Source organism: Bos indicus x Bos taurus, chromosome 14 (assembly GCF_003369695.1).
Source record: "Bos indicus x Bos taurus breed Angus x Brahman F1 hybrid chromosome 14, Bos_hybrid_MaternalHap_v2.0, whole genome shotgun sequence".
Taxonomy (NCBI): Eukaryota; Metazoa; Chordata; class Mammalia; order Artiodactyla; family Bovidae; genus Bos; species Bos indicus x Bos taurus.
The window spans coordinates 1,329,319-1,399,270 of record NC_040089.1 but is presented as its reverse complement, the minus strand read 5'-3'; the positions used below and the strand labels follow the sequence as shown (position 1 = coordinate 1,399,270).

The 69,952-nt window shown below is 50.7% G+C and overlaps 2 protein-coding genes and 1 long non-coding RNA gene across 6 annotated transcripts; all 3 read left to right on the top strand.

The window, feature by feature from the left end:
- Positions 1-24,769: 24,769 nt before the first annotated feature.
- On the top strand, positions 24,770-28,509 carry LY6E (lymphocyte antigen 6 family member E). 2 transcript variants are annotated; one of them, XM_027560683.1, is made up of 4 exons: positions 24,770-24,874; positions 27,027-27,195; positions 27,471-27,590; positions 27,675-28,508. In XM_027560683.1, the coding sequence occupies exons 2-4, from the start codon at positions 27,144-27,146 to the stop codon at positions 27,893-27,895; spliced, it is 393 nt and encodes a 130-aa protein (XP_027416484.1). In that variant the 5' UTR covers positions 24,770-24,874; positions 27,027-27,143; the 3' UTR covers positions 27,896-28,508. The 2 variants fall into 2 exon arrangements, with proteins under 2 accessions (XP_027416484.1, XP_027416486.1); XM_027560685.1 differs by lacking the exon at positions 24,770-24,874 and adding an exon at positions 26,331-26,424 and having other exon boundaries at positions 27,675-28,509.
- Positions 28,510-35,687: 7,178 nt separating this feature from the next.
- On the top strand, positions 35,688-40,973 carry LOC113904040. The gene is made up of 3 exons (XR_003514376.1): positions 35,688-35,907; positions 36,185-36,722; positions 39,546-40,973. It is a non-coding gene; the product is annotated as an uncharacterized LOC113904040 (long non-coding RNA).
- A 10,326-nt stretch (positions 40,974-51,299) lies between these two features.
- Positions 51,300-59,555, top strand: LY6L (lymphocyte antigen 6 family member L). Of its 3 annotated transcripts, none has more exons than XR_003514375.1 (5): positions 51,300-54,116; positions 56,020-56,992; positions 57,547-57,636; positions 57,723-57,873; positions 58,911-59,555. XR_003514375.1 is itself a non-coding variant. In XM_027560681.1 (5 exons), the coding sequence occupies exons 3-5, from the start codon at positions 57,564-57,566 to the stop codon at positions 59,135-59,137; spliced, it is 417 nt and encodes a 138-aa protein (XP_027416482.1). In that variant the 5' UTR covers positions 51,300-54,116; positions 56,020-56,992; positions 57,547-57,563; the 3' UTR covers positions 59,138-59,555. The 3 variants fall into 3 exon arrangements, 2 of the variants coding, with proteins under 2 accessions (XP_027416482.1, XP_027416483.1); XM_027560681.1 differs by having other exon boundaries at positions 57,757-57,873; XM_027560682.1 differs by lacking the exons at positions 51,300-54,116; positions 56,020-56,992 and adding an exon at positions 56,999-57,192 and having other exon boundaries at positions 57,757-57,873.
- The last annotated feature ends 10,397 nt before the right edge of the window (positions 59,556-69,952 follow it).

The window sequence follows — 69,952 nt, the reverse complement described above, 5'->3', positions numbered from 1 at the left end:
GGCCTCAGCCTGGCTCCAGGCTGGCCTTGGTCATGGCTTCAACCTCGACTGTTACTTGTTGGTGCTGGCCTTCATTTGTGGCAGAGCCATGAATGTACTTGTCTTTGGGTTTCACTTGTTGCTACTGTTAAGTTGCTTAGTTGTGCCTGACACTTTTGTGACCCCACAGACTGGAGCCCGCCAGGCTCCTCTGTCCATGGGATTTCCGAGGCAAGAGTGATGAAGTGGGTTGTCATTTCCTTCTCCAGGGAATTTTCCCAACCCAGTAATCAAGCCCAAGTCTCCTGCATTGGCAGGCAGGTTCTTTACCACCAAGCTACCAGGGAAGTTGAGTTTCACTTGACTCTCCATCTTCTTCTTGGCACTCAGACTACTTTTTACCCCAGTATAGGTTGCTGGTGGCCTTGGACTCTATCCTTCCCCTGGCCTTAGAGAGGAGGGAGATTGAGAGAGAGAAAGAGGGAATATGGGAAAGACGAAAGGAAGGAAGAAGAGACAGAGTCAGAGATAGAGAAGGAGCAGTGTGTTAAAAAAAAAATCCTCTATTTTGCTAAAGAAATCAATTCAAGAAGAAGATAACACAATTGTAAGTACGTATGCACCCAATATAGAAGCACCTAAATATATAAAGCAGACATTAACATACATAAAAGGAGAAACTGCCATTAACACAATAACAGTAGGGGACTCTAACACCCACTTACATCAATGAACTGATGATCCAGACAGAAAATCAATAAGGAAACATTAGCCGTAAATGGTACGTTGGATCAGAAGTATTTAATACATATATAGAGACCATTGCATCCAAAAGCAGTAGAATATATATTCTAATCAAGCACACAGGGGGCATCCTCCGGGGTAGATCACAGGCTAAACCACAACACAAGCGTTGCTAAACTTAAGAAGACTGAAGTCATAGCAAGCATCATTTCCAATCATAATGCTACGAGACTAAAAACCAACTACCAAAAAAAAAAAAAAAAAAAGAACATACACACAAAAATAAAAACATGTAAATGCTAAGCAATATACTATAAAAACAACCAATGGGTCGCTGAAGAAATCAAAAGGAAATCAAAAACACCTGGAGATGAAAGAAAACAAAACCACAATAATCCAAAATCTGTGGGATGCAGCAAAAGCAGCTATAAAAGGGACATTTATACCATACAAACCTACCTTAGAAAATAAGAAAAATCTAATATAAACAACCTAAAAAAAGAGAAAAAGAAAAAACAAAACCAGACTTAGTAGAAATTAAGAAATCCTAAAGGTCAGAGCAGAAATAAATGAAACAGAGACTAAAACAATAGAAAAGATCAGTGAAACTAAGAGCTAGTCCTTTGAAAGTTAAAAAAAAAGAGAGATAAATCTTTAAATAAACTCACTAAGAAAAAAAAGAGAGAGGGCCCAAAACAATACAATCAGAAGTGAAAAGGAACTTACAACTGACACCAGAGAAATACAAAGGATCACAAGAGGTTACTATGAACAAGTATAAGTCAATAAAATGGATAATCTAGAAGAAATGGACACATTGCTAGAGTGTACAATTCCCTAAGACTCAGTCAGAAAGAAATAGAAAACATAAACAGACCAATCACCAGTAATGAAATTGAATCAGTAATTTGAAAATTCCCAGCAAAAAAGCCCCAAGACCAGGTGGCTTCACATGTGACTTCTACCAAACATTTAAGGAAGAGGTGACATCTATCCTTCTCAAACTATTCCCAAACATTGCAGAGGAAAGAACATTTCTGAACTCATTCCCCAAGGTTAGCATGACCCTTATACCAAACCAGACGAAGATATCACACAAAAAAAGAAAATTATAGGTTAATATCACTGATGAACATAGGTGCAAAAATCCTCAAGAAAATATTAGCAAACTGAATACAACAATACATTAAAGGATCATAAACCACGATCAAGGGGGATTTTTCCCAGGGATTCAAGGACGGTTCAATATCCACAAATCAATCAATGCAGTATACCACATTAGCGACCTGAAGAATAAAAAACATATAATCTCTCAATAGATGCAGAAATAATGCTGACGAAGTCAACATATTTTAAGATAAAAATAAACTCTCAACAATGTGGGTATACCTCAGCATGATAAAAGTCATGTGTGACAAGCTCAGCTGGCTTCCCAGATGGCTCAGTGGTAAAGAATTTGCTTGCCAGTGCAGGAGACATGGATTCGATTCCTGGATCAGGAAGATCCCTTAGAGGAGGAAATGGAAACCCACTCCAGTATGCTAGCCTGGGAAATTCCATAGGTAGAGGAGCCTGGTGGGCTACAGTCCATGGGTTGCATAGAGTCAGACACAACTGACTGACTGAGCATGCACCCATGACAAGCGCACAGTTCACATCAGACTCAACAGTGAAAAGCTGAAAGCATTTCCTCTAAGATCAGGAATAAGACAAGGACGCCCACATTCAACACTTTTATTCAACATAGCATTGGAAGTCCTAGCCACAACAAGTAGACAAGAAAAAAATTTTTAAAGACTCCAAGCTGGAAAGGAAGAAGCAAAACTGTCACTATTTGCAGATGGCATGATACTACATACAGCAATTCCCAAGTTCAGTTCAGTTCAGTTGCTCAGTCGTGTCCGAGTCTTTGCGACCCCATGAATCGCAGCACACCAGGCCTCCCTGTCCATCACCAACTCCCGGAGTTCACTCAGACTCACGTCCATCGAGTCAGTGATGCCATCCAGCCATCTCCTCTGTCGTCCCCTTCTCCTCCTGCCCCCAATCCTTCCCAGCATCAGAGTCTTTTCCAATGAGTCAACTCTTCACAAGAGGTGGCCAAATTACTAAAGCTCATAAATGAATTTCATAAAGTTGCAGGATATAAAAATAGTATACATAAATCTTTTATATTTCTATGCATTAAAAATAAACTATCCAGAGATAAATTAAGAATACATTTACACTCACATCAAAAAGAATAAAATACCTGGGAATAAATCTAACAGGAGGGAAAAGACCTATACTTGGAAAACTAGAAGATATTGATGAAAGAAACTGAAGAAGACACAAACAGATGGAAAGATACTGTACTCATGGATTGAAGAATTAATATCGCTAAAATGATCATACTCCCCAAGGCTATCTACTGATTCAGTGCAATCCCTATCAAAACACCAATGGCATTTTCACAGAATTAGAATAAATAATTATAAAATCATTATGAAAACACAGAAGACCTTGGATAGTCAAAACAATCTTGAGAGAGAGAAAAAAAATAGCATTTCCTGATTTCATCCTATACTACAAAGCTGCAGCAATCAAAACAGTATAGTACTGTCACAAAAATAGACGAATAGATCAACGTAGCAGAATAGAAAGCATAGAAATGAATCCACACTTCTATGGGTCAAAATCTACAATAAAGAAGGCAAAAATATTCATGGAGGAAAAGACAGTCTCTTCTATAAATGGTGTTGGAAAAACTGCACAGCTACAGAGAATTATTTGTAGTAATATCAACTTTCTCAATATCATTTATCAAAATAATCAAGATGGACTATTTCTCAAAGACTATTTCTCAATGGACTATTTCAAACGAAGACTCTTGAGACTCCCTTGGACTGCAAGGAGATCCAACCGGTTAATCCTCAAGGAAATCAGTCCTGAATATTCATTGGAAGGACTGAGGCTGAAGCTGAAACTCCAAAACTTTGGCCACCTGATGCAGAGAACTGACTCACTGGAAAACATCCTGATGCTGGGAAAGATTGAAGGCGGGAGGAGAAGGGGACGACAGTGGATGAGATGGTTGGATGGCATCACCGACTCAATGGACATGAGTCTGAGTAAGCTTCAGGAGCTGGTAATGGACAGGAAGCCTGGCGTGCTGCAGTCCGTGGGGTCACAAAGAGTCGGACAGGACTGAGCGACTGAACTAACTAATACAAAAATTAGCTCAAAATGGATTAAATACTTAGATATAAGACTTGGAACCATAAAACTCCTAGAAGAAAACATAGATTACTCTTTGATCTTGGTCTTAACAATATTAATTTGGATCTGTCTCCTCAAACAAGGGAAACAGAAGCAAAAATAAAGGAGAACAAATCAAACTTAAAGGCTTTCACATGGCAGAGGAAACCATCAACAAAATGAAAAGGGCACTTACTGAATAATAGCGGATATTTGTAAAGATATATCTAACAAGGGGTTAATATCCAAAATATGCAAAGAACTCATACAAATAAACATCAAAAAATAAACAACAAGATTAAAAATGGACATAGGGCCTTAATATACATTTTTTCAAAGGATACATACAGATGGCCAACAGTCACATGAAAAGATGCTTATCACCATTCATCAGGGAAATGCAAATCAAAACCACAGTGAGATAACACCTCACACCTGTCACAAAGGCTATCCTCGAAAAGACAACAAATAACAAGTGTTGGTGAGGGTGTGGAGAAAGGGGAATCCTCATGCACTATTCATGAGAATGTTAATTGGTGTAACCAGTATGGAAAACAGCATGAAGATTCATCAAAATACTAAAAATAGGACTGCCATATGATCCAGGAATTACACTCCGGGATATCTACCCAAAGAAAAGGAAAACACTGATTAGATGTTCGTTGCAGCATTAATCACAATAAGCAAGTTATAGAAGCAACCTTAATCATTCATCAATATATGAGTGGAGAAGGAAGATGTTAGTCATAAAAAAGAATGCAATCTTGCCATTTGTAGCAATATGAATGGACCTAGAGGGTATTCTGCTAAGTGAAATGTCACTCAAAGACAAATAGTGTATGATTCACTTGTATGTGGAATCTGAAAAACAAAACAAACGAACAAGCATGCACAGGTGACTGTCAGGGAGTAGGAGGAAAGAAATAGATGAGGGAGATTAAGATGGGCAAACTGCCAGTCATACAATGAATAAGTCACGTGCATGGAATGTACACCGTGGAGAATGGAGTCAGTAACTATGCAGCTTCTCTGTGTGGTGACAGATGGTGACTGGAGGTGCTATGCCGATCATTTTGAAACGTACGGCGATATCAAATCACCGTGTCATACAATGGGGACTGACATAGTACTGTACGTAAATTACACTTCACAAACAAATAAACTCATGGAAAAAGAGAACAGGTTTGTGGCTACTAGAGACATGTGGGGAGGGGAGATTGGATGAAGGTTATCAAATGGTACAAACTTCCAGTTGAAAGATAAAGAAGTACTAGGAGTGTAATGTATGACACAATTAACATAATTACCACCATCTCATGTTATCTATGAAAGTTAAGAAAGCAAAGTCGTTCATCACAAGAAAAAAAATTTCTCTCTCTTAATTTGTTACCTGTGTGACTGAATGTCACTAAATGTCTTGTGCATCATTGCATGATGCACGTAAGTTAAATCATACTGCACACCGCAAACTTATCCAGTGTATCCAGTATTGTCATAACAGAGCTGAAAGGGAAGGCATCTTCCATTTTGAGTTCTTGCTCCAGCACTCAACTAGCATCTTCCTGTCCTAATCTGAACTCACACTCAAAACCAGCTGAAACTGGATGACCAGGTCAGCCCCTGGGCTTGGAACAAAGTAACCCCTGAGCCCTGGAAAGACTCTGCTCTCAGGTCCTGTCTCTCTCTACCTGTATCATGGGGGACCTTTCTGGCTGTGCTCCTCTGTGGTCCACACGCACACCATAACCCCCTCTCTGAGACCGCAGTATGAAACACTTCTTCCTCCCAAGTCTTTCTTCGCCCAGCCAACATCTCTCTTAGACAGCACCAGGATGGACAGGCAGGCTCGGCCCCACAGAGATCTCTGGAAGTGGAGCCTGAGAGGGCACAGCTAACTCAGGAGATGGGTGGACACACACTGCCTCCCACGTGTGCCTGAAGGGCAGGATCCTCCTGGTCCATGTCCCTCATCAGGTGAGCACAACAGTGGGCTTTCTGATGGCAGAGCTGCCACGAAGGGGCTCACTGGGAAGACAGCGAGTGCTCAGGGAACTTGAGGACAAGGGTACCCAGGGGGGCTCCCCGCAGCCATGTGGGGAATGCACAGAGGACAGCGGGCAGCCTGGGGACTGGGGGCTTGGGCCCCAGAGGAGGAAGGGGCCGGGAGATGGACAGTCCTGAGAGGTCTCAGTTTTGCAGTTCTGAGGACTGGGGAGCTGCCCAGGTTCCCTCCTCCTAGGATCTCCCCAAACGAGGGCTGGTAAGGTAGCGAGAGGCTGGACGTCTGCCCACAGGACACCCCTCCTGCTGGTCTGGGCCTAGGTGTGGTCTGACAGGTGGATGAGGGCAGAGACAGGGGAGCCCCACCCCGCATTCCTATGGGTGGGGCTCACGGGTTCTGGGGGTTATATCAGTGGGCCACCAGGGAAGGGGCACCAGATGCTGGCTCGCCAGAAGGAGTCTGAAGCCACTGGTGAGTAGACGTGGGAGGGAGGTGGGCTGGGGGCCAGCCAGGGAGGGCTAGTCTTGGGGAGGGGAGGCAAGAGCCTGAAACAGAGGCGCCCCGATGGGCCCATGGGCCTGTGTCATCTCTACGAATCATGAAAGGCCCCGTTTTTGTCCTTCTGATCCTCGTGCTGTGCGCAGAGCTCAGTGAGTGCCAGGGCAGCTGAAAGACCTGGCCCACACAGCATGGGTGGCAATGCCCTGCAAGAGGCTGTGGTGGTGAGCATGGGACGGGTCTGCCCTTTGGGAGCCAAGAGGGTGGGAAGGGGCCCCAGTTCCTACGGAGGGCGTGGAGGCAGTCACCCAGAGGGACGCTCCCACACAGCTCTGTCCTGCTATGTGGGAGTCTGCAGCTGGCTTTGGGCCTGTGTCCCTGCCTGACCCCAGCTCAGAGCCTGTGTTGCTACTCCTGTGGCAACCTCGGCAAATTTAGCAATCTCAACCATTGCCCAACAAGCAAATGCAGCTCAAATTCCACTGTCTGCTACACGGGCAACCTGACCAAGACCATAGAAAACGGTGAGTCCCTGGCATCCGGAGTGGGAGGATTGACGGAGGGGGTTTCTCAGAGAAGCAAGGGGCCAATGGCAGTGTCCCCTGGGCCAGAGCCCTGCCCTGCACCAGCCTTCCTCCACGTCCCTATCAGTACAGAGACGGGCTAGCTCCAGCAGCCACCTGTGTCGGGGGGAGGTGGTGCTTGGGATGGGAATTTCAGCAGGGAAACAGGGGGCCCAGCGCATCAGGGGAGAGAGAGAGGACGGTCAACCCCAGGAGGGTCAGAGGGGACGCCACCGCAGACGCCTCATTTTATGCCCACAGACACGATTGAATTGGATATCAGGGGCTGTGTCTCTTCCTGCCAGACACCTACAGAGTTCATTAAGAGATTGATAGCCACATCTAAACCTCAATCTGAAGAGTGAAAAGTGACCTGCTGTGAAAAGGACCTGTGTAACGGGTGGTCCGAGTGAAGTCCAGCCCCTGTGCCTTGACCAGAGGGCCCCTTCCCAGTCTGGGCCCCACCCTCCTCTGGCCCTGTGAGGAGCCCCGGGGCTCAGACTCAGAAGGGAAGGGGCGTCATTCACCAGCACGGCGCCAACCCAGCATGCCCTCACGCACCCACACACACACACGCACTCAAAGGCTGTCCTGGGATGTGTGCCCACCACAGGGCCCAGTCCTGGGACCATCCGCTGCCCACTCCACTGGCCAGCACAGCCCCAGGCGGCCTGTGGTCCACCTCAGCAAAAATAAACACCTTCCACATCATCCTGTCGTCTGCATCTATGCCTGTGGCCCTAGGAGCTCAACTTGCCCAGGATTGAAACAGATCCTCCCTTCAAGCAGGCGACAGGGACCCCCACCACTTCTGACTGGACTGAACAGATACAAACGACATTCAGTCCAGCAGGGGTCAGCTCTCACAGCAGTCAGGGGTACCCACTCCTCCGCCTGAAGCATTTCCTCTTCCGCAGCAGAGTGGGAGCGGACCAAACTTCTCTGCCTTCTTCACCCCCTCAGCTGAGAAGAAGGGAGACTCAACCACAACCTGTGAACACAAGCGGCCCTCGCAGACCTGTGGGGCAGAGGAGGGAGCCTTCCCACACTGGGAGGGGCCGGGAGCAGGGAAGAGCAGGGTCTCGGAGGCCTGGAAGTCCAGAAGTGTCTCCCTCAGCACCTGGCCTTCCAGCGTCTCCCCAGCCCCAACTGGACCCCAAGCTTGAGGGGCCGGGACACCACACAGGGCAGCAGGATGGGGGGGGGGGGATGTCCAGGGGTGGGATGGTGGAGTAGGAGCTGCTTCTCTCAATGTGGGGTCCCCATACGTGCTGGCCTCCGCAAGCCTGCCCCAGCGCCCAGCCTGGTGGGCCAGTCTCCCTCCCCTGACCTCACCCTGCTGTCCCCTGTGGCCTCCCCGGACACCCCAGTGCTGGGGTTCCCAGGGCCCTCCAGTGTAAGGGTGTTGGAAGAGGGGCTTCAGAGAGCGGTGTGATAATGTGGACAGTCCCACCTGTGGAGGAAGTGCCTGGGCTGTGGAGATCTTGCTGGGCTCCTGCGAGCCCTGAGCAGAGGCAGCTGAGTCTGGAGGACATCCCAAGCAGGAAACGCCTTCTCCACAGGGAGCTTCCGGTCAGCCCCTGACACTTTTAAGAAAGATGTTTCCAAAAATCTCCCACGGGCCAAGTAGTGGGTCCCCAGAACCCCAGCAGCAGCCCTTGCTGAGAGACACACCTGTGAGACAGCTGGGCCTCAGAGGACCTCGCCCCATCCCCTCCAGAGCTGCACCTCATGAGAACACGGGGCCGCTGAGAGCACCAGCCCCCGAGTCAGTCACACCTAAGGCACCAGAGACTTCTGCAGGCCTCAGGGTGAGGCCCAGGGTCCTTCCGGTCACAGGCACCCTGTTGACAGGGCACTTTGCTTTATGGGAACACTGCTGCTGCTGCTGCTAAGTCGCTTCAGTCGCGTCCGACTCTGTGCGACCCCATAGACGGCAGCCCACCAGGCTCCCCCGTCCCTGGGATTCTCCAGGCAAGAACACTGGAGTGGGTTGCCATTTCCTTCTCCAATGCATGAAAGTGAGAAGTGAAAGTGAAGTCGCACAGTTGTGTCCGACTCTTAGCGACCCCATGGACTGCAGCCCACCAGGCTCCTCCATCCATGGCATTCTCCAGGCAAGAGTACTGGAGTGGGATGCCATTGCCTTCTCCGTATGGGAATACAGTGCCCCATATTTGTGACTCTTCGAAAATTGATGCTGCAGGGGAAATCTTGGTCAGCATTTTTGCCATACGTAATGAAAACATTGGTAAACAGCTTTGATACCATTTGTGGGAATTAAAACCTGAATGGCCATTTGCCCTCGATTTAGGACAGAAAGCAGACTGACACATGCTTCCAAACCCAAAGGTGACTTCTTAAAACAGTTTTCAAAAGGGGAGAGCAGTTTTTTCAAATTATCAAGAGATTTTTTTCAGTGATTCAAAAGAGTGTAGTGATAGGTAAAGTCAGATAATCAAATCGTTAGCTCGGAAATCCCACCAGGGGATCATAAATAGAGAAGGAAACTTAGGGGCTTTGAGACACAACAATAAGTTAATGATCACTCGAGACAGAAGTGGGAGGGACTTCCCTGGTGGTCCACTGGCTGCGACTCCGTGTTCCCAATGCAGGGGGTCTGGGTGTGATCCTTGTTCAGGGAACTCGATCCCACATGCTGCAATCTTGAGTTCACAAAGTGCACCTAAAGACCCCATGTGCTGCAATGAAGATTAAAGATCCCGTGTGCTGTACTAAGACCTGATGCAGCCAGATATACGAGTGATTTAAAAAAAGAAAAAAGCAATGGGGAAATCCTGGAATAATGCGGGCCTGCTTGGCTCATAAAGCAGAGCAAGGCCCTTACCATCAAATCAAAGAGGCTTGCCGACAACAAATCCACCTGCTTGCTCAGCAACGGAAGCCTGCAATGGAGGCACAAGCCACGCCTCAAGGACATTCACAGCAGTGGGAAAGTAAGGCCTGCATCCTGCCCAGTGATGGCAACGGGCTAATGGCCCCTAGCACCCGATTTCTGTGCCCACGAAAACAGTAGTTTAGGGAAAGGTGGCAGTTCAAAATGAAAGACCCTCATTGTACTGAGACCGGAAATAATTTTTCCATAGTGACTCAACAGTTCCAGGTGCACAATTTGAGTCAAAAACTCCCCTGCCTGACATGTGGGAGGAGTGGATGATGGAAGACTTGAGGAAGTAGGAAGAGGTGGTCTTCCCCCCTCCCCTCTTTCCTTCAGTTCAGTTCAGTTCAGTCGCTCAGTCATGTCTGACTCTTTGCAACCCCATGAATCGCAGCACGCCAGGCCTCCCTGTCCATCACCAACTCCCGGAGTTCACTCAGACTCACGTCCATTGAGTCAGTGATGCCATCCAGCCATCTCATCCTCTGTCGTCCCCTTCTCCTCCTGCCCCCAATCCCTCCCAGCATCAGAGTCTTTTCCAGTGAGTCAACTCTTTGCATGAGGTGGCCAAAGTACTGGAGTTTCAGCTTTAGCATCATTCCTTCCAAAGAAATCCCAGGGCTGATCTCCTTCAGAATGGACTGGTTGGATCTCCTTGCAGTCCAAGGGACTCTCAAGAGTCTTCTCCAACACCACAGTTCAAAGGCATCAATTCTTCGGCGCTCAGCTTTCTTCACAGTCCAACTCTCACATCCATACATGACCACTGGAAAAACCATAGCCTTACACAACCCATAAATGTTCAGGGCAGTGCAATGCTCGCTGCCTGCTTGAAAGTGTGACAAGCATCCTATTCTGATAGCTCACTTCTAGGTCACTTTGCCTCTCGCTGAATTCTTTGTGCACTGAGACTTAAAGAACTGGAGCTCTCAGAGCCTCCTGAGACACTGTCTAGCAGTTTCTGTAGGTCTGTAATTTCAAGACTAAGAATGTCCATCATAGACCCTGTACCACAGTGAGTGGTTTTCTCTGTTATATTTCTGTGTTGTCAGTTATCTTTCTTAGAGGACCTGGGTTCTGTCTGATCAACCGCCAGATACAAAATTGTTCTTCTACACGGAATGAGACACACCAGTAGAAACCAGCCGTGTGCTTCCCAGGTCAGAGCACTACCCCCCATGCATGAAGGTTGGGCAAGTTACATACAGAGATGTCCTTTGTAGATCACCATGACAACAGATGTGGCGTCTAGTTTTTCCAGATTAGGCTCCTATGGTGTGTGTTTCTAGGACCATCAATAGGAGGTAGGCCACTAGTCTGAGAGGTCTCAGGCACACAGAGGACAGGCAGTGATGGGTGCCCCCCAGGACCACCCCCCCAGCATATCTACCTGTTGTTTTTCAGGGTGTGACAAGCTCAGGCACCGAATTTCACCTCCCTGCTCCTGGTGCACCCAGATCTGGTCCGAAGGGGTAGAATTGGGCATGATTGAGTAAATCATAAACAGAAGGAGGTCCTAAGACCCCTCCTCAGGAAGCCTCTGGGAGTCACCTCCTCTCTGGACACTGAATACTTAACAGGAGGGTGGGGGAGTCCAGGCACCAGCTGTTGGCCACCCAGGGAGGTAGAGGCACCTGTCACCTGAGGACCCAGGTCTCCAGTGCCAAGCTCTGCCCACCAGAGCAGGAGGGATTGAGCCTTCCTCTGAGCCCAGCCTTGGAAACGGGCTTTTAAGCACTTCTTCCCCTATACACACACACAGACACACACGCACACACCTGTAAGCAGCTTTTGACAGGAAGGTGTTCTCTGCAGGAAATCCCTTTGGTCTTGTCATTAACCTTAAACCCCCTCTACTCATCTCTGGTATGAGACTATCTTTCAGATTTATTGATCACACAGCACCTTGTCTAACCTACTGATTCTTTCTGTAATCAAAAGTATTGTTGTAGCCACGCGTTCTGGGAAACAAACTCACTCAGAAGGACAATGCAGATAGTGGAGGGCAGTTTATTACACCGGTGGGCCCAAGGCAGAGTCTCCTCTTAGCCAAGGACCCTGACCAGTTTTTCTGAAAACCTTATATACCCTAAGTGTATGTGCCCAAACCCACCTCCCCGAATTTCCTGAAACTAGTCTGAACAAAGGAAAAGAGAGATACAATCAAAGTTAATCTGTGATTCATATGCCTTAAGCCTAGGTAGTTAACAGTGGACAATTATCAATATCCCAATAAGCATAATAGAATTTATGATTCTATTCAGTTACACAGATAATTAGAGTATTCTTTTAGGCAACAGAGAATCTAGGTACGCGCCCTGGGGCTCTTCCATCCAGGGGGCCTGGTTTTCCAGTTGGTATGTTGTTTCCATAGAAACTGGGCATAGGGCTCAAAGTCCACAGTCCAGCCCACGATGGAGTCCTGCTTTCAAGATGGAGCCTGTTCTGTCTGTTTCCTCCTTCAGTATCAGTAAAATGAAGAAAGTAACTGACGACCAGATCTCTTCCCTGGCTTCCCATCAGTAATCTCTGGGACAAACTGAACAAGATGACATCTAAAGAGAGACGACAAGAAGTCGACAGGTCTACAGCAGTGGGGGATAGCCACAACCTGACCCCCATCTCGAGGATTCACTGAGATTACCTCCCTTCTTTGCCGGGAGCCAGCATATTGCATATTGAGTGCATATTGCATATTGCATATTGAGTGCAGCACTTTCCACAGCATCATCTTTCAGGATCTGGAATAGCTCAACTGGAATTCTATCACTGCCGGGAGCCAGCGTGAGGAACTCCGCCCATGACAAAGGTCACGAGGAAGGAGGCTTGGCATACGCAAAGGCGGGATCGAGCTTCAGGAGTCCCCCTGGAAATTCTCGAGCATCTACCCCCAAAACCAGAGTCTGCCTACTTTCTGCTTTGTGCTTTCACCTACACCTCTGACTTTACGGGGGGCTGTCCCCCACTACCTCTCTCTGAAAAAAGAGTTAGCTTACAGCTCCAGTTAATAATTCCTGGGTGTGACAGTGTTTAACCTACAAACTCCTTTGGAAATCCTCTAGCCTGCCTGAATAGGTTTTTCTGGCCACATGTGATTGTTCAGAGCCTCCCAACTGTGAGAGGCAGGAGATGTTCTAAACTGTCTAAACACAGATTCTTTTGAGTAGTTAAAAGATTGATTAGAAATTGTATTGATGAAGGGATTTTCACTTGTTGGGCCAATGTTTGCTGCTAAGTTTCCATATCCCTTACCTGCTGTGTCCCTGGCAGTGTATTGATTAATATAATTGGTGTAAGTAGTAGCTTCAATGTTTGTAACCTGGGACCCTTGAGTTAATTCTTTTTCTTGTTATAGCCCACCACACCTTTGCTCTGTAGGAATGCAACTTTATCTAATGCTTTTGGAGGGTGGCTCCTGACCAATCACCTTTAGAGAAAAATAAGTTTTCTGAAGAAAGGGTCTTAAAATGTTAACAGGCCTCCAGGCCAGAAGATGATGCAAATCACCTAAGCTTTTGCATATGATAAGTTTGCAGGAAGAAAGCCTGGCTTGCTGCATGACTACCCCTTCCCCCATTATCCTCTATGCATAACTTAAGGTATAAAAACTACTTTGGAAAATAAAGTGCGGGCCTTGTTCACCGAAACTTGGTCTCACCATGTCGTTCTTTCTCTTACCTTCTGGCTGAATTATTCAGCCTCTTTTCTCCACTGAATTTCCTCACTGAGCTATCCTCATTCTATTACTCTTCATATCTTTGATAAATATTTAAATAAATAGGTCGCCTATGCCGTCTCTCCTTCGAATACCCTGGATCAGCTGGGGCTGGACCCCAGCACTTCTTCCCTTTAAAAACCTCGTGGTGGAGCAGTATCTTTGGAGGTGGTTTGTGGGGAATGTGGAGTCCACCATCATCCAACTTGCCAGCATTCTGAGCACGAGCAACTTTCCTTTCCATTAACAACTGCTTGTTGGGCATTGATTCTGGAGCAGCAAGCAGCCGGACCTGAGTTTGGTAACACACATGCGCACACACAGCACACACACATCTCTCCAGATGCCCATATACAAACACATGCACACATACACACACTCAGAGATTCACACATTTACCCACACACAGACACACCACACAAGGTGCACCTACGAGCAATCACTGACCCCTGCTGGCATTGGTCTCCTGGGATGTTTATAAGCCTTGCTTTCTGAGTATAGGGCTACCCCTCCCTCCTAGCCACCTCCTGACAGCACACTGCCCGGACAGCAGATGGCAGCTGGGGCTGTTTCAGCTATGTAAAATGTTTTTAACTTTTCATCTTTAAATCAGTTCGTATTGACAACGACATTTCAAAAATAATAGTTTCTAGAATCATTTCCCTCATCTTCCACAAATGTTAACTTCTTCTGTTAACATAACCACAGCACCATGACCAAAACAGGAACTCCACACCGGTGCCAGACCCTCAGGCCCGGCTGGAATCCCCCGCTGTCCCTCAGTCCTTCCCTTGGGTCTTGCACGGCACCCCCATCCTGTCCCCTGGTCTTCTCACCTGAGACACCCTCCCCCTAGCCCACTGCCATCCCAGAGGTTCCCGCTACTCCCAGCCTCCCAATGCCCATAGCTTACACTCCAGAGCTTTCTCTCCACCTTGTGCTGAGACCCTCAGATAATCACAACCTTCCCTGTTTGCCCTCCAGGTACCACCCACACTGAGGTCCCAGGTCCCAACCCTTCACCCCCCACTGGACAGCACACCCTGGGAATATCCAATTCTGCTGGGCCCTGGGACTCAGGCCTGCATGGTGGCCACCTTGGGGCAGCTGGCTGACTCGAGTCTGTCTATCCTGATGGACCCGCTGCCCAGACAGGAACAAGAGCCCACAGCCCTCTGCGCCCATTCTGTCTGGGGCTGACTTCATCACATCTCTCCATGGCCTGGATTCTGGTCACCCATGGAGAGAGCCTCCCAGCATACAGGGCACTACAGGGAGCTGCGTGCATGTGCTGTGTGTGCCTGTGTGTGCTGTGTGTGTCTCTGTGCCTGTGTGTGCTGTGTGCCTGTGCGTGCCTGTGTGTGCTGTGTGCCTGTGTGTGCTGTGTGTGTCTCTGTGCCTATGTGTGCTGTGTGCCTGTGTGTGCCTGTGTGTGCTGTGTGCCTGTGTGTGCTGTGTGTGTGCTGTATGTGCCTGTGTGTGCTGTGTGCCTGTATGTGCCTGTGTGTGCTGTGTGCCTGTGTGTGCCTGTGTGTGCTGTGTGCCTGTGTGTGCTGTGTGCCTGTGTGTGCTGTGTGTGCCTGTGTGTGCTGTGTGCCTGTGTGTGCTGTGTGTGCCTGTGTGCCTGTGTGTGCTGCGTGCCTGTGTGTGCTGTGTGTGCCTGTGTGCCTGTGTGTGCTGCGTGCCTGTGTGTGCTGTGTGTGCCTGTGTGCCTGTGTGTGCTGTGTGCCTGTGGGTGCTGTGTGTGTCTCTGTGCCTGGGTGTGCTGTGTGCCTGTGTGTGCTGTGTGCCTGTGTGTGCCTGTGTGTGCTGTGTGTGCCTGTGTGTGCTGTGTGTGCTGTGTGCCTATGTGTGCCTGTGTGTGCTGTGTGTGCTGTGTGCCTGTGTGTGCTGTGTGCCTGTGTGTGCCTGTGTGTGCCTGTGTGTGCTGTGTGCCTGTGTGTGCTGTGTGTGCCTGTGTGTGCCTGTGTGTGCTGTGTGCCTGTGTGTGCTGTGTGTGCCTGTGTGTGCTGTGTGTGCTGTGTGCCTGTGTGTGCCTGTGTGTGCTGTGTGTGCTGTGTGCCTGTGTGTGCTGTGTGCCTGTGTGTGCTGTGTGTGCTGTGTGCCTGTGTGTGCCTGTGTGTGCTGTGTGCCTGTGTGTGCCTGTGTGTGCTGTGTGCCTGTATGTGCCTGTGTGTGCTGTGTGCCTGTGTGCCTGTGTGTGCTGTGTGCCTGTGTGTGCCTGTGTGTGCTGTGTGCCTGTGTGTGCCTGTGTGTGCTGTGTGCCTGTGTGTGCCTGTGTGTGCTGTGTGCCTGTGTGCCTGTGTGTGCTGTGTGCCTGTGTGTGCTGTGTGTGCTGTGTGCCTGTGTGTGCCTGTGTGTGCTGTGTGCCTGTGTGTGCCTGTGTGTGCTGTGTGCCTGTGTGTGCTGTGTGTGCTGTGTGCCTGTGTGCCTTTGTGTGCTGTGTGCCTGTGTGTGCTGTGTGTGCTGTGTGCCTGTGTGTGCTGTGTGTGCCTGTGTCCTGTGTGTGCCTGTGTGCTGTGTGTGCTGTGTGGACACATGTACTCTGTGTGTGGTGTTGGTGTCCTGTGCACAGGGTTGCTGGCCTCATGTGTGCGTGCTGTGTGCTCAGTGGAGCCATAGCACCGGCATGCACGAGGGCATGGCCAGAGCAGCCCTCCAGCTTCCTTTTCCCCCGTATGTTGCCCCACCCTGGGCCTGGCCCAGCCTGGGCAACAGTGGAGAGGGAGGGCCACCAAGACGTGTGGGCGGCTCCTTTGGCCCCAAGGAAGCGAGCTATGGGCTGGGGACCCCGTGGGGGAGGAGCCACCCCTGCCCACCCGAAACAGGAAGATCTGGGCAGATTCCCCACCCACCTTCCTAGCCCCTCCTTCAGGCGGGGGCGGGGGCGTCCTCCGAGGGAGGAGGAGGCAACACCGGTGCTGTGCAGGGAGAGCCAATTCCTAGGGCTGCCCTCAGGGTCACAGGGCCTGGTCTCTGCTGGCCCCTCCACAGCCTGCCCTCCCTTGGAGGGTGGTGGCAGACATGAAAACCCACTGGGAGCCGGCAACACTCAACCCAGGATCCCTCGATCTCTGGTGAAGGGAGGGGAACCAGGGACTCCGCTGTGACTGCAGTGAGGCTGAGCGGCCAGCCTCCCCCAGAAAGGGGCTGCCAAGCTCAGCCAGGACAGGGCTGTAGGGGAGGGAACTGGGCAGTGTAGAGGTGGGACACATTTGAAGGCCGGGACCCCCAGGAACTGAAGTTGGTGCCCTAACCATGCTGGTGATAACAGCTGAGTTGGGAAGTAGAATTAAAAGCACAGTCTCCTGCAAACTCAGAACACCTCTGTGTGTGGATCGTATTGTTGAATCAGCATTCACCAGAGTGCAGTGTACACCACAGGCTGTCTGCTAAGCTGAGAGACAGCAAAACTAGATAGGTCCTCTGCTCACACGGCTTCTTCAGATCCACGGTACCTGGCCTTGCACTTGACCTGAAGCGCTGACACTAGGTGACCCCAAATTCACCTTGTAAAGGATTCAATGCCATCCCAAGTTAGCTCAGTTCTCAAGAGAGAACTCACCATGACCAGTTTTCTAAAGTGATTGTTCCAAGAAATGAGAGACAAGAAAGTTCTTTCCTTTCTTGCTCCAGGAAGAACAGGTTTTTGCCTTGTTTTAATGTGTGCCCCTTACGTGCAGGGAGCAAGGACTCTCTGCCTTCCTCTGTGCTTGCCCTACTGCTCAGGGCCGCTCAAAGAAGGCAGGGTCACTCTCCCATCTAATCAAATCAAGCGCATTTCCACTTGACATGCCATTCCTTTTTGCAACTCAGTGCTTTCATTACCTAAATAACTCTACTTCCTATAGAGTTCTATTAATAATAAACCATCTGAAAAATAAATGCCATGAACTGGGTGAGGCTTTGGCCCTAAAGCGGAAACGGATAGAATCAAAAATATCAAATACCTGCCACACAGCAAGAATTTATATGTGTTGGTCATAATGAAACCAACTGATGTCATTCTGCTGCTGCTGCTGCTGCTGCTGCTGCTAAGTCGCTTCAGTCGTGTCCGACTCTGTGCGACCCCAGAGACTGCAGCCCACGAGGCTCCCCCGTCCCTGGGATTCTCCAGGCAAGAACACAGGAGTGGGTTGCCATTTCCTTCTCCAATGCATGAAAGTGAAAAGTGAAAAGTGAAGGTGAAGTTGCACAGTCGTGTCCGACTCAGGGCTCCAAAGCACTCCAGCACCATAGTCCTTGATGTCTCAGCACAGAAAAGAACTCAGCAAGAGGCCAAGTAATAGATATAAAGTGATTTATTAGAACAGGACACTTGTGAGGTTTATAAGGGGGTGGATGAGAGAAGCAGCACCCTGAGAACTTACTGAGCTACAGTTCTATAATCAAAAGAAAAATATGGATGGGGTGGGGATGGCAGTGGGGGAGGGGAGATGGGAAGACCCCCTTTCTCTTGAGCAGACATGCGTCCATCATCAGCTCCTCCTCCTGGTTAGGCAGGACAGTTTTCTCGTCCCTACATGGTCAAGCTAGGTCCACAAATTAGTTTTTTCTGTGTGCAGAGAGCATGGCCTAGGGGTCATTAATGTGCTGACGTCACAGGGCAGGACGTGAGACTCATGCCACCATTATTTCCTTGTTTGGGGGGCATGTCTTGTGCTTCTTTCTGTTGCATGGTTTTGTCGTTAAGCAAGCCTGCTTTCTTGAGTAATCATTACTTACAGGGGCCTCCTATCGAGAAAATAATCCCCTAGTAGGATTAACTATGTAATCATCTACTTATGGCACCCCACTCCAGTACTCTTGCCTGGAAAATCCCATGGACGGAGGAGCCTGTTAGGCTGCAGTCCATGGGGTTGCTAAGAGTCGGACACGACTGAGCGACTTCACTTTCACTTTTCACTTTCATGCATTGGAGAAGGAAATGGAAACCCACTCCACTGTTCTTGCCTGGAGAATCCCAGGGACGGGGGAGCCTGGTGGGCTGCCGTCTATGGGGTCGCACAGAGTCGGACACGACTGAAGCGACTTAGCATAGCATAGCATCTACTTATCCCTTTACTGTAGCCCTAAGAAACTGCCCCCTGGACTTGAAGTCCTAACATTCCCACCAAATAAAATAACTCTCTACTTTCATGTTGTGACTATTTTTTAGTCAACAGTTTTGGTGACAACAAAGGGACCCAGAGGAGACTCCTCTCCTCCGCCTGAACTCCAAGAGGAGCTGGAGCCTTGGGGTCAGCAGAGGCCCCCTGTACCCATCGGCCTCCTCAAGGTCCAGACAGATGGACAGAGTCTCTCCTGGTTCTCAGACCTCCCGTACTGATTGATGATCCTGAGTTTTGTTTGGTGGGCTACAGCAATTACCTGCCCTGCTCTGTTGAGTTTACCAAGGAATATAAAGGGCTCTGTTGAAAGAAACCGAGTTTGCTCCATTGTAGGAGGCTGAAAAGTCTATGCTGAGTAGTTGGGCCTGATCCGATGCTTTTCCTCAATTCATCTGCCTTAACAGAATTTGTTGGGATAAAAGTAAAGATATTCCATGAGAGCTTTGCTCTGAAGAAAAGGGACAACACTCTTCCCCTGCCGGTTGAGGTTTTCCCAGGTGACTGAGAAATTTATGGGGGTGAAGACTGAGTCCTCAAAACATGCAGTGGTCACACAGGCAAAGCCACTCATTAATTCGCCCTGGGGCTGCAAATAAGAACAGGCCATTCATTCAGCAATTTGAGCAACCATGGTGGTCTTAGACTGCCAGAGATAGACTCTGAGACACGTAAGATGAGCTACAAGGCCTCTGGGGTGACCCCTGGAAGAATCAAGCTCACAAGCAGCACACAGGCCCATAATCTCACAAGTAATTTTATCCCTGACAAATTCAACATGAAATGTGAAACAGAGTCTCTCAAAAACAAAACACGAGGCAGCAGAAAATCAACCTCTGACTAATCAACATCTCAGCCAGAGTAATGTACAATATATATGGAGCTCATACTTGCAAGTACCTAGTTGGTGGTGGTGGTGGTGTTCAGTTGCTAAGTCACATCTGACTCTTTGCAACCCCATGAACTACAGCACGTCAAGCTTCCCTGTCCTTCACTAACTCCCAGACTTTCAAACTCATGTCTATTGAGTCAGTGATACCACCCAACCATCTCATCCTCTGTTGTTCCCTTCTCCTGCCCTCAATCTTTCCCAGCACCAGGGTCTTTTCCAATGAGTCGGCTCTTGGCATAGGTGGCCAAAGTATTGGAGCTTAAGCTTCAGCATCAGACCTTCCAGTGAAATTTCAGGGTTGATTTCCTTTAGGATTGACTGGTTTGATCTCCTTGCAGTCCAAGGGACTCTCAAGAGTCTTCTCCAGTATCAAAGTTCAAAAGCATCAATTCTTCAGCTAAGCCTTCTTTATGGTCCAACTCTCACATCCATAGATGACTACTGGAAAAACTAGCTTGACCGTATGGCCCTTTGTTGGCAAAGTGATGTCTCTGCTTTTTAATACGCTGTCTAGGTATTTAATATGCTGTGCTGTCAAAGCTTTCCTTCCAAGGAGCAAGCATTTTTAAATGTCATGGCGTCACCATCTGCAGTGATTTTGGAGCCCAAGAAAATAAAGTCTGTCATTACTTCTACTTTTTCCATGAAGTGATGGAACTAGATACCAAGATTTCAGTTTTTTAATTTTGAGTTTTAAGCCAGCTTTCTCACTCTCCTCTTTCCCCTTCATCAACAGGCTCTTTAGTTCTTCTTACTTTCTGCCATTAGGTTGATATCATCTGCATATCTGGCTCAGTCTCTTGTGGGGGTCAGTGCTTCATTTCCTGGGTCCTGGTGCACACAAGGTTTTGTTTGTGCCCTCCAAGAGTTTCTGGTGGGCAAAAAAGGTCTTAATGACCCAGATAACCATGATGATGTGGTCACTCGTTAGAGCCAGACATACTGGAGTGGGAAGTCAAGTGGGCCTTAGGAACCATTACTACAAACAAAGCTAGTGGAAGTAATGGAATTCCAACTGAGCTATTTAAAATCCTAAAAGATGATGCTGTGGAAGTGCTGCACTTAATATGCCAGCGAATTTGGAAAACTCAACAGAGGCCACAGGACTGGAAAAGGTCAGTTTTCATTCCAATCCCAAAGAAGGGTAATGCCAAAGAATGTTCAAACTACGAAACAATTGCACTCATTTCACACGCTAGCAAGATAATGCTCAAAATCCTTCAAGCTAGGCTTCAGCAGTACCTGAACTGAGAAATTCCAGATATACAAGCTGGATTTAGAAAAGGCAGAAGAACCAGATATCAAATTGGCAACATCCACTGGATCATAGAAAAAGCAAGAAAATTACAGAAAAATATTTACTTCTGCTTCACTGACTGTGCTAAAGCCTGTGATTGTGTGGATGACAACAAACTGTGGGAAATTCTTCAAGAGATGGGAATACCAGACCACCTTACCTACCTCCTGAGAAACGTGTATGCAGGTCAAGAAGCAACAATCAGAACCAAACATGGAACAATGGACTGGTTCAAAATTGGGAAAAGAGTACATCATGGCACATAAGCAGAGTACATATTGTCACCCTGCTTATTTAATTCCTATGCAGATTATATCATGCAAAATGCTGGGCTGGATGAATCACAAGCTGGAATCAAAACTTCCAGGAGAAATATCAACAACCTTAGATAGGCAGATAACACCACCCAAAGGGTAGAAAGTGAAGAAGAACTAAAGAACCTCTTGAGGAGGGTGAAAAAGGAGAATGAAAAAGCTGGCTTAAAACTGAACATTAGAAAACTAGGATCATGGCATCCAGTCCCATCATTTCATGGTAAACTTTGTTGCTCAGTCACTCAGTCGTGTTTGACTCTTTGCAACCCCATGGACTGCAGCATGTCAGGCTTCATTCACCTTCACCATCTCACAGAACCTGCTCAAACTCATGTCCACTGAGTCTGTGATGCCATCCAACCATCTCATCCTCTGTCATCCGTTTCTCCTCCTGCCTTCAATCTTTCCCAGGATTAGGGTCTTTTCTAATGAGTCGGCTCTTCGAACCAGGTGGCCCAAGTACTGGAGCTTCAGCTTCAGCGTCAGTCCTTCCAATGAAAATTCAGGACTGATTTCTTTTAGAATTGACTAGTTTGATCTCTTTGCAGTCCAAAGGACTCTCAAGAGTCTTCTCCAACACCACAGTTCAAAAGCATCAATTCTTCAGTGCTCAGACTTCTTTATGGTCCAATTCTCACATCCATACATGACTACTAGAAAAACCAGAGCTTTGACTAGACGTACCTTTGTCAGCAAACAATGTCTCTGCTTATTAATACGCTGTCTAGGTTTGTCATAGCTTTTTTTCTAAGGAGCAAGTTCTTTTAATTTCATGGCTGCAGTCACCATCTGGCAAATAGAAGGGGGGGAAAATGGAAAACACTGGCAGATTTTATTTTCTTGGACTCCAAAATCACTGTGGACAGTGACTGCAGCCATGAAATTAAAAGACGCTTGTTCCTTGCAGGGAAAACTATGACAAACAGACACCATATTAAAAAGCAGAGACATCCACTTTGCCGACAAAGGTCTGTATAGTCAAAGCTATGGTTTTCCCAGTAGTCATGCACAGATGTGAGAGCTGGACCATAAAGAAGGCTGAGCACCTAGAACTGATGGTTTCAAGCTGAGACGCTGAAGAAGACTCTTGAGAGTCCCTTGGGCTGAAAGGAGATCAAACCAGTCAATTCTACAGGAAATCAACCCTGAATATTCATTGGAAGGACTGATACTGAAGCTGAAGCTCTAGTACTTTGGCCACCTGATGCGAAGAGCCAACTCATTGGAAAAGACCCTGATGCTGGGAAAGATTGAAGGCAGGAGGAGAAGGGGATGACAAAGGATGAGATGGTTGGATGGCATTACCGACTCAATGGACGTGAGTCTGAGCAAACTCCGGGAGACAGTGAAGGACAGGAAAGTCTGGCATACTGCAGTCCATGGGGTCACAGAGTCAGACACACCTAGCAACTGAACAATAACAACTACATACATAGAAAAGAGCTAAATTCCTTAACTTGGAATATCTGCTTTTCTTTAATTAAAAATAATCTTTTGAAGTTCAGACTACCTGCCCTTTGTTGCAAATTTCTATATAACATGGCACACACCCCTCGCCACCTTGGTGGAGTTCTCTCAGGGTTACTTGAGATGCAGACACCCAGGCTTCCTGCCAAATAAAACAGAATTCTCAACTTTCAGGTTGTGAATATCCTGTAAGTCCACAGGAGGGAGGGGAGAGGGGAAGCAGAGAGAAAGGCGGATGTATTCTCAGAATGTCTAGACGCAGAAGCAGGAAACACACACCCGGCCACTCCAGCAGGTGTCAGGTGGGCAAGCAGCAAGTCCCCAGAGCAAGAGGTTGAAAGAGGGAGCCTGAGTCACCCCCACCCACCCTCCCAGGGGTGGATGAGCCTTTAGGAAAGCCCCCTGGCATAAGTTTGGTTGATGAGCCTGGCTATACCAAGCCTATGGATACCGGGCCTGGATATAGACCCAGAACTGCCATGGGTTCAAGGGCATGGCCTTCTGAGTGCAGCAGGCTAATTAGGCCACCCCACCCCCACCCTATCAGACAAGTCCGACTGGAGTGTAGGCTGAAACCAAGCATCAAGCTCAAGGGAACCAGCTGGCCTCTTGGCCTCAGTTTTCAGGTTATGTTGAGTGTGGCCAGAGCTGGTGCAGTCCCTGCTCCCCAGACCTGAGGCCCAGAAGGAAACTAACCAAGAGCCACGGCCTACAGCATGTCCCTGGGCCCCAGCACTGTGTAGTTCCCAAGGATGGCATCACACCTGAACTGTGACATCTCAGGACACACAGCGCCTCACCTTCAGCGTCTAAGGAAAAAGCCCCAGAAGCCTCTCCAAGTTGATCCGTCCCACTCTCCTGTCACCTGGACATCACAGAAGACCACAGAAGAAGCAGATCCCTGGCAGAACTCTGCACACACAGCCCACTCACCAGACAATCACATACATTCACATCCACGCATAATCACATGGTGCCCAGGGTACCCCGGCCCTGCCCAGAGGACTGGGCCGCTCTTACAGGGTCCCTCTTCCCACCCTGCCCCATCCTGACCACCCTGCCATCCTGCCTCAGCCCCTCCCTCTTGCCATCTCTCTCCGCGGATGTATGGTTAAGAAGACACTTCTCCTGTGCCCTACCCCCACCCCCCAACCCCGTCACCACAAACGTCACCCAGAAAGGGTGCAAGGAAAAAAAAAAAAAAACAAAACAGCTCCAACAGGAAATGTGCTGCGAAAGTAAGAAGTATGACTCCTGGGGAGGCTCCACCTGGCAGCCCCAGTGCAGGCAGGCAGGCGGTTCGGGTCTCCATCCCCACCAGGGACAAGCAGGAGCAGGGCGGGGGCAACGGCAGAAGCTGGCCTGGCTCACAGGCCCGGGAGGCGTCAGGCCAGGCCAGAGCCGCACACCGGGGATGCTCCATGAACGGTTGTTGAAGGAAAGGCAGTTAATGGCACCGGAGACAGAACACCAGAAAGCCAGTGACGCCAAACCCAGGAGAGCCCGCTTCACTAAGGATGGCCGGGGGCCTCTGGGCTCCGCTGGGAGGGTCAGGTTTGGCTGGCTTTGGGACCCAACCCACCCCAGCCGGCTGCAGCGGAGCACCCAGGAGGCTCATGAGTCCTCCCGGGCGGAGGGTTTAGACGCCGGTGCGGCCGGGATCTCCAGCCGGTCCGCACTGTGGTGCACAACCACCGCCCCGAAACCCCCTCCTCCACCCCTGGATCCTCATCCTGTCACCTCCCCCCACCATGGGACGGCTGACGGCCGGCGCGGGGAAGGCCTCCTATCAGCCTCCTGGCCGCCCGCACCCGACTCTGAAAAAGGGGTTCTGGGCACCGCCGCCTCGGCCTCCTTGGCCGCCTCCCCTCCCCCGTGTTCCACCGGAAAAGTGTCGGGCCACCTGTGGGCCTCCCCCACCCCTGCCCGGGCTGCCGGGAGTGCGCGCAACGCCCCCGCCCCCTCCCGGGGGGACCAGACTGAACCGCGGCGGCTGGCGCTGCGCTGGGGAGCGGGGCCGGCGGGCGGGGCCTGGGCCGCAAGCCGCGCCTCTCGCGCTCGAGCGCCGCCTCTCCGGCCGGGACTGAGGGCTGCTGCGGGCTCCCGCTCCTGGGCAGTTTGGGCTGCGCCGCCAGGCCGGGGACCTGCGTCCGCTGGCGGTAAGTTAGGGCCCGGCCGACCCCGGCGGGCGTAGGCGCGGGTATGGGGCCCTCCCCGGCGCGGAGGGGGAGCGGGCGAGTGGGGCGCTGGGCAGGCGGGAGGAACCTGCGGGAGGGAGGCTGGGGGTCGGGGTTGCGAGCAGCCCGGCCCCAGGGCTCGCCTGCCCGCCTGGCCTCCCCGCTCCCCGGCCCTCCCCAATATTTCCGATGGACGAAGGCGGGAGAGCACGGAGACTGCAGCGGGCGCCCTCCGGGGCTGGGTAGTCCAGGGTTGCGCAGGCGCCGGGGGCCCATCGCCCAACTCTAGGTTCCCCCACGACCCCTCACGTGGAAACTGGGGAGAGTCAGCCTTCCAGACTTGAGAGAGCTGGGATCTTGGCGGCTGGCAGGAAGGAGAGAGTTAATAGCCCCGGAGGGTGACCACGGGACGGGAGCCTGCCACTGGAAGAGGTGAAAGCACCTTGCTTGGCATAAATTATGCAAGCACTGGAGATGCCTAGGAGCCCACTCCCTGCGCTGGGCCGCCCTTCCTTCCCTGGGGCCCAGGACCAGCTCCTACCTCTCTTGCCGGCTCAGAGTGCCAGGCTTCGCCAGAGGTCAGCCCGGTCCGTGCGCCTGGCAGAGAAGTGCACAGTCCGCGATTGGCCGAACCCCACCCCCCCCAAACCCACTGGCTCCTCTCAGGGCTCCCTTCCGCTTGACCCCACTAGTGTGGATGCGTTAGTGTCCAATGCCTGGACTCAGCCTGCTTGCGGGGAGGAGGAACCTGGCAGCAGTCAGTGATGATGCTGGCCGTGCCAGCCGGGGCCGGCGGCTGTGGGCACCAGAACTTCCTTCAGGACCGCTCGGAGCTCCTCCGGCGGGATTCTCACTTTATGGAGGAGGAGACCGAGACTCCTTCCTCCCTGAACTGCCTGCATCCGGGCACAGGCCCCAGGGGGGCTTGGCGCTGTTCTTGGACATCTGCGGCTCCTTCTCTGTGCCCCAGGACGTCAGGCCTTGCCCAGAGCTGGGCATGAGAGACCTGAAGCCCATTCTCCGGGTCTTCGCCAGCCCCTCCCAAAATCTGTCTTCTCCTTGGCATTCTCCTTCCTCCCAGTGCCTAGGAACTAGTGCCCTCCCCCACCCACAGCTCTCCCCTGCAGAAAGCACCAGACTGCTCCTCCCACACCATGCCTGAAACAGAAGTCCAGAACCCCAGCTGGTCGCATTCTGAGAGCTTTCTCCACCCCCTGCTAAGGATCTTTGCCCAAAGGAGTGTTCTGGCCAGCCCCCAGGGGCTCACCCCCGTCCGCCTGAGCCTGGGCCTATTCCCACTGGGGTGACTGGTGGCACACTGCTGGGTCCCCCTGAGCCCCCCTCCAGCCACCAAGAGCAGCAGATGCTTCTGGGGTCCTTGTCTTCAGTGCTGCCCCTGGACAAATGGGAGAGCCCTGAACAGGCTCCCCCAGCACAGAACTCGAGAAATTGATAAGAGACCAGACGAAAATTCCAAACAAGCCTTTATAGGTGCTGAAACTGCAGCACAAGGAAGCAAAAGCAAGAAGCAGGTACCCTCACCCACTCCTGGAGAGGAGCTGCTTCCGTCCTGAAATGGAGAGACAACAGGGGCGGGTCTGTGGAGGGAAGCTGGAGGTGTAGTTTAGGTGGTCGGTCCCACTGCTCGGTGGTGCTGTGGGGGGGTCCTGAGCACCGCCCTGCTTGTTCTCCCAGCACCTCAAAAATGTAGTTTGTTTGTGACTTCTTGTATCCTTTTGCCCAAGGTGTGCATAGGCATTGTTATTTTTAGTCACTTACAGTTTCTTTGTATTGTGTTGCTCACTGGGACGTTTGTCCAGGTGCAAGCATTCTGGTAGAGGATCCCAGGTCCTAGCCTGTCTCACCCACGCTGCCAGGTCCACAGGCAGGGCCCACTCCCTTGGCCTGCCTTTCTGGGAGATTCTGAAAACCCTAATGAGTTCCCTTATCTGACCTCTAGCCCTCCTCCCCCAGCAACAAGTGCCACAGACTTGGGGAAGGGTCTCAGCCAGGAGTCTGCGCTGAGTGAGAGGTGGGTTCAGAATGGAGCAGAAAGACCATCTGCACTCTGGCCTTGTTTCTGGCACCTCCCACCCCCCCATCTACAAAGTGGGGTTGCCAACTGTTCCCCCAGGACCAACAGCTCGGACCCCATTGGGAGAAGCAAGGCCCGCCCCCCAGCACGCCATCTCATTGGAACAAGGCTGACTGCAGCTTCCTGAGAGCCCAGCCAGACGCCTGTCCCTCCAGAATGAAGGTCTTTCTGCCGTTGCTGCTGGCTGCCCTCCTGGGCGTGGAGCGAGGTGAGGTGCCCCGGGCCCCGGGCCTCCAAGCTGGCTGTGGCCGTGTCACTGGTGCCACTCACTGCCTCCCCTGCCCCGACACTTGGACATTGCTGGAACCCCTCCAGGGCCAGGGTCTGGTGTCCTTGTCCTTCCAGGTCTCCAGCCTGGGCCCCACGTACCATAGGGGCCCCATCAGTGCCTGCGCAAGAGGGGGTGTCCTCAAGCCTCTGGGTCGGGGCCGGGAGGGGGCACCGGAGGACTCCCCGGCATGAGACTGCATCCCTCCCCTGCAGCCCACTCCCTGGTGTGCTTCACCTGCCAGAATGTGCAAAGCAACTGGTATTGCCTGAAGCCGACCATCTGCTCCAACACTGACAGTTACTGTGTGACGGTCTCTGCATCCGCTGGCCTCAGTGAGTGCGGGTGCTGGGTGGCCAGGCTCACCCCCAAGCCCCCCGACCCCTCCTCCACTCACAGTCTCGTTTCTGGTGGCACAGAGAACGTGGTGGACTTGGGCTACTCCCTGTACAAGTTCTGCTCCCCGATCTGCGGCTCCACAAGCCTCAACTTCGGCGTGGCGTCCATGGATACGTCCTGCTGCCAGAGCTTCCTGTGCAACATCAGCGCGGCGGGCCGCGGGCCTCGGGCCAGCACCCTGGTGCTGGGCCTGGGGCTCCTGCTCAGCCTGCTGGTGGCTCTGCTGCGGTTTGGACCCTGACTGCCCAGCCCCGGCTCCCAAAACTCAGGAAGGAAGGAAAGCCCAGACCCAAGAGGATCTCAAAGCCGCCGCCTCTGACTCCTCACCCTGCTAGTCCCACCTTCTCAGCCCTGGGTCCCCACAGGCAGGCCTGGCCCCCTGTACCCACACCTGTCAGCTCCCCCTACCTCCAGGTCAGCCTTGCCACGGGGACCTGGGAACGGAGCCTGAGGATTCGGGAGTCAGAACCGAGTCCCAGGGACATGCTGAGAGGGGGCTCCTAATCCCAGGCCCTCCCTGCCCCCAAGTGCAGAAGATGTGCCGTGTAGACAGGTGTGTGGTCCATGTGCCCAGCTGGGCGTGTGTGAGTGTGTTTGGGGGAGGGGTGGGGGTCAGAAGCGTGTCTGGAGCCCCAAGCACCAGCACAGAGCCCCAGTCCCTGGTATCTCTGCACATGTCCTTGTATTTCACTCACTTAGAGGGTGGCCTTTGGGGAGACGGCTTCCCCTGTTCCCAGGTCTAGGCTACTGACCCAGGAATCTGTTCCTGCCCCAGATCCCACAGCTGCCCACCCCCTCCCTCCACCCCACACTCCTGCTGCTTCGCTGCCTCAAATAAACATGTTTCCACCTTTTCTGGCTCTGCTGTGGCCCTCAGCCTGAGACCACCCCTCCCGTCGGGGTCCTAGTGAGGGGGGCAGCAGAGCTCCAGAGCCTCAGGTGTAGAGGGATCTGACGGTTCCCTGTGATGGGGCCCCACCCTGAAGCCCACTTGGAGGCCCTGGGGGAGCCGGGTCACCCAAGTTCACAGCTAGCTGCCCTCAGCTGGGTGGGATCATTTGATCCTCAGGACAGGACTGGAGTGGACAGGGAGACTGGGGCAGGGCAAGGGAGGTGGTAGCCCAGTTCTAGGTAGGAGGCAGGACCCTGCAAAGGGAGGGATGGGATTGGAAGGGAGGAGACAGCCCCGTACTTTCTGGGACTTGGGCAGGGCTATCTGGGCCAGTCGGGCTGCAAAGGACACACAGCATGGACGGGTGGGGGGAGGCACACAGGAGCTGAGTAAGGGGGAGCAAGGCCCCTGTCCCAAGGGCGTGTGGGAGGGACTCCCCTGCAGAAGGGTTGAGGTGCTGCTCCCTGGGCGGCAGCCCTCCCTGCTCATGCCTACTCCCCGGCAAGCCCCACTGTGGTCTTCGGCCAGCCTTGGACCTCCAGGGTCTGCAGTGGGGCCTGAGTTCTAAGCCAAGGGGATTCTTTGATTAGGCTGGTGGCCCAGGAGCAGTGGATCCAGGACTGCAGGGTGGCGGGAGTGAGCGCAGCAGAGCTTGGCCTGGGCCGGCCAGAAGCTCCTATGTGCTTGGGTCCAAAGTCCAAGGACCACTGTGCAGCAGGGCAGGGCAGTGGTCACTGCAGGGCTCGGATTCTGGCCCATGTCCTGGGCCCTGGTCACAGGGGCAGGTGAGCAGCTCAGCACAGACGGGCCCTATGACGCCCACGAGGGCAGTGTCCTCGTTGCCACCAAGGAAGACTCCAGCCAACACTTGAGGTTGAGCACCAAGGCGATGATAGAGCTCCAGGGAAGGGCAGGAGGAGTCTGCCCTGAGAAATCGGGGTGGTCCAGCAGGATGGGGAGGGGAAGGAGATCCAGGCCCAGCCTATGTATTGTGGAAGGATCTAGAAGCACATTACAGCAGTCTGGTCGAGACTGGGGTGATAAAAATATTGAGATTCATTTAGGGGTCAGACCAGCATTAAAAACCAAAACAAGAAACAAAGGAGAAAAAATCAGAGTGTCCTCCAGGAATGCTGGTTACCCCTGGAGTCCTGAGTCCTAAAAGCAGAAAGCTCAAGGACTTCCCTGGTGGTTCAGTGGTGGAGACTGCACATGACTGCAAGGGGCATGGGTTTGATCCTTGGTTGGGGAACCAAGATTTCACATGCTACGCGGTGCGGCCAAAAAAAAAGCAAAACCAGAATACTGCTCCCCACGAGTCCAGTTCCACAAGGATTAAATTGCAGCCCATTGCAGCCATCCAGTGGGGAGAACAGGAAGAAGCCTTCTGTGTTTTGGACGTGCGCCCCTAGACAGCTGAGATGTGGGTCTAAAGAAAAATTTCAATGACCCCCAATTCTTGCATCTTCCCATACATCAGTTCAGTTCAGTCGCTCAGTAGTGTCCGAGTCTTTGCGACCCCATGAATCACAGCACACAAGGCCTGCCTGTCCATCACCAACTCCTGGAGTTCACCCAGACTCACGTCCATCAAGTCAGTGATGCCATCCAGCCATCTTATCCTCTGTCGTCCCCTTCTCCTCCTGCCCCCAATCCCTCCCAGCATCAGAGTCTTCCAATGAGTCAACTCTTCACATGAGGTGGCCAAAGTACTGGAGTTTCAGCTTTAGCATCATTCCTTCCAAAGAAATCCCAGGGCTGATCTCCTTCAGAATGGACTGGTTGGATCTCCTTGCAGTCCAAGGGACTCTCAAGAGTCTTCTCCAACACCACAGTTCAAAAGCATCAATTCTTCGGGCTCAGCCTTCTTCACAGTCCAACTCTCACATCCATACATGACCACTGGAAAAACCATAGCCTTGGCTAGACGGACCTTTGTTGGCAAAGTAATGTCTCTGTTTTTGAATACGCTATCTAGGTTGGTCATAACTTTCCTTCCAAGGAGTAAGCGTCTTTTAATTTCATGGCTGCAGTCACCATCTGCAGTGATTTTGGAGCCCAAAAAAATAAAGTCTGACACTGTTTCCACTGTTTCCCCATCTATTTCCCATGAAGTGATGGGACCGGATGCCATGATCTTCGTTTTCTGAATGTTGAGCTTTAAGCCAACTTTTTCACTCTCCACTTTCACTTTCATCAAGAGGCTTTTTAGTTCCTCTTTACTTTCTGCCATAAGGGTAGTGTCATCTGCATACCTGAGGTTATTGATATTTCTCCCGGCAATCTTGATTCCAGCTTGTGCTACTTCCCATACATAGAAAGCACTAAAATCATTAACATGAGATGTCTGTCTTTTGTGGTTAGCTGTAAGCTACCTGGTGCGAAGAGCCGACTCGTTGGGGAGGCCCCTAATGCTGGGAAAGATTGAGGGCAGGAAAAGGGGATGACAGAGGACGAGATGGTTGGATGGCATCACCGACTCATTGGATGAGCTCCGGGAGATAGTGAAGGACGGGTGTGAGGGTCACAGGCAGGAAGTCCGGGGGCCTGGAGGAAATAGGCCCCAAGTGTCAGACATTTTCATCTCTCTCTTAAGCAGCAGGAGGAAACAAACCACAAGTGTCAATTTTTCCCTTCTCTGTACAAAATTAAAAGGGGGTTTATTTTTAAATTCTGTGTTGCCATGATGATACCTGGTTCCAACTGAACTGAACTTTTCTCAAACCTTGAGCTAACCAATGCTTTTTCTTATGGAAATGTTTTCCTTAAGCTATGTTAAGCTATGTTAATAAACTATGTATTTACCCTAGACTCTCTTCGAATCAGTTCCACCTAAGACTCAGAACCAATAATGACTCAACAAACCAGTATGTTTTACTCATACAAATGTTCTCCTAATCTATGTTAATGAAACCATATATTTGTATGGAAATCTGCCTTTCTTCAAGATTCGTATCAATCATTTAATGGCCCGGGATGACTCACCTGGTGGCAATGTTATCTCAATGCACGTTGTGGGTGAGGGGCCTGGTGCCACTCTCCGAGTTTTGAGACATTTCCTTTCTCTAATTAGCAGCCTGCTAGTAGGTATACGTAAAAGGCAATGGCAGCCCACTCCACTGTGCTTGCCTGGAGCATCCGATGGACAGAGGAGCCTGGCGGTCTACAGTCTGTGGGTTGCAAACAGTCAGACACGACTGAGTGACTGAACAACAACACTTGACTACCTGTATTTACCAATCAAAAAAATTCATGTAGATCCTACTTCTCCTCTACCTTTTCAGAACATTTCCTCAGAGCTACTGAGAGGCCATCTCCCAGGATAGAGTCCTCAGCAAAGTCCCAGAAAAAGACTGAAACTGTGTAAACAGGTAGGTTAGGGAGTCCCTGGAGAAAGAGTCAGGAATGGCTTTCCTGACATAAGAAAAGCCATTTTGTGATCTAAGCCTGGCCACAGCGCTTGTCCTTGAACATGGTCAGTAATCAGTGATCTTCAGGGGACAAAGGGATGCTGGGACAGAGGAAAAGCAGGCAAACAAGAGTGCAGTGATAATACACATACAAATACAGGGTCCTGGTTCCTCCTCGGGGGAAATACATGATAATATGTCTTTGAGTTCTGTAGGGCTTCCCAGGTCCCACTAGTGGTAAACAACCCACTTGCCAATGCAGGAGATGTAAGAGATTCAGGTTCTATCCTTGGGTTAGGAAGATCCCCTGGAGAAGGGTATGGCAACCCACTCCTGCATTCTTGCCTGGAGAATCCCATGGGCAGAGGAGTCTAGTGGGCTACAGTCCACAGGGTCCCAAAGAGTCCGACACGACTGAGCGACTAACACTTTCACTTTGGGCTATATCATCCTTTTAAAGCTTGTGCCCTGCCCACTTCCCTCCTGTTTTGAGACCAGCAAGGCTGGGCAGTGGTGGTGACAGGGACAGAGTGAAGAAATGAAGCAGGTGATTAAATAGTTACTCCCACTAAGGGGTCATAAGTAAAGGAAAAAGTATGGGAGACCTCTGTAAGTTAATGATCACTCAAGAAAGCAGGCTTGCTTAGCAAAAAACCACACAACAGAAACACAAGGCATGTCCCCAAACAATGGTGAAATGAGACTCACATCCTGTTAAATCGACTTTAAAACAATGCGCAACGTGAGAGTTTCAAGTGAAGTTTTATTTGGGGCAAAATGAGGACTGCACCCCAGGAGACAGCACCTCAGAGAGCTCTGAGAGACTGCTCCAAAGAGGCAGGTGGGGAAAGATCAATATATATGTGATTTTGGTGAAAGGGAGTTCCTGCAATCAAGCACATATTTTTGCAGGTTTCGCTAGTCATGAGAAGCAGATGTCACCATAAGGGAATTTAGTGCTTTTCCAGATATGAGGAGATGCAAGAATTGGGTTGATAATATCAGCTCCTGAAAACATCTTACTGAAGAAGTGCCAATTTCCCGAGGGTACAGAATGCCTCATTCTTGATCTCCAATGTAAACTCCTTCAGGGAGTGTTGGAGGTCAGCAGCCGCAGCAGCACATGCTTCAATCCTTGGAGACGGCAAGTGCCAATTTGTAGTTGACAGTGACCGCCTTTTTGGCCTTTTTGCACATTTCCATAGCACCAGGACAATCCCAGTTCAACGATGTAGAAACAAGAAGACTTCCCTGCCAGACGTGGAGGAGGAGCTGATGAGGAAAGTTGGACATCTACTCAAGAATGAGTAAGAAGATGGTCTTTTTTCCCTTCCCAACTTCTTCTACATTATAAACAATGTAGCCCACCCAGCTCTGATGGCAGTGCCCCGCCCAGTGGCCCACACTAACAAGCCTTTGCCCTTCCTGTCCCTCTGCCTCCCGCTGGATTCTTTCTGCACTGAAGACCCCACACTCGACTGAGTCCTGAAACACAGGCCAGGCCAGAGGAAGATGCCCAGCTGGACGTGACCATCACAGTCAGGGGACACCGGGAGCCCAGGGGCAGACGGCAGTGGAAGGACAGCTGTGTAACCGACGCTCTATTCCCACGCATGCTAACCTCAGCTTTCATCTCTGTGCAGACTATTTTGCAGGTGATAATAGTCTGTTATTACTCTACCCACAACTACACAGCGAGATGAAAAGCAGGGCTCAGAGCCTCGAAGCCTCCTGGTGACTGTGACCCTTGGAGACCTCCTGGGAGCAGCTGACGGTTCTCTCGATTCCTGCTGCCCCTCCCCTGTGTTGGGGGAGGCTAGGTAGCCCAGACTCTGCAGGAGCAGAGGGAGGCTGCGTGGGGCTGGGCGGGGCAGGGGCGGGAGGAGGTGCACAGGGCTTTGAGTTTCCATTTCCCACAGCCCGAGAGAGGGCAGGTGGGAAGGGGAGGGGCAAGGGAGCCCCAGGAGCGGAAGGGGAGGGGAGGGGAAAGGGGGGCATCTCCCGTGCTCTGCTCAGGACTCTCTCTCCGCCACCCCACCCCCACCGGCATCTGCCCAGGCGCAGCGCTGTCCAGTCCAGGCACACTCTGGTCGGGTGTCCAGATTCCCCAGTCTCAGCGCCCAGGAACCCGTGTGATGCCTGCGTTTCCCTGCGGCCAAACTCAGCTCCGTCCGGTCCGGCCCCGCCCCCTCGCCTGCCCCTCCCAGGGAGTCCTGAACCCGCTGGCCCAGGGAGGCGGACAGTCCTGCCCAGCATCTGGCTTCCTCCCATTATGCCTGTTTGGTGCCCACGGCCCAAGCCAGGGAGGACTCGGCGCCCCCTCCTCCCCAATCTTAGCATCACCTGCATTGCCTTGCTGCTGCTCACCTGTGACTTCCAAGGGCCCAACCCACTGGCTAGGGCCTCTCACTCGCGGGCTGTCTCATGACCCTGGATGTCCAGCAGCTATGGCTGGACCTGCCTTTGCTCTGCCCTAGCTTTCAGAGTTCCTCTGGTCCCTGCCTGGCTCCCCTCGGTCTGGTGCAGGCAGGGTGGGACACACCAGACCGTCCCCTGGGCTGGTGACTGAGCCACAGCATAGTGGGACTCCCCTCTCTGAGCCCCGACCACGGGCACTTTCTAGGACCCCTGAACAAAAAGGAAATAACCTCAGCAGAAAAGACCCTGATGCTTGGAAGGACTGAAGGCAGGAGGAGAAGGAGACGACAGAGGATGAGATGGTTGGATGGCATCACCAACTCAGTGCACATGAGCTCGAGCCGGCTCCAGGAGTTGGTGATGGACAAGGAAGCCTGCGGTGCTGCAGTCCATGGGGTCTCAAAGAGTCGCACACGACTGAGGGACTGAACAACAAGAAACCTGAGCAGAGGGTGCACTGTGGGAGGACAGCCCCCTGGAGAAACCTGTGACAGTCCTGGGGAGGAACGCATTTAAGGTCTGGGTGCCAAGTGCGGATGAGGGGTGCGCTAGGTATGGGAGCTGCTGGGACATGGGTTAGCCCGAAGGTCCATCGAAGTAATGTCGCTGCTTTTTAATATGCTGTCTAGGTTGGCCATAGTGAAGGAGGAAACAGACAGATCTGGACTCCATCTTAGGCCAGGCTGCGAACATTAGGCTACACGCATGGTCACCCTCCCAATGGACTCTGAACTTTGTGCCCGGTGTCTATAGAAATGGCATGCCAGGGACTCGCCTGGTGGTCCGGGGGCTAGGCGTCTGGGCTTCCAGTGCAGGCGGCACAGGTTTGATCCCAGGTCCGGGAGCTAAGACCCCACATGTTGCGCAGTGTGGCCAATAAATAAATAAAATTTTAAAAAAGAAAAAAAGAAATGGCATACCAATGGAAAACCAGACCCCCGGATAAAAGAGCCTCAGGACTTGTACTTGGACTCTCTGTTGCCTAAAAGAATATCCTAATTATCTCTGTAACAGAACAAAGTGGTAAATTCCATTATGTTTATTGGGATATGACCACAGGCCTATTGGTAAATGTCCACTCTTTATCTAGTCTTGTGACACATGAATCATGGGTTAACTTTGATCGTATCTCTCTTTAACCTTGTCCAGACTAGTTTCAAGGAATTTGGGGAGGTGGGTTTGGGCACGTACACTTAGGGTATATAAGATTTTCACAAAAACTGGTCGGGGTCCTTGGCTAAGAGGAGATTCTGCCTTGGGCCCGCTGGTGTGATAAACTGCACTCCACCATTTGCATTGTCCTTCTGAGTGAGTTTGTTTCCCGGAACGCATGGCTACAACATTTGGTGCATTGGCCGGGAAACTCCTCACTTTGAGGAGACAAGTCCCATTTGAGACTATTCTGAGGCCTTGCAGCTTGAATCTTCTAGAGGGGGGAAGACGCCTCGCCCTTCTGGAAGGATTCTGGATCTCAACGGCCGGACCTTTCACGTTAGCAGGTAGTGGATGGCAGCAGGGAAACTGAGCACTCAGGTGAGGAGGAACCCACCCGGCAGGGTGGAAGAGGGGGCCTGATCACCCCCCTGGGAGGGACTAGAAGGAGCACGGACCCACAGGGACCTGGAATAGGCAGAGGGCGATTGCTTGGTACACAGGGCCACGAGTGTGCTAGGGCTTAGGAAGGGAATTTGCAAAGGTAATTTAGGAGGTGTGTCCACGCCATCTCAGGGAAAATTATTACCAGCGATAGCCAGGGGATTTTTAGAATAGGAAACTTTTCCTTGTATGCTCATATTCTGCCCTCCCGCAGGACGTGTCCCGTCTGCTGTGAGATTCTTGACCCCCTCGGAATTCTCAGGCTAGAAGGAGGGGGATACATAAGTGAGCATGAATTGGCTTTTCCGGAGACGGCCTGGGACATGGGATATTTAACCCATCTATGTTTTCATCCGCACCTGATCAAGACCACCAAGGCAGAACGGACTTTAAGGGAGAAATAGTCGTGGACCACATGGTGTTCTGGTTCGGCCTTGCTGACTGGCAGGTGAAGACACGCCGATCCCCCTTCTCCCTCTGGGATCTGGCAGGATTTGGACAAGGATGACCTGCCTCTCCCCCGTACTGGATGCACCCACGGGCCCTGTGCTCCACCAGGACCGGAGGCCACCTTAATGCCCAATCCAGGGCCAGGTGAAGTTCCTGCAGCAGCCGCGGCTCCTCCGCCAGCTCTCCTAGAGGTCGTAGAGCCTCCACCTCGGCGGACTCCGATCCTGGTGGCAGAAGCCTCTGACCAACACTTCCAGGATCCGGCTCCAGCCGAGCCGCCCAAGTTATACCCTCCTCTCCCGGTGAGTACTGACAGGCAGGGGAGGGAGACCTTGGAATTAAGCAGAGCCTGCGCTCTGCCAGAGAGCCAGAGGGAACAAAAGAGAACACACAAGAGATTTGCAATGCTAGCTGCTGCTCTGGGAAAGTCAATCTCGGGCCCTCTGGAAAACCTCCTCTGCCCCAGGGACAGGACAGTCCTTCAACCGGTCCCAACGGAGGCCCTGGGCCCCGTTACAGCCAAACCAGTGTGCCTGGTGCTGAGGTTTTGCCCACTGGAAGAATGAATGCCCTAAGGCAAGGAAGGAAGCTCCCGCAGCTGTGGGGCTTGCTGACTTGGAAAGTAAATAGGGCTGCCGTCCCCGAGAGCCCATGGTAACCTTAAAAGTGGGGGACCAAAACATTGACTTCATGGTGGATACAGGAGCAGAACTGTCGGTAGTAACAAAACCCGTGGCACCACTGTCCGCAAAGACTACTGCTGTAACTGGGGTATCGGGAGAAGAGATGATTAAATCGGTTTGCCAGCCCAGAAAATGTCATATGGCGGGGGCGGGAGGGGCACCAAGTGATTCATGAATTCCTCTACATTCCTGGGTGCCCAGTACGCCTGTTGGGAAGAGACTTGCTCTCCAAACTAGGAGCACAAGTGACTTTCTCCCCTGAGGAGAGGCCCACCTTCCGGATGAACACTGTGACTTATTTGCTCTCTCAGTACCACCCCAAGATGAGTGGAGGTTGCATGAGCTTCCAAGGGAAGAACTGGGTGGGCCGGAAGAGCATGATAGAGAACTAACTCAATTATTCCTTGAGGTCTGGGCGGAAGACACCCCCCCCTCCCCCGAGGCTGGCTAAACATCAAGCCCCAGTGAAAGTAGAACTCAAACAAGGCACCATCCCGGTTAGAAAGCGCCAGTACCCGCTACCGATAGAGGCCTGGGCCAGCATACTACCCCACATCAATAGATTGAAACAAGTGGGCATTCTAGTACAGTGCCAGTCAGCTTGGAATACTCCGATCCTGCCAGTCAGAAAGGAAGGAGGACAGGACTATAGGCCTGTACAGGATCTCAGGCGAGTCAACCAGGCTACTGTGACTTTACACCCCACTGTTCCAAACCCCTACACCTTACTTAGCCTCCTCCCACCAAGGACTAAAGTTTATACTCGCCTAGACCTCAAGGATGCCTTCTTCTGCTTACACCTTGCCCCAGCCCATCTTTGCCTTTGAATGGGAAGATCCAGTCGGGGGCACCAAACAATAGCTCACCTGGACTCCCCCACAAGGGTTTAAGAACTCCCCAGCCATCTTTGGGGAAGCCTTGGCTTCTGACCTGAACTCATTCCATCCAAAAGAGTATGGATCTTGGCTCCTACAATACGTGGATGACCTGCTGCTGGCTGCCAAGACCAAGGAAAAATGTTGGGAAGGGACAAAAACACTGCTCCAGCTGCTGATGGAAGCAGGTTGCTGCTGCTGCTAAGTCACTTCAGTTGTATCCGACTCTGTGCGACCCCATAGACGGCAGCCCACCAGGCTCACCCATCCTTGGGATTCTCCAGGTAATAACACTGGAGTGGGTTACTGGGTGTCAAAGAAGAAGGCACAGATCTACAAGGAGGAGGTAAGGTATCTGGGGTTTGTTTTAAAGAAGAACACAAGGGTCCAGACCCTAGTTGGGTCCTGTATACTGATGGCACTAGCCTGATAAAACAAGGACAGTGGCTGTCAGGTTAGCCAAAGGGGAAGGGGCCATCCAGACTGAAAAGGGATGGTAGGAATTGCCAAGTGGCAAATTATTGGTCCCGGAGGAGCTGGCACACACTCTGGTAAGCCAAACACACCAAGCGACCCACCTAGGCCATGCCGCCTGCCCACAGGTCAATGCTGCCTCTCGGCACAGACAAAAACCTCCGGGTATTCAGCTGAAAGGCACGCTGCCCTTTGAACACCTGGGAGTGGACTTCACCGACACGAAACCTCACCGACACTACCATTGCCTGCTGGTCGTGGTATGTACATTCTTGGGATGGGTAGGAGCTTTTCGTATTTGGACTGAAAGAACATCAGAAGTAGCCCAGTGCCTGCTTAGCGAAATAGTTCCCAGATTTGGATTTCCTACCAGTATTGGATCAGACAATGGCCTGGCTTTTGTAGCTGACTCCATGGGGTCACTGAGGGTCGGACATGACTGAGCGACTTCACTTTCACTTTTCATTTTCATGCATTGGAGAAGGAAATGGCAACCCATTCCAGTGTTCTTGCCTGGAGACTCCCAGGGTCGGGGGAGCCTGGTGGACTGCCGTCTATGGGGTCGCACAGAGTCGGACACGACTGAAGCGACTTAGCAGCAGCAGCAGCAGTAGTACAAGTAAACAAAAGTTTAAACGTAAAATGGAAACTGCACACTGCATATAGGCCCAGAGTTCTGAGACGGTGGAATGAACCAACCGGACACTTAAAGAGACTCTCCAAGTGGATCATAGAAACTGATTGCTCCTGGGTGGACTTGCTTCCAAGGGCTCTGCTCAGACTCAGGATGACCCCACGGTCCCAAGGCTATTCTCCATACGAAACTGTGAATGGGAGGCCCCCTCCCATAATAAAAGAGGTGTCAACAAATTTGCCTCAGGTAAGGGGGGATAGGATTTCACAGAAGACGGAAGTGGTTAAGGTAATAAATTGGGTAACTAAGTTTGTACAAGAAAGGGTGCCGTTCCCCCTTGGGGAACAGATTCATGAGATTAGTGGCTTGATGACCAAGTATGGGTCAAAGATTGGAAACATGATTTACTAGCCCCTTGGTGAAAGGGCCTTTATGTTATTCTAACTACCCCTACTGCAGTTAAAGTTGCAGGTATTGCCCCGTGGATCCATCACACGAGGCTGAAGAGAACATACCACGCAGACCCAAAAACGCTGAGTGGACTGCACAGAGGGACCCCGCTGACCCTCGAAAGACGAAGACCATCCTTAATAAGAAGGAAAAAAAAGATCCTGGATGAGCCCCTTCAGGATGAAGCCACACAATCAACTCCTGCTGCTTGGCCTCATCAACGAGCACATTCCTACGCCAACTTCCACAATACCTCCACTGTTGTGTGGGGTTATGCCTCTGTCTGTGATGGATGGACTTCCCTGGTGGCTGTCACCGCTCCGCCAAGGAGATTTTAAACCACTCTGCTCTTCTCTGGGACACAATCATAACCTCTCCTTGCTCTCTGGGTGTAAGCCAGACCTACAGTCAATAGACTCGGGTCATAGGGTTACATTTGATATAAATGCCAGTGTAACAAAAGCCTAACCTACAACAACCCCTGGTAAATCTACCTTATTTACATGCTAGGTGGACAAGATCTGTGTTTCAATGGTATGAGTATATTGCTGCCTTATTCATACCCTCTATTAGGACAACAGATATTATGATTAAAGTAGAGGCCTTGACTAATTTCACAAAACAGGCCCTCCTAGATAGTACAAAAGCCATCCAAGCCTTAAATGAAGAGCAAATCCAAATAAGAAAAGCAGTCATTCAAAATAGAATGGCTTTGGACATACTCACAGCTCCTCAAGGAGGGACCTAGGCTATAATTAAGGTTGAATGTTGTGTATGCATTCCTGACTTATCTGACAATGTATCAACTGCTTTAGATGACATGAAAAACCAGGTAAAAGCAATGTCAAATGAAAACATTCCTTTCTGGACTTCGGTCCTATCTTGGGTGAAGGGCGATTGGTGGAAAACTATATTTACCATTGTTATAGTTGCCTTGATAGTTCTGCTTTGTGGATCCTGGATTTTACAATGTATTCAATATACCCTTATGAATGATGCTCATAATATGAGTTAAGAGCATCAAGAGAGGGGAATGAAGAAGGAAGCAGACATAGCTGGACTCCATCTTAGGCCAGGCTGTGAACATTAGGCTACACGCATGGTCACCCTCTCAATGGACTCTGAACTTTGTGCCCGGTGTCTATAGAAATGGCATACCAATGGAAAACCAGACCCCCGGATAAAAGAGCCTCAGGACTTGTACTTGGACTCTCCATTGTCTAAAAGAATATGCTAATTATCTCTATATCAGAACAAAGTGGTAAATTCCATTATGTTAATTGGGATATGACCACAGGCCTATTGATAATTGTCCACTGTTAACTACCTAGGCTTTAGGCAAATGAATCACAGGTTAACATTGATTGTATCTTTCTTTTCCTTTGTTCAGACTAGTTTCAGGGAATTTGGAGAGGTGGGTTTGGGCACGTACACTTAGGGTATATAAGGTTTTCACAAAAAACTGGTCGGGGTCCTTGGCTAAGAGGAGACTGCCTTGGACCCACCGGTGTAATAAACTGCACTCCACTATCTGCATTGTCCTTCTGAGTGAGTTTGTTTCCCGGAACGCATAGCTACAGCCAGCATCTTCTAATTTCATGGCTGCAATCACCATCTGCAGTGAATTTGGAGCCTGAGAAAATAATGTCTGTCACTATTTCCATTGTTTCCCCATCTATGTGCTGTGAAGTGATGGGGCTGTCGTGCGAGTATATGCTCCTCGGTTCTGTCTTGTCACAACAAAGATTTGGAGTGATGGACATTAAAGCTCTCCTCTGCATGTCATAGCTCTCAGGTCTTAGACAGACCGTGTTATAGCTCTCAGGTCTTGAATGGACCGTGTTATAGCTCTTAGACAAATCAGTGTTACAGCTCAGTGTTACAGCTCTATTTTATTTAGATAATAGCAGGAAAATCCATCTTCGAGGCGTGAGGGCATGTCGACCTAGAGATGCAAACAGAAGAGCACCCCAGAGCGCGGGGGCGGCATGGGGGGTGGTGGTGGAAAGCTTTGGCTCCTCTTTCTCTCCCCCGGGCCTGTCCTATGTAAATTGGGCCAGCCAGGAGTGTTTGTTTTACCTGAGGTCCTCACTCCAGTCCTCGGACCTTCCTTTGTTCTATTTTCTCGGGCTTTTCTCTTCCTTATCTTTTAGCCACCACCATTCTGGACTCTTTTTCCCTATTCTAACTGGTTCCAATTGGAGAAGGCAATGGCACCCACTTCAGTACTTTTGCCTGGAAAATCCCATGGACGGAGGAGCCTGGTAGGCTGCAGTCCATGGGATCGCTAGAGTCGGACACGACTGAGCGACTTCACTTTCACTTTTCACTTTCATGCACTGGAGGAGGAAATGGCAACCTACTCCAGTGTTCTTGCCTGGAGAATCCCAGGGACGGGGGAGCCTGGTGGGCTGCCATCTATGGGGTCGCACAGAGTCGGACATGACTGAAATGACTTAGCAGCAACTGGTTCCAAATAGGAAAAGGAGTACGTCAAGGCTGTATATTATCACCCTGCTTATTTAACTTATATGCAGAGTACATTATGAGAAACGCTGGGCTGGAAGAAGCACAAGCTGGAATCAAGATTGCTGGGAGAAATATCAATAACCTCAGATATGCAGATGACTCTGTTGCAGGAAGGCAGACCCCTTCCAGGGCCTGAAACTGGGCTCTTGTCTAACACTCGGAAATGAATTGTCCAAGGAGACACATCTGCTGACAAAGCAAGAGATTTTATTGGGAAAGGGCACCCGAGGGGAGAGCAGTAGGGTAAGAGAACCCAGGAGAACTGCTCTGACGCGTGGCTCGCAGTCTCGGGTTTTATGGTGATGGGATTAGTTTCCGGGTGGTCTTTGGCCAATCATTCTAATTCAGAGTCTTTCCTGGTGGCGCACGCATCGCTCAGCCAAGATGGATGCTAGTGAAAGGGATTCTGGGAAATGGACGGACACGCGATGTCTCCTTCTGACCTTTCCTGAACTCTTCCGGTTGGTGGTAGCTTATTAGTTCTGTATTCCTTATCAGGATCTCTTGTCCTAAAACAACTCATGCAAATGGTTACTATGGTGCCTGGCCAGGGTGGGCAGTTTCAATCAGTGTGCTTCCCCTAACAACACCACCCTTATGGCAGAAAGTGAAGAGGAACTAAAAAGCCTCTTGATGAAACTGAAAGAGGAGAGTGGAAAAAGTTGGCTTAAACTCAGCATTCATAAAACTAAGATCATGGCATCTGGTCCCATCACTTCATGGGAAATAGATGGGGAAACAGTGGAAACAGTGTCAGAATTTTTTTGGGGGGGCTCCAAAATCACTGCAGATGGTGACTGCAGCCATGAAATTAAGACACTTACTCCTTGGAAGGAAAGTTATGACCAACCTAGATAGCATATTCAAAAGCAGAGACATTACTTTGCCAACAAAGGTCTGTCTAGTCAAGGCTATGGTTTTTCTAGTGGTCATGTATGGATGTGAGAGTTGGACTGTGAAGAAGGCTGAGTGCCGAAGAATTGATGCTTTTGAACTGTGGTGTTGGAGAAGACTCTTGAGAGTCCCTTGGACTGCAAGGAGATCCAACCAGTCCATTCTGAAGGAGATCAGCCCTGGGATTTCTTTGTAAGGAATGATGCTGAAGCTGAAATTCCAGTACTTTGGCCACCTCATGCGAAGAGTTGACTCATTGGAAAAGACTCTGATGCTGGGAGGGATTGGGGGCAGGAGGAGAAGAGGACGACAGAGGATGAGATGGCTGGATGGCATCACTGACTCGATGGATATGAGTCTGAGTGAACTCCGGGAGTTGGTGATGGACAGGGAGGCCTGGCGTGCTGCGATTCATGGGGTCGCAAAGAGTCAGACACAACTGAGCGACTGAACTGAACTACCTAACAGGACCGGATGCCTTGATCTTCCTTTATTTGAATGTTGGGTTTTAAGCCGGCTTTTTCACTCTTCTCTTTCACTTTCATCAAGAGGCTGTTTAGTTCTCCCTCACTTTCTGCTTTAAGGGTGGTGTCATCTGCATATCTGAGGTTATTGACATTTCTCCTGGCAATCTGGATTCTGTTGCTGAAAGTGAAGTGAAAGTGAGAGTGAAGTCACTCAATCGTGTCCGGCTGTTTGCGACCCATGGACTGTAGCCCACCAAGCTCCTCCGTCTATGGGATTCTCCAGGCAAGAAAACTGGAGTGGGTTGCCATTCTGACTCCACGTTGGAAACTGTTTCTTTGACTTGATTTTGTTGCTTTTGTTATTATAATGATACTTAATGGCTTGCCTGGAGGACCCTGACCCCCTGCCCAACTGTAAACTGAAGAACCTTTGTTCAGCTTGAGAAGGAAATGGCAACCCACCCCAGTATTCTTGCCTGGAGAATCCCAGGGACAGCGGAGTCTGGTGGGCTGCCGTCTATGGGGTGGCACAGAGTCAGACACGACTGAAGCGACTTAGCAGCAGCAGCAGCAGCAGGAGAGAGAATCTGACCCTGCTCATCTGTGAATAACAGAGATTAACACACCCCTTCCAAAGGCAGGCCATTGCCTTGGAGCTCTTTCACAGGGCTGAAGACCCTTTCCCTTTACTTCCCCACTGCCTCTCCCTCTCTGCTCTGCCTTTTGACTTTAGTTCATTATTGCGTCTTTCCCTCTGATCTATAAAAGAACCTGGCATCCAGACCCCAATAATATGGTTATCTTGAGGTGCTAGCCTGCCATTTTTCCTGTCAGCTGGCTTTCCGAGTAAAGTCGTTTTCCTTGCCTCAACACCTCGGATTCATTGGCCTGTTGTGCGGCGAGCAGAGGGAGCTTGGACCTGGTAACACTTCTAATAGCTGGCTTCCTCCTGAGGGCTGGAGGGGTCGTCCCCCCAGGACCACCCCCTTTGCCTCTCCCTCAACCCTCAGGTCCTCTGCTGACAGCCCCCTCACCTCGGGACCGCATAGGGAGCCGAAGAAGCCACTGGGGACACAGGTGGCCAGAGGAGCAGGCACTTGAGCCTGGGATTGGCTCTCCCTGGGAAAATGGCCCTGAGCTCTGCCAGCCCCCAGGCCCGGTTTTCATTTGGGGCCCCCTCCCCACCACCCCCTAACACACACACACACACACACACACACACTAGGTCCCAGGGTCAGGACTTGGAACGTGGATAGCCCCCCAGGCCTGGGCTGGGGGTGGGCAGGAGAGGGGCTCAGAGGCTGGAAGTGAAACCTATATATGGTGGTGTTGGGGCCCGTGTGAGGAAAGCAGGAGAGACTGCATCTTGAAGCCTGTCATCCATCTTAAAGACAGGATGTGACCTGGGCCTGAACCCTGCCCAAGAGTGAGGACACCGTTGCTAGTGAAAACCAGGTCTCCTGGAGGCCTCCCTCCCTACACGTGACAAAGGGAGACTAGTGGAGGCCAGGCTGCCTGTTAGGTTAACCGCGGAGACACCCCCTGATGTATAGTCATTGTCCCCCCTTTAACCTTCATCGTTTGTTCTCCCAGCACCTACTTGCTGTAAAACTCAATCACACGCAACAAAGAGGTTGCTAACATGTAACCAGTCACATAGTGGGGGGTATGAAACGGGGCCTCTCAGAAACATCAGGATCCTTGTTGGGAACTGATCCCCGTTGGACCTGCTGGCGTAGTAAACTGTACTCCACTGCCCTGAGTGTCCTCCGAGGCGTGTTTTGTGGCTCTGGATTCCACAACAGTGTCATTTCAGGGGGACTCCGAAGAGCTCCAGTACCACAGTCTCTTATGTCTCAGTAAAGAGATTCAGTGAGAGTAAAGTGGTAGATACGTGATTTACTAGAATAGGACATTTGTGAGGCTTACAAGGAGGCAGGCAAGAAATGCCATACCCCAAGAACTTAGTGGGCTACAGTTTTATAACCAAAGGGAAAGTGGGGTGGGGGAGAAAATCTTCTTTCTTTTGAGTAGACTTCCTGCTTCTATCATCAGCTCCTCCTCCAGCTTGAGCAGGGGAGTTTTCTTGCCCCTGTGGTCAAGCTAGGTCCATGAATTCTTGTTTTTTATGTGTTCAGAGACCATGTCCTGGGATCATAACGTACTGAGCTCACTGGGCTGGACGTGGGTCTCATGCTGCCATTGTTTTATCGTATGGGGGCAGGTCTCGTCCTTCTGTGGCATGGTTTTGTTGTTAAGCAAACCTGCTTGGTTTTGCGGTTAAGCAAACCTACTTTCTCGAGTAATCATTAACCTATAGGGGTCTGCCATATTTTTCTGGGCTTCCCTCATATCTCAGACAGTGAAGAATCTGCCTGCAATGCAGGGGACCCCAGTTCGATTCTTGGGTCAGGAAGATCCCCTGGAGAAGGAAATAGCAACCCACTCTAGTCTTCTTGCCTGGAGAACCCCATGGACAGAGGAGGCTTGTGAGCTACAGTCCATGGGGTCACAAGAGTTGGACACGACTTAGTAACTAAACCACCACCACATTTTTCTACTTACAATCCCCTAGTGGGATTAACTATTTAATCACCTATTTTGTCCTTACCAGTAGGGTGGGTCTCGGCGGCTCTCATCCTACTGAACCCAGAGAGGGTCTGACCCCTCCTCTCATTAATCCCTGGAGTGGGGTAGGAGGAAGGAGGCAGCTCTTGGCAGCTCATTGGCATCCTTGGCTGCTTCTCCCCAGAGGAATGGGCAGAGTCCCGCCCTCCCCCGCCCCGAGGGTGTCACAGGCGCCTAGAAGAGAAGGGGTGCAGGGGCTCCCCACTCTGGCGAGTCCCTGCACCACCACCATATCTGCCGGGAGCCAGCACGGGAGTCCCCACCCATAACAAGGTTATGTGGGAGAGTTCTGGTGGGTAAGGCAAGCCAGAACTCGAGGGGTGCCCCTCTGGGCCTGCCTGAGTGTCTACCCCAAAACCAGAGTCTGCCTACTTTACTGCTTTGTGCTCTCACCTACACCTCTGACTTTACAGGGGGCTGTCCCCCACCACCATCTCTCTCTCTGAAAAAGAGTTAACTTACAGCTCCAGTTAATAAAGTTCCTGGGCGTGACAAGAGTATTTTATTTCACAAATCCCTCAGATGGCTCTCTAACTTGCCTGACAGGTTTACCCGGACTCCTACAGCTATGCATACGATTGTTTAGTCTCCCAGCCGCTAGAGGCACGGGAAGCTTACGATATTCAAATAGTATAGAGCCTCTAGGAGAGTTAGAAATTGTCAGAATAGAACTAGTAGATTTCATTGTTGAGCCAATGCTTGCTGCCAAGCTTCCACATCCCCTGTATTGTATCCTTGGAAGTGTATTAATTAATATAGTTGGTATGTAGAAAAAATAAGTAGTGGCCTTGGTGTTAACAACTTTAGACCCTTAAGGTAATAAATTCTTTCCTTTGTTGTAAACCCACTGCACCTCTGCCCTGTAGGAATGCAACTTTATCTAACACCTTCGAGGATGGCGCCAAACTTTAAAATAATTACTCTTAGAGAAAATAAGTCTTATGGTTGACAAACCTTTATCAGAGTCATAAAATGTTAACAGGCCTTCTGGCCAGAAGATGATGGAAATCACCTAAACCCTTTGTATACGATAAGTTTGCAGAAAAGAAACCTTGGTTTCGATAAGGATCAAAGACTGCTGACTTTGCATGTTTTCACACCCCCTATTATCCTCTGTGTGCAACTTAGGGTATAAAAGCCCCTGTTGAAAATAAAGCTACAGGCCTTGCTCACCGAGGCTTGGCCTCCCCGTGTCGTTCTTTCTTGTTTCCTTTTCCTCCTTTTCTCTTCTGTTCTTCCTTCATGCCAAAATAATTTGGAGCGCGGGGGTCCTCTGCGACGACTTATTTGCCTGGGCTTCTAAGACCCAATCGAGAAGGTGCCTAAGGTGGGGCACCTTCCGCTATTTGAGAGGGCGCCTGCGGCCTCCGTGGTTAGAGCAGGTTTGCTGTCACGAACTTTATTGATTTCCCGCGTAAACCAGTTATTATTGAGCATCTAATAAATCTCTCAGCCTTTGCTATCTCTTAATCGCCAACGCCGTCATCCTGAGGGAATCCCTGGATCCAACCGGGGCTGGACCCCAACACATATCCTGCTGCACCCAAGCTCTCCTTGCAAAGCCCCCACCCCCCACCCCCGACCGGGAGCAGACCTCCCAGCTCACTTCACTGGCTGGCGCCTGGGTAACCCTGGGAAGGTGGCCTCACTCTTTCTCCAGTGGGGTCTCAGATCTGTGACTCGGGTTCCTCCATGGTCCACTTGTCCTCAGCTGGACCGGCCCTCCTCCCCGGAGCCTGCTAAGAGCTGTGGTCCCTGTAGGAGGAACCCTTGGGTCCACAGGAGGGGAGACAGGTCAGGGGAGGACAGGGATGACCTGGGCCACGCTGTGAGGGTGAGCCCCCAGCCCTACCTCCCAGGGTCCTCTTGTCCACGGAAAATCAATCAACAGTCTTTCTAAGACAAGAGAAGTTTAGTGGAGCTGACCTGAGGATTACAATCAGGGTGACAGTCTTTCAGAAAGCTCTGAGGACTCTTCCACCTGTTAAAAGTCAAGGCAGGGTTATACGTTCCTGAGACAAAGGGTTACACACTGCCAAATGGTGTATTACTAGCAGCTCACACAATCCAGGTCTACACACAAAAAGTGAGTAGTGAGTTGTGGTGTCAGAACAGGCAGTTAGCTGAATGTGAGCAGAAGAAGTGGGGCACAGGGACACATGGCAGGAAACCATGCATTCTGTAAACAGTGGGTGTTGACAAGAAAACAAAGCAGATGAAGAAAGATGGGAAGAGGGTGGAATCTCCAGAGTCCTGGAAAATGTTTTGTTCTTCATATTCTCAGTAAGATCAGCCTCGCAGATAAGATGTACCCATCAGGCATGAAGGCCTCCCCCCTTGGGAAGGCGGAGCTGGGAAGAAATCAGGGAAATGTGACCCCAAGCCCTCACCTCCCCAGTGAGTATTCTGCCCTTATTTTCCCCACCCCACATAATCAGCTTGCCAAAGAAACTCAGCGTAGCTATTCACCCAGGTCTCCTGCATTGCAGGTGGATTCTTTACCAGCTGAGCCACCAGGGAAGCCCAAGAATACTGGAGTGGGTAGACTTTCCCTTCTCCAGGGTATCTTCCCTAGCAGGGATCAAACCCAGGTCTCCCGCTTTTCAGGCGAATTCTTTACCAGCTGAGCCACCAGGGAAGCCCAAGAATACTGGAGTGGGTAGCCTATCCTTCTCCAGCAGATCTTCCCGACCAAGGGATCGAACCTGGGTCTCCTGCATTGCAGGTGGATTCTTTACCAACTGAGCTACCAGGGAAGCCAAAGTAACAAGTAAAAAGCATCCCACCAAACCCTAGGGGACCCTAGGTCCTCACCCTCGACCCCATAAAAGCAGAACCCCAGGCCAGTGCCCGCTGTCTCCCCTCAAAACCCCACACTGTGCCTTCAGGGGTTCCTGGTAAGTCCAGGACTTGTGAGTAGTACAATTGGTCCTTTCAAAGCTCCCTGCGGTCATCGCTGCTGCTGGGCTTCCCTGGGGCTCAGCTGGTAAAGAATCTGCCTGCAGTGCGGGAGACCTGGGTTCAATTCCTGGGTTGGGAAGATCCCCTGGAGGAGGGCATGGCAACCCAGTCCACTATTCTGGTCCGGAAAATCCCCATAGACAGAGGAGCCTGGCAGGCTACAGTCCATGGGATCGCAGAGAGTCAGACACGACTGGGCAGTCAGGCACAGCGCACACTGCTGCTGGTTACTGCCACCCTAATAGGACCCACAGGGCTGGTCTGGCCACAACACTGGGTGTTGATAGGCTGGGCCAAAACCTAACAGGTCAAGGCTACCACTTTTCCCTTTGCTTTTATTTCTCCCAACTGTTTTTTCTCTTTCTGCATTCTTTCGGAATTATGGAACATTTTTGATATTTCCTTTTCTCCTTTATAGGTATATTTCTTATATGATTATCACAATATGCACTTGTTATGCTGCTGCTGCTAAGTCGCTTCAGTCGTGTCTGACTCTGTGCGACCCCATAGACGGCAGCCCACCAGGCTCCCCCGTCCCTGGGATTCTCCAGGCAAGAACACTGGAGTGGGTTGCCATTTCCTTCTCCAATGCATGAAAAGGAAAAGTGAAAGTGAAGTCGCTCTGTCATGTCCGAATTGCTACTATCACCATATCCTGAACAGCTCAAGAACCCTGCAGACCATAACTTCATTTCCTTCCTCCTGTGAATGAAAAATGTTGCTGCTGTATCAGTAAACAAAGGATGTTACAGCCCTCAGCCACTGCCACCACCCCCGAAGGTGAGCCCTGAAGGAACTCAGGATAGAGACAAACTCATGCCCACTGCCAAGCCCTTAGCTACTGCAACTGCCCCAGCGGTGCACCCTGAGGGGACTCGCGACAGAAAAGAACAGGATATTGGCCCTGGAAGATGAGGTGCCTATGAAAGGAATGATTGCAGTGAGCCCAGACTCGCATCTTCCCATACAGAGAAAAGCACCAAATTCCTTGAGATAACTGGTCCTCTTTAATTAACAATAATTTTTTCAAGTTCTGACTACCTTGTCTTTGTCACAAAAAAGTCCTACATATCCTGGCTCCTCTGAGAAGCTGTTCTCTGGCCTTGAAATCCTCAGAAATTCCAACAAACAAAACATCATTCTCAACTTTTCAGTTCAGTTCATTTCAGTTCAGTCACTCAGTCATGTCCCACTCTTTGCAACCCCAGGAACTGCAGCATGCCAGGCCTCCCTGTCCATCACCAACTCCTGGAGCCTACCCAAACTCCTGTCCATTGAGTCAGTGATGCCATACAACTATTTCATCCTCTGTTGTCCCCTTCTCCTCCTGCCCTCAATCTTTCCCAGCATCAGAGTCTTTTCAAATGAGTCAGCTCTTTGCATCAGGTGGCCAAAGTATTGGAGTTTCAGCTTCAACATCAGTCCTTCCAAAGAACACCCAGGACTGTTCTCCTTTAGGATGGACTGGTTGGATCTTCTTGCAGTCCAAGGGACTCTCAACACTTCTCCAACACCACAGTTCAAAAGCATCAATTCTTGGGCGCTCAGCTTTCTTTATAGTCCAACTCTCACATCCATACATGACCAGTGGAAAAACCATAGCCTTGACTAGACGAACCTTTGTTGGCAAAGTAATGTCTCTGTTTTTTTAATATGCTGTCTAGGTTGGTCATAACTTTCCTTCCAAGGAGTAAGCATCTTTTAATTTATGGCTGCAATCACCATCTGCAGTGATTTTGGAGGCCCCCCCCCACAAATAAAGTCTGCTACTGTTTCCACTGTTTCCCCATCTATTTGCCATGAAGTGATGGGACCGGATGCCATGATCTTAGTTTCATGAATGTTGAGCTTTAAGCCAGCTTTTTCACTTTCTTCTTTCCCTTTCTCAAATTTTAGGTCACACATTTTTTTTTTTTCAGTTGACACTTCCCAGCACACTTCTGTTATCTTAGTTCTTATTTATAGGCATATGTTATAAACCCCACAAGACGCTGCTGCTGTTGTTTTACACTGTAAATATTCTTCCATATTTACCCCAATGTTACCAAAGGCAAGCCCACATACCCAGCACACCTGGAGGCCAAGCAAACCTAAACGTCAGAGTTTGAAACAAACAGTTTTATAGCAGGGCCAAGAAGGGCAAACAGGCGGATCCTCCTCAAAAACTGAACTCCGTAAAGGGTTTCAGCAAAGCATTTTAAAACATTTATTTTGTTGAAGTACAGTTGATTTACAATGTGATGATTCAGATATATATATATATTCAAATATTCAGATATATACATAAACACACACATATATTTGATATTGAATATAGTTCCCTGTGCTCTACAGTAGGACCTTGTTATTTATCTATTCTATATATAATAGTTTGCATGTGCTAATCCCAAACTCCCAATCCTTCCCTCTCCCAACCCCCTCTCCCTTGGCAGCCACAAATCTGATCTCTACAACAAAGCACTTTTAAAGTCGGGTGAGGGAGGGGGGTCTCAGGGTCTGTGCCCAGCTTGGGCACAGTTCTCTGTTAGGTTGATGCATGGGAGACGATGCAGTGGCGGGGAGTGGGGTGGGAGCAAGGACCATACTGTCCTGCTCCATCTCACTAAGACCATCGTTTCGGCTTTCAGCATCTCAATTGCATTATCACCAGCTGGGATGACATTCTTTGCACTTATCCTGCTAAGGATTTTCTGCGATCCATGGATCTGTGGGTTATCATTTATGAATTTTGAAAAATATTACATCTTCAAGTATTTATTTAACCCCTCTTTCTTCCCTATGGCACTCCAATCTCATGTAAAGTTAGACCATTTGACTGAATCTCACAGGCCCTGATGCTCTGATTAATTTTTTTCTATTGTTTTTATTCTAAGTTTCCTTTGGGCTATTTTATACTGTCCTGTCTCTACCTATGCTCATAGTATCTTTTGCTCCTAATTCATCCAAATGAGTTCTTAATTTTGGATATTTTATTTTTTACTTTCTGAATACAATGGCTAACTGGGTGTATTAACTTGACTGAGCCACAGTACTCCAATATGTGGTCAGATACTATTCTGGATGTTTCCGTGTGGATATTTTTGGATGAGATTGACGTTTTTTAATATTTATTTATTTATTTGGGGTTGCACCAGCACCAGGGCTGTTTGTTGCAGTGCACAGACTCTCTGGTTGTGGCTCAGTTGCTCTGTGGCATGTGGGCTCTTAGTTCCCCCTCCAAGGAATAGAGCCTAAATCCCCTACGTTGCAAGGTGGATTCTTAACCACTGGACCACCAGGGAAGTCCCAGGACTGACATTTAAATTGGTGAAATTGGAGTGAAGCAGGCTGCTCTCCATAATGTGGGTGGGTCTCATCTAATCAGTTGAAGGTCTGAATAGACCAAAAGACTGATTTCCTCCAAACAAGAGGGAATTCTGCAGCAGTCTTTGGACTTCAACTGTAGCATCAGCTTTTCCTGGGTCTCTAGCCTTCTGGCTGTAGGGGAGCAGAATTTGCCACCCTAAAATATGTCTCTTTGGCATATTAGTTGTTTCAAGCTGGTTATTTTCTGAGAAACAGCATACATGGGAAGGGCTCTGAAAACCAAGTAAGGAGTTGACCTTTTGTAAGAAACATTTACATGTATAAAGGCAATCTCCATTTGGGATGACCAAATATCTAGAAACTCATACTGGTGGAGAACTCAGTGACTTAAATCTGCATTACTGATCACTCCCCCTTAACTGACTGTCCCTGCCTTCAACAACCTGTTTTTCTCTTTGGCTGAGGATGGTATTTAAGGTGAGGGCTTCAGCCACTTCAATGAGTTACTCAGCTCTCCTGGGTCTCTCCCATGTAGACATGGTATTACACTTCTGTTTGATTTTCTCCTGTTAATCTGTCTCATGTCAATTTAATTCTTAGGCTAGCCAAAAGGGTAGAGGAAAATTTCTTCCTCCCCAACACAGCCCACCCTGGAGTTTTTGAACTTGCAGCCTCCCTGAGGTCATGAGCCCATCCTTAAAATAAACTTTTTGTTTACATACACATTCTATTGGTTCTGCTTCTCTGGAAAATCCTGGCCAATACACAGTATATTTATTCGATTTGTTTTATAAAGTCCTATTCTCTGTTAGCGACTTAGCAGTAGCATTCTCTGTTAAAACTCTCAATTTCAAGTCTACTATTGAACACACTTAACATAAAGTCCTTTCCTACTGACTCCATTATCTGGATTATCCCTGGGTCTTTCCCCCCAGTGGTTACTGTCACCTTCCGGCGTTGTATAAATAAGAGCCAGAGGCCACGACTACTAGAAGGTCTCTAGTTCCCTCTTTTACCAGATCAAGTGCACGAGGTGTTCTCCAGGTCAACTCCATCAGAGTCGAGCTAGGTTGGGCTGGACCCCAGAGTTAGGAAGGCGCATCCGACCTCCCATCCCTCTCCTCCCAGGCTTCCAGCGAAGGCTCAGCAGGCCCTCTCCTCATCCCGGAAAGCGTGGCAGATGCATTTCCGCACCTTTGTGCCCTTAAGCCTCCCACTGCCAACTCCTGCTGCCTTGCTGCAGACTCTGTCGAGTCTCTTCAGAGCAAGATCAGCTATGTGTTCGGAGCAGACCTCTTTCCTCCGGTGGGAACTTGGTCCTGAGAGCTGTGGGACTGCCGCAGGTGCCCGTCTTCCTTATACGCGGCCCGCCCTGGGTACCACCGCCAGCATGCGGGACCCTGCGCGTGTGCCGCGTCGCTTTCCCAGAACGGAGCATGCGTAGCCGACTCCGCCGCTCCGCCGGGTGTCTGGGTACAGTCGGGATGGTGGCTGGCGAGGCCCCCGCAAGACGGGGCTGGGGCCCGCGGAGGCTCAGTTCCCCACTTCTGGAAGCCAGTCCACTTGGTGCTTGGTCCTCTCAGCTTCCCAGCCCATTTAAATATGACAGCTGCAACCCGCCTGGTATTTTCTTCTTGGTCCCGCGGGAGAAGACTGCCGGCCTCCTTCGTCCTGACGCACACCGAACGCCCTCTGATGGCTACTGAGTTTTATATGCTTACCTTGCATCCTGACTCATTACTAATTATTTTTCGAAATTTGTTATTTGTATTCTTTATTCTCCAGGATTTCCCAGGTATACTACCACCTCATCTACAGATGGACCTGATTTTAATTCGTTCTCCATTCTAAAGCCTCTAATTAATATTTTATATCAGTGAATACTGGCTGAATTTCAAGTAGTGAAGGGAATGCTTTTCTTATAATGTAAGGTGATGACTTTAAGAGATTATATTTTTCTTGAATATTTTTAATTGAAGGATAATTAATCTATTCCAAGATATTTCAAAGTCTATAGATTTATTCCTATGACATTTATTTTCATATCTATTAAAAGGATGAATTGCATTAACAAATTCCATGATATTTAACTATCTGAATCCTCGGAATATATCTTACTTTTTCTTCGTTTATTTTCTTGATGTGCTGTTGGATTCTATTTGTTAATATTTCTTTAAGATTTTTGCAATGATAAAAGATGTTGATTTGTAATTGTCTTTCTTTTTACAGTTTTTAGGTTGCTTACCAGTATTATACTGGCTTTGTTAAAATAATTTGGAAGTCTCTTTTATGTTCTCAGTCTGTGTCATTAGGAATATCTGGTCTTTGAAGATTTTGTAGAATTTGTGAATTTTGTAGAATTATTTCAGATTGTGAAATAATCTGATCAGGGCCATTTCTTCTGGGATGCTTTCTTATTATATTTATTTATGCTGAAACTGATCTCTTAAAGCTTTTCTCTCAACTGGGATAAATTTTGCTTACATGTATTTTCCTAGGTAGTTATCCACCTCGTTTGAGGTCCCATATTTGTTTAAGAGTATATGAAATAGTCTGTTATCGTTTAAAATTTTGTCTTTCAGTAATTGCTTCAGTCAGTATTTATTATTTGTATATTTGTACTGCCCCTCTTTTATTGATTAGGTTAGTCATTTGCTTATCTAGTTCTTTTAACTTCTCAGAGAACCAAGTTTTTGCTTTATTACTCATGTCTGGGTTTTGTTCTCTGCACCATTTACTTCAGCTTCTAGCCTTATGATTTTCTTCTCCATACTTTCTTCTGTTGGCTTTGGTTCCTCCCCACCCCACCTCTCCAGTATTTTTGAATTCGTGTATTGTCATTTTTTTCCCTTTTACTAAAAAATCAAACTTCAAATTTTTAAAAACTTTTCTTACAGTATTGATGCTTGATTATATTCTTGACTATATTTAAAATATTTGGTTCAAATTTTATTTTCTTGAGTTTTTCTTTTTTAAATAATTTCTGCATCTTGAGAAGTCTGATATCAACCTTTTTTTTTTTCTCTCTCTCTCTCTCTCTCTTTACATATATGCTGTGGAAGGTTTTGCATTAAAGGGTGCTTCTGTGTCTTTTACATTTTTTACTAGCGTAGTCTTAGCGCTCACTTTTCTGGGTCATTTTTCCAGAACAGGTGAGCGCTTTTAGTTTGGAGTTAGGTCGTTTTGTCCTCTTGTTTGCCCGCCCTCATGCTACAGCTTCCAACTTAGGGTCTCAGGTGCCTGCCCCCTTGGAACTCGGAAGTGTGAGCTCACTTCTAAGCTGGTCTACTTACGGAGACCATAAATGGAGATTTTCCTCCAGTCGTTCCTCACGTTCGTCATTTTTTATCTCTTCTTCTTTTTATTGCCTAGTGTTGTTCTGATTCAAGGTGCTCCTTCACACTTTCAAATGTTTTAATTCGGGCAGGAGAGTTTTATTCTGCTCCCTAGCTGGATGTCCGGGACATTTTCCAGGAGCGAGGCTTTATCTTCTTTACTTCTCCCCGCAGATTCGTGCGCTGGGTCGCGGCCTGCGGGCGCGGGGTCGCCCTCTTCCGGCTGCGCGGTGAAGTGCAGCTGCCCCTGCGTCCGCGCTCTGTTGGTGGGAGGGGTGGGTGTCCTCCAACATCAAGAGTCTCTCTGGCTGCTGCAGCTCTGAACTTCCCCTTCTCCCTCCCTTCTTTCCATGTGCCACCAAGCCTGCCAAGGGTGCTTGCTTCCGAAGAAAGGATGCGTCTCCCACTGCTCTCAGCCTGCAGTACCAGGGAGCCGTCCAGGGAGGCTGCCACCGGGCTGCGGGGACAGCAGAGGAAGGCAGAAACATCGCTGGCGGGCAGATACCTCTCAGACCCCAGGACCTGCGTCCCCGGCCCAGAAGAAGGGACCTTGCCGAAACATGAGCTCACAGGTGGTGACTCACCCTTTGCCAATGGGACCAAGGCTTTAACTCGAGACTGTACCCTGAGGCGTGGGGTCCTGCAAAGCTGTCCCGGTGCCCACCCCGCGCCCACCCAGCCTGCTTCATCACACCCACATCCAACACCACCATGCGGTTTGAGGTCCCAGACTCACATTCAACTGGATTACTGCATGAAATGACAAATGAATAAACACACAATGTAAACCAAGATCCGCCCCCAGGCGGGGGCAGTTCCACCCCTTCTGGGCCCACCTCCAAGCCCAGCCCACACACCGCCAAAGGCCGGACAGCTAGAGGGGCTGGAGCGGACCGGAGGCTCTGGGTGCTCCACCACCCCCGAGGTGGAGGCTGGGACCTGCCAGGAAAGACGGGCAGGGGACAGTCCTTCTGGCTGGACCACTGGGAGGGAAAATGACCCCAACCAGCTGCACACCCTTGAAACTGAGCCTGAAGGGGGTGCCGAGGCCTGGTGGTCGCAGCCATCACCTGGGGGCCAGAGGCAACCCCTCTCAACCCCCTTTGCCTAGTAGTCACCCCCTTTGTCCTTCTACCCACTCTCCTGCTGGACCCCTGGGGGCAGGCATTCCCTGCTGCAAATCTAGATCTGGGATCCACACCCTGCCAGCCTGCTCCTCACAAGTGCTCAGTGGGGCATGATCAAAGACATAAAGGCAAGAAGGAAAAAAGAAAAGGCCTGGGGGAACATGCAGGCAGGAAGTAGTGTGAAACCCACCTAGCTACCAGACACCCAGGTGAGAGCCTCTGGGCTTTGGCTGTGTGTTCAGGGTGCAGCCTCGGGAGACTGGGTCCCTGGGGGTCAGAGAAGAGGGCAGCTTTCCTGCCACACCCGGACACAGGCAGGACCCCGAGAGCTGCTGGTCTCCAAGTGAGGTTGAAGAGTTTGTTACAGGAAGAGAAGGAAGTACCCGCGGGGTGGAGCCTGACGGAGGGGGTGAGCCACAGGGGAGACGCCTTCTCCACACCCCTTCTCCCCTTTCTGCTCCAGCAGGAAACGGCCATCCTCACAGACCCGAGGAGACCCTCCCCAGAGCAGGGGCTGACAGGCCCCTGCACCCAGCCCCTCCCTGGGCTGACTTTGCTGGAAGGGCAGTTCCCTGCAGTTGGGAAGGGAAGGGGCAGGAGGAGGGGTCAGGGTGGGAGAGAGTGTCCCATGAGAACTAGGATCTGATTGACCTTAAATGAGGGGTCCAGGGCGGAGAGACCCGGGGGATGGGCAGGTGCAACTTGGGGAGCTCTGGGCAAAGCCTCCTTCTCTGCCCCACCCCCCTCTCCCACTCCCCCGCAGGCTAAGCTGGTGGCGTCATGGGGGCGCTGGTTCTAGCCCTGTGGGCTCTGCTGGTGTCTTTGGACCCTGCTGGCGGAGCCAGAGAGCCAGGTGAGGATGGCCCTCTCGGCTGTGGGGGCTCCTGGGGGCGGTGGGCACATCCCGCGGCGACGGCTCTTAGCTGGGTGGGTGCGCAGCGCACTCCTCCGCGGGGCCGGTGCTGCCCCACAGGGAAGAACCTGAGCTGCTACCAGTGCTTCAAAGTCAGGAGCCCGGAGTTTTGCTTGCCTGCGATGTGCTCCTCCACTGACCAGGTCTGCGTCTCCCACACGTTGATCATCACCCTGAGTGAGTACTTGGCCCGCGTGGAGGGGGACTCCGGGAACTCAGCCCTGGATCCTTTGGGGTCTCAGTGGGGAACTGATGGAGGCTCCCCTCAGGGGACCCTGGCCTGCGCCCACCTTTGCCTGATCCCCATCCTGAGCACAGGGGAGGGGCCAGCTGCTCAAGGTTGAGCCTGAGGGCTTCTGGAGGGGGGCTGGCCGGTCTCTTTCCTTCTCTGGGGTGCCATTTGGCAGCCCATGATATGATGTAAAGCAACGCATACAGTCATATGTGTGCGTGCTCAGTCACTCAGTTGTGTCCGACTCTTTGCAACCCCATGGATTGCAACCCACCAGGCTCCTCTGTCTTGAATTTTCTAGGCAGGAATACTGGAGCGGGTTGGCATTTCCTCCTCCAGGGGGATCTTCCAGACTCAGGGATGGAACCTGAGTCTTGCATCTCCTGCATTGGCAGATGGGTTCTTTACCACTAGCACCACCTGGGAGGCCCCGTGTGATTGTCATATATACCATACAGTAAGGTTCAACATAGTGAATACCATGCGTGCAGCAGATACAGCATGCATGCACACACAGCACAGCAGCTCAGCGTGAGGAGGAGGGCTCCTCCAAGACGACTTTTTCTTCTGCAACTGGGTTATTCTGAGTGCCCTGCTTCCCTCCGGAGCTTCCTTCCAAGGTCTCTGCACGTCTCTGAGTGAAGAGGGGACGGGAGCCCCAGCTGGGATCAACTGGCCCTCCAGTTGCCCTCCCTTTTCTCTCTGCTCAGCTTCCCCCATCTCCCCGGGACTCCCAGGCCCCTGGCTGCCTGGGTGTCCAGGCTGTGCATGGTTTCAGGGAAGAGCCCAGACCAGGGCCAGCAGCCCTGAACCTTGCCTTTGCTGTGACCTTGAAGGTGACCTTGGGCAGCTGTGCTCCCAGCGCTTCGCAGAGCCTGGCCTGTGAAAGGGTCGGGAGAAGGTGTCAGTGCCCACTTGGGGACTGGCCTTCGCCGCCCACCCGGGCTCTTCCTCCTCCCGGATGCTGTCCTCTTCCCCGCAGGACTACAGGTGAAGACCCTGCTCAGCAAGCGCTGTGCCCCCAGGTGCCCCAACACCAACATAGAGTTCAAATGGCCGTCGAACTCGGGGGTGCCCAGCAAGATCGTCCGGCACTGCTGCTCCAAATCTCTCTGCAACAGGGCCCCCGCCCCGCAGGAGGGCCCCAGGGCCCTCTCACGGGGGCTCCTGCTTCGGGTGAGCCTCGGCCTCCTCTGGGTCCTGCTGTGAGCACCTTCCCTCGGCCCAAAGCGCACCCTGCCCCCGTCGCTCTCGAGACCCTGGGTGGCACATGCCCCTGAGGTGGTCGGAGGTGCCATCACCTCGCCGTGGGCCTGGCCACCTCTCCTGTCCCCAGCAGGGGCCCTTCACTCACACAGCCTGGGATTGTAGCCCCCTGCTGTGTTGGGGAATGCACATTTCTCAGCTTGGAGTAACAGCCCCTGCCCTGAATGGATGGTCCAGGCCCCGGTGTTGTGGGAGAAGAGGTGGGGAAAGCCAGAGGCTGGCTCTGGCTCTGGCTCTGACCCGCTCTGCATTCTCCATGCCCACCATCCTGGCCACCTCTGTCCCTGGCTTAGGCAGAGTCCTGCAGGGGGACCGTGACCGTCACTCCTTCCAGAGACAATAAAGTCACTGCTTGCCCACACCCCCTCCTGCCTCCTCCTCATCTCTACCTGCTGTGCCCAGGCTCCAGCTCTTCGGCCAGCGCTCAGCAGACCTCTGTGGTTGGGCGCTGTCCAGCGTGGGAGTACTGCGCAAAGCTGTCCATTGCGCAAAGCTGTCCACCTAGGCTGCAGCCCACCGAATGGGGGACAGGACCAGCGCTGGGCGAGCAGGCACCACGGGCTCAAGTCCAGGTCCTCAGGAGGGCCGGCTAGCCAGTGGTGGAGAGGGAGGGTCAGCGTCTGGGGCAGCGGCCAGGCTCAGTGGTGCCTGCCTAGGGCGGTAGGGTGGAGGCGACGTTTGAGTGGTGGGATGGACGGGACCCATGTTTGGTGCTCAGCTGGGTTGGACAGGGTAGGTGCTGATGGAAGGCCTGGAGGTGCCCAGGATGGTCCAGGCTTGGCTTGGTGGGGGCTCACCCAGGACAGGGCACAGAGAGGGAGCAGGTTGGGACTAGCAGAACTGATGAGAAGCTCACGGCTGTCCAGGCTGCACCAGGGCCCCACGGGCCATCCAGGGGGACGTCTTGGAGGACCAGGCAGCAGAGGACAGGAACCAAGAATCAGCGGGTGGGGGCAGCGTCGCCAGGCCACAGGCCTCCAGAGCCAGAAGAACACTGGGTCCACACACCCGTTCACCACGCCTGGTTTCTCAGGCTTACCCTGCCCGCAAGTCTGCACGCTTCCCCCCGACCCAGGGTCTGCACACTGGCCCAGCCCCAGGTTCTTACATCTGCCTCCCACCATTGCACACCTGACCCCAATCTCCAACTCCTCACCATCTTCCCATAGACCAAGATGGGCCGGCTGGCCCTTGGTTCTCTGGGGCCTTCGTGGGTTCACAGTCTGGGTGTGGCTCCCCTCTGTTTAGGGAGACTGCCAGGGTGACCCGGAAGTCTTTGGATGAGAGTCCCAGAATGCCCACCTTAAAGCGGGGCCTCTCTCCCGCTCACTCAGGGTGTGGATTTTCATGCTGAATTTAAACCCCACCCCAGGTCCCCTGGACTGGCCAAGCAGACTGGTCACCATCTACTGCTCCCGTCTCCCGACGTGAGGTTCCTGGCCCACTGAGGCATAAGGAATCTCACTTCTTGAGTTTAGGCCAGTCCACAAGGCCAGTCCAGAAGGGAAATGGTCACCCGGTAGAGTTGGGGTCTTCCCTCCAAGCTAGGAATCTGTGTGTGATCTGGGTCAGAGGCCACCACGACCCACTGTGCCAGCCAGTCTCTGCTTCCCTCTCCATGAAGATGGGCACCTTGAGGGCTGAGCATCCTGGTCTCTGTTCTGGACAGGGGGCCCGGGACTGTAGGCCTTCTGGGCATACTTTCAGATAGAAATCAGAAACTTTCCTGAATAAATGGATAAATGAGTAAAGACTGAGTGAAGGAAAGACGAAGATGATTGACAACCGCATGAGAAAGATATTCTTGAGCCGTGAGTAGCTGCTTCCTGGTGGCTGAGCATGTGGTTTGAGAAGAAGCTGGAGCCGTCCTCAACCACTCGGCTTCCCCCGGTCCCTCTGACCTGAGATAATGCCGGATCACAGCCTCCTGACACCACGCCTTCCCGCTTTTCCCGGGGGCCTGAGCATCATGTGGCCACCCAACCCAAAGCTGGTCTGCGCCAATAGCAGGACCGCTGATGTGCAGGCACCACCGCAGCCATCCTCAGCTTCAGGACTTTTGCCGCAGATTCTTTGGCCACTGGAGTCTTTTTTCACAGTCTCTGCTGGGAAACTCAAAGCCAGCTACACCCTCCATTCCAGCAGGTGTCCAGCTTCATGCCGACACTCAGACGTGCCCAGTGCAGTCTCCATCTGATCACGCCTTGCCTTTCTCTTCTGCCCCACATCCTTCATAATTGAGTTTCTGGTTCTCTTAGTTTGTACTACCTTAACTTTAACTATAAAATGGATTTGGTGAGCCAGCGTTCATAGATTCCCCATCCCCTGACCTCTGTTCACTGGTTCTGCCTGCAGAGTTCTCTCTGTCCTCGTCCTGTCGTGGGGCCTGATCCCACTGGGGCCTGAGTGTCCCCCAGATGGCCCGCAAGAGGTCGGGGCTCCAAGAAGGCACTGCAGGACAGCCCGACGGCAGTGTGTGTGGGGAGGCGGGGAAGGGACTCTGAAGCCCTAGGAGGGAAAGCCGGCAGTGGGGGCATCCCACTGCTGCTTCCACTCCCCTTGCCCTAAAAAGAGAGACCCAAGCACTGCACGTTCCCATCCGCCATGTCCGTGGTCCAGCCACGGGTCAGGCTGCGTGTGAACGCCACACGCCGCAGAGCCCAAAGGACTCTGCTTTCCTTCACGACCTGTCCCCCCTCCACCCTGCCAAGGTCTTCTGCTCAACCTTGAACAGAGCAGTCTCGTACTCTCACATTGTTCCAAATGTCCAGATTTTTATCATTTAACAATAAATTACCCCACAGGCCGTGTTCTCTGACCATATCCACTTAAATTAAACATCTAAAACAAAGAAGATAAACTTTTAAATCCCAACTATTTCTGAATTATTACATTTCGATTAGTTCATCTGTTGAACAAGGAATTATAATATGATTTTTTAAATTCCTTCAACTGAAGGGTGATAAAATCAAGACAAAGCTCTATTTTAAAAAGAAAATGGGCAATGCAAGGAAAATGGATAGATTACAGGCTTACGTAATGAAAGAAGAGGTGCTGAAACATCAAGAAACCATGTGATTAAATCTAGAACCTGGAAAAAGAAAAATTAGACCAAAAGAAATCAAAATTAGGTCAAGAGTGTGATTTAGTGAAATAGGAAACCAAAATGAAATAAAGAAGATCCACAAAACCGAGAAACTAACAACCTATCTGACTGTGATGGTGGTTCTATCGGTGTTTACATTTGTCAAGCTCAACAAAGTGTCCATTTCAAAGCGGTGCTTTTTCTCGGATATAAGTCACTTTAGCAGAGTTGACTGAATTATCACCGAAGAGTCATTGCATGGAATAGGTATAAATATTTAGATGCAATGAAGTATTCCCTAGTGAAAAATACAGATTACCAAATTTGACCCAAAAAGTAAAATTTCCAAGTTCCTTTTACAAAGCAAGCATAATACTGATAGCTAAACCTGATAGCTGATGATGATACTAAAGAGGAAATTAGAGCATTTTGTGGATCAGTGCAACAATCTTAAATAAAGTAAAATATTAACAAACCAAACTCAGCAGCATATGATACAATATCATGACTCTGTGTGTATCAGCCCTGGAGGCAGGAGCTTGACTGTATAGGAAGGTGCTGGATACAGTCACACAAAGGTGCTGGACAGGACTGGCACTCCCTAACGTTGTATTTGAGACACGAGCAAACGAAAGTAAACAAGCAAAACAAGTAGAGGCAAGAGAATTCGGGAATTACAATCCCTATTGCAACTAAATAGTATGTCTCAAAAACCCTGAAAAGTCAATGGTAAAACTAGAAAAATCAATAAAAATCATTCAATAAGTTAGTAGAACATGAAAGTGAAGTGAAAATCAGTAGCCATTTTATACATAGGCGATAGCCAACCAGAGGCTGTAACAGGAGAGAATTTTTTATTTACTATTGGAGAAGAGGGACCTAATATTTAAAAATAAATCTGACTAAAAACATGCACAATCTAAAGGAGGAAAATTCAACAAACTCCCAAAAGATGCAGCAGTAGCTTTGAACAATTGTAAAAACACTCCTTACATTAAATATCATTAAAATGTCAGTTCTTTCTAATTTATAAGATTTTTAATTAATGTGATTACCATAAAAATAACAGTGTTCTTTTTTTCAATTGGACAAGTTGAAAGACAGGTAAAACAAAAGCATTCAAGATCAGTTAGGAAAAGAATTAAGTTGTGGGAGTAATTAGTACTACCAGAGGTTAAAATATAACTTCTAAGAAAAAAAAATTTAAACAATGTGTTACTGTTCTGTGACTGGACAATCAAATGAAGTAGAATAAAAAAACCAGAAAAATACCCAAGAACATACGGAAATTTAGTGTATGATAAAGGAGGAATCTCTAATCACTGGAGCAAAGATGAACCTTTAAAAAATAATTGGTTTGTGAACAAATAAGTGACTACATAGAAAAAGTCAAAATTGGATCCATACCCATGAATCCATACATCATACCTGAGAATAAACTAAATATTAAACAACTAAAACTATACAAATACCCAGAGAAACGATATGTGAGTATCTTCATAACCTGGGTGTGGAAACAGGCTTCCTATGTATAATTCAAAATCCAAATGCAAGCAAAGATAGACTGATTTGTTTACATACAAATGTAAAGATTTTTCATGACATACACACCACCCCCCAGAGGATATAAAGAAATTAAAAAATTTAGGGTGAGGGACGGGGGCTGAATCAAACATGAACGATACATGAAAAAAATTAACAAAGATATATGAAATAACACATAAATATAAAAAAATATGCTTGCCTCAGTCATGAAGTAAATTCAGAGAAGATGGTGCCATATCTGCTACAGAGGGTGTTGTGCAGAGCATGGGGCTACAGGGTCAGAGGCAGCCCTGGCTCGGAGGGGACACTCTCCTCACCCACTGGACGCAGCTATAAAACCAAAATGAAATACATGGGGAAGCCACGGGAGGACTCTGAACAGAAAGTAGTAGAAAGATTGGGAAATAAGACTTTGAAGTCCCCCTTTTCATCTCCTCTGGTTTTCTCTAGACTTGACCTATGACAAGACAGCCCATAGCCTTTTTTTTTTTTTTTTTATGCGTTTGAACTGTGGTGTTGGAGAAGACTCTTGAGAGTTCCTTGGACTGCAAAGAGATCCAACCAGTCCATTCTAAAGGAGATCAGCCCTGGATGTTCTTTGGAAGGAATGATGCTAAAGCTGAAACTCCAGTACTTTGGCCACCTCATGTGAAGAGTTGACTCATTGGAAAAGACTCTGATGCTGGGAGGGATTGGGGGCAGGAGGAGAAGGGGACAACAGAGGATGAGATGGCTGGATGGCATCACCGACTTGATGGACACGAGTTTGAGTGGACTCCGGGAGATGGTGATGGACAGGGAGGCCTGGCGTGCTGCGATTCATGGGGTCACGAGGAGTAGGACACGACTGAGCGACTGAACTGAACTGAATGAACACAGCTTGCAGGATCTAGTTCCCTGACCAGGGACTGAACCAGGCGCCAGCAGTGAAAGCACTGAGCCCTAACCACGAGACCGCCAGGGAATTCCCGAGACAGCCCGCATCCCGAAAGTGAACACGGACAGAAGACGTGGCTCCCTCTTGGTCTAACTCATTGAGTGGGGAAAATCGCGACTTCAGCAGCCCACAACTCACCCGAAGCTCTTAGAGAAGGGAGCTGGCCTCTCCAGTCAGAGGATCTGTGACCCCAAGTCTCTGGGGTAAAACCCACTGACGTTTTTCTCTCGATCTTCCCCCCTCATGACCCCAAGTGTGGCTGCAGTGGTGGGAAGTAAGCAGCACTGTGGAATAATTAAGCTCCAGCTTTCTGACTAGATGACGGAAAAGCGGAACCGCACAGAACTAGAAAATGCCAGAGGGACTTCAGGGGGTGAGCAGCCTGGGAGAGAATCCCGTAAAGATGTTTACGAAAAGATGGGCTTTCCAGGTGGCACTAGTGGTAAAGAACCCACCTGCCAATGCAGGAGATGCGGGTTCCATCCCTGGGCTGGGAAGATCCCCTACAGGAGGAAAGGGCAACCCACTCCAGTATTCTTGCTGGGAAATTCCATGGACAGAGGAGCCTAGCAGGTGCAGTCCGTAGGGTGGCAAAGAGTCAGACACAACCAAAATGTCTTTGCACTTAGCAGGCTCACTCCTGAGCAGAGCAGTCGGTGACAGAGGCTGCAGCTGCTGACACCCCTCCCAAGCTCTGAGCTCCCGTCAGGAGCCCACAGTGTGGACACGACCCTGAGGGAAAGTCTTGGGTGGTCCTTCCTTCCCACAGCCTGGGCATGGCTGTGGGGGTCCTGGGGTGTGTTTTAGGCACCAGATGGGGCTCTGTGTGTAAAAGAGTGAATGCGTGTGTCAGAGAGCATGTGCGTGACTGTGACGGTGTGAGTGTGTATAACTACAGTGCAAGCGTCTGGCAGGTACCACCTTGGTTACAAGGGACCGAAGCCGACACCACCATGAACACAACCACACCTCCTCCACATAAACAAGCCCAAACGAACACACTTTCCACGAGACAGTTGGCCATCACTCTTCCAAAGTGTCGAGGCCCTGAAAGAAATCAAGACTGAGGCCTGTTCCAAATCAAAGGGACCTCAGGAGGCCAGACAAGCGGGTGGGACCTGAGGCTGGGTGTGTGGTGGGTGGGAGAAGGGCAAGGGGGGCTCGGGCAGACTCAGGAAGGGTCTGTAAACCGGATCATTGCTGCGTGTCAGTGTTAACTTTGCCATTTTGATCACTGTACTATGGTTATATGCAATGTTAAAATTTGGAATATCTGTGTAAAGGGTTGTATAGAATACTTCTATACTTGTTTGCAACTTTTTATAAGCTTGAAATTATATTCAAATGAAAAGTTTAAGCTATGAGCCTCTCTTAACAGAATCCTAGTCTTGTACTGCTCTTTCATATAACTAGAGAAGGATAGAGATTTTGCCCAAACTACCACCCTTCACTTTATCCAAAACATTTGATAAGTAGTATTTTCCTCATCTATTCTGGGTCTTTCAAAAAATATTTAAGGACTTCTCTGGTGATCCAGTGGTTAAGAATCTGCCTGCCAACGCAGCGGACACCGGTCTGATCCCTGCTCTGGGAAGATTCCACATGCCCTAGGGCGACTAAGCCCGTGCACTCTAGAGTCTGTGCTCCACAAGACAAGCCACCGCCATGAAAAAAACCCTTGCACCACAACAGGAGAGCAGGCCCCGCCCACCTCGATAGAAAGCCTGAGCGCAACGACAAAGAGCAAAGAAATACATTTTAAAACCCAGTCAATGTTAAAAATGTTAAAAAATATTTCAGATGTACTCTTCTAAAAAAAAAAATTATGCTACTTTGAAATGCTTCTTTTTCATTTCTACATGTGAAAAAAATATTGTACTTATCTTTTTTGTTGATGATTTCTCACTTAATTGCATCTAAGTCAGAGACTATAGTCCCGAGGTATGACGTAAAGAGGTTTGAGAAATGATAAAATCTGAACACTTTGCACAGATTCAAAGCACTGGAAGGTCTTGTTCAAGTCTTGGTTGCAGCACCTGAGTGCCAGGGGCAAGGGTGTTTAATTACTGCCACAGAAGGAGGGCCTGACAGAGCCGTGGGGCCATCTGTTCTATGGAGCGTGAATTTGATACAATGATCTGTCCTTTCTCACCCTGTCCCTTGGCCCGCACTCTCTTGGGCACCTGGGGTTCTCTGTGGACCTCCCCCACCTCTCTAGGGTGTGGAGCTCCCTCCCTGCTCCACGGGGTCAGTCACATCAGAGCTGACAGCTGAGTCTGCTGCTGGCCTGGGTGGGTGGACCCGCAGGCGGGAGACCCTGCCCCTCCTGCCACCCAGCTATGAGTCAGTGCCCCCCCGGGGCCTCAGAGGCTGCATGTTTCAGGCCCCCAGGAAGCCTTCAGAGAACATCTGGGGTGCTGAGAACAGGGCTGCTTCTCACTTGCATCAGGGTGCGGCTCAGGTGGGGTTCAGGTGAGGGCGCCTGGGGCGAGAACCCATGTCATCAGGACAGAGGATTAGAGAAGGCAGGAGGAGAGATGTATCTGGGCATCAAGGGTGTGCCGGGTTCGGGGCTGAGGGAGACGGGGGGCGGGGAGAGCAGGAATAGGAGGGGCCTGAGGCCAGGGGTCTGGGGGCAGCTCCTCTGCCTCCCCCCTCACAGGCCTGGCTGACCGCGGGGTCCTCCTGAGCCTGTGGTGGGTCCCGGTATATGCACAGAGAGCTGACCAGCAGAAGTGGAGGGGGGCCTGCTGGGCCTCTTCAGAGTGGGTTCAGGGCTGTGTGCAGGAACCACGGAGAGGGGGGTAGTGACGCCAGCCTGCAGGTGTTGAGTGCTGAGTGTCTGACCTGGGTCCCAGGAGGCACTTGTGCTCAGAGCTGGGGGTCAGCTGGGGTGCCGGGAGCCTGTGGGCACCAAGGGTCTTCAGCGGGCAGTGGTGGGGTGGTCGGTCCCTGGGTGCACCTGAGTGGACAATGCCCCACTCCCACTCCTGTGGGCTCCCGTCAGGCCCTCTCCCCACCTCTGCTCTGAAAGGAGTGGCCCCAGGGAGCGCATGCGCTTGGAGAAGCTGGTCCTTGCTTCTGTCCTTCTGTCCTTGCCCTCATGTCTCACCTGTCCTTCCACTTCTACTCTCCTGGGGGGTGGGTGGGGGGTGACAGACCCCTGGGGTGAGCCCCGGAGCAGGCCCAGGCTGCCAGGAGCTGTGAGCCTTCAGGCTCCGGGAAGCCTGCCCTCACCTGCCCCATTTCTGGAGGAGGGGCCTGCGGGCCTCCTGTGGGTGTTCCAAGTTATGCTCCAGCTGGAAATCCTCTTTCTGAGGTTGAGTCTCTCCTACGCCACCCAGTAGGAACAGGGGCAGGGGTTGGGAGGTGCTGTTTGGTGATTTTCTCTCCATCTGTGGATTGTCAGAGGTACCCCTGCAAGCAGGCCCTGGCAAAGATATCTAAACATCCCTGTCTGGTACTGATGAAAACTGGGCTGAGCCCGCCCGGCCCCCTGCAGGTACTGGGCAATCCCCTGCTCCCCTAAATTCTGCACCCCACCCCATGGCATGCTGGAGAACGGGGCTGTGGGGCCGCAAGGCTCACTCTCTGGGACCTGCTGAACCGGCGCGTCATCAGGAATGCCCTGTCTTCCGAGGCCCAGAGGCCTGGCTGGGGGCAGCCCTGTTCTCTGTCTCAGGTTCCGAAGAAGAGACAGTGATCCCCAGAGGCACGTGGGCTCTTGGGCCAAGAGCGACCCTCGGAGCAGGAGCAGACCCCCAGAGAAACTTCAGCACGCCCGGGCCACCCACTGCCCCGTGAGCCTGGGCAACTGCGGGCCTCTGCCCCGCGGGTGGGCTCCTGCTCAGCTGGGGGCCCGGCCTCCTCCAGGCCTGGCTTTGAGTGCCCTGCTTGCCTGCACCCCGCTCCCAGCTCTGAGCGCCCTGCCCGGCCCCCGGCTCCACAGTTGCGCAGGCTGAGCTGCCGCCCATGGAAGGTGCGGGGTGGGAGGCGGGAGGGGAGGCGGCTGGCGCCGGTTGGAGCACAGGAAACGGACCGCTGCACTTCCTTGTGCAGGAGCCAACACAGAGCTAGCGCCCTAGTCGCCAAATGACAGCCTGCGTCTCTCACAGGAGAGGGGAGGGCTCCCTGTAACTCCACGTGGGCCGGTGAGGAGCCGGGGCTGGGTGTGGGCCGGGCCTCTAGACAGCATACTGGAGTCAGTTCGGTGAAGCCACGCCTGATGCTGGCTATGCTGCTGCTGCTGCTGCTGCTGCTAAGTCACTTCAGTCGTGTCCGACTCTGCAACCCCATAGACGGCAGCCCACCAGGCTCCCCTGTCCCTGGGATTCTCTACGCAAGAACACTGGAATGGGTTGCCATTTCCTTCTCCAAGGCATGAAAGTGAGAAGTGAAAGTGAAGTCGCTCAGTCAGGTCAGACTCTTAGCGACCCCATGGACTGCAGCCTACCAGGCTCCTTCGTCCATGGGATTTTCCAGGCAAGAGTACTGGGGTGGGGTGCCATTGCCTTCTCTGCTGGCTGGCTATGCTGGGGGCTGGCTATGTGCCTGGCTATGCTGGGGGCTGGCTCTGGGCAACAGTGGGGTCCTGGGACGCCCCCTCCTGTGATCTGGACTAAACTAGAAGTAACTCAGGAAATACCTGGAGTTCAGTCCTTTGAGCCAGTGACCATGGACCTTTTCTGACCATGACATCTCCAGAAACATGGCATGTGAACACACACACATGTGCACACATATAGACTCACAGTCGCATGAATACACACATATACATACACCTATACACATCCACACATATCCACGTTCACATGAACACACACATATACATAAATATACACTCACACGTATGTGCACATACACACATAAGCAAGATCATAGCACACACACACATACATGGAAAGGAAGTGTTAACAACCGATCCACCTTCCTCCCTCCCCTGGGGATGCCTTGGAGAAGGAGAAAAATTAGAAGAGAGAAAAAGGAAAACGCCAGGCAAACATCCTCATGAACTTGCTACTCAGAGCCTCAGAGCAAACAGACCACGGGGTGTCCTTACCTTGGCCTGGTCGACTTATAATAAATACATCTGGGTCTGAAGGGTCTGGCCCTGGGAAGCGTCAGATTCTCCCCTGAGATGACTGGCATCTGAGGGCAACGTTTGTTTCAGAGGAAACACCCAGTGTCGGTG

Excerpts from the sequence above, each read along its gene's own strand:
- LY6E (XM_027560685.1), top strand. The coding sequence starts at position 27,144 with ATGAAGGTCTTTCTGCCGTTGCTGCTGGCTGCCCTCCTGGGCGTGGAG. Across the intron at positions 27,196-27,470 it reads CCTCCTGGGCGTGGAGCGAG|CCCACTCCCTGGTGTGCTTC; the intron begins GTGAGGTGCCCC and ends CCTCCCCTGCAG. Across the intron at positions 27,591-27,674 it reads CTCTGCATCCGCTGGCCTCA|AGAACGTGGTGGACTTGGGC; the intron begins GTGAGTGCGGGT and ends CTGGTGGCACAG.
- LY6L (XM_027560681.1), top strand. The coding sequence starts at position 57,564 with ATGGGGGCGCTGGTTCTAGCCCTGTGGGCTCTGCTGGTGTCTTTGGAC. Across the intron at positions 57,637-57,756 it reads TGGCGGAGCCAGAGAGCCAG|GGAAGAACCTGAGCTGCTAC; the intron begins GTGAGGATGGCC and ends GCTGCCCCACAG. Across the intron at positions 57,874-58,910 it reads CACGTTGATCATCACCCTGA|GACTACAGGTGAAGACCCTG; the intron begins GTGAGTACTTGG and ends TCTTCCCCGCAG.